The 72,089-nt window shown below is 38.0% G+C and overlaps 3 protein-coding genes and 1 long non-coding RNA gene across 8 annotated transcripts in view; 3 read left to right on the plus strand and 1 right to left on the minus strand.

Moving 5' to 3' along the window:
• Positions 1-22,043: 22,043 nt before the first annotated feature.
• LOC104219500 (uncharacterized) lies at positions 22,044-25,546 on the minus strand. Of its 2 annotated transcripts, none has more exons than XR_709287.2 (5): positions 25,386-25,544; positions 24,684-24,757; positions 24,478-24,599; positions 24,283-24,383; positions 22,044-22,377 (listed from the first exon to the last, which is right to left on the minus strand). It is a non-coding gene; the product is annotated as an uncharacterized lncRNA (long non-coding RNA). The 2 variants fall into 2 exon arrangements; XR_011402465.1 differs by lacking the exon at positions 22,044-22,377 and adding an exon at positions 22,384-24,015 and having other exon boundaries at positions 25,386-25,546.
• Positions 25,547-37,181: 11,635 nt separating this feature from the next.
• On the plus strand, positions 37,182-37,742 carry LOC138878421 (uncharacterized). Its single transcript, XM_070158098.1, has one exon. It carries the CDS (start codon positions 37,182-37,184, stop codon positions 37,740-37,742), a length of 561 nt encoding a protein of 186 aa, XP_070014199.1.
• A 356-nt stretch (positions 37,743-38,098) lies between these two features.
• LOC138878422 (uncharacterized) lies at positions 38,099-38,524 on the plus strand. The gene is made up of 2 exons (XM_070158099.1): positions 38,099-38,206; positions 38,315-38,524. Exons 1-2 carry the CDS (start codon positions 38,099-38,101, stop codon positions 38,522-38,524), a joined length of 318 nt encoding a protein of 105 aa, XP_070014200.1.
• A 29,763-nt stretch (positions 38,525-68,287) lies between these two features.
• Positions 68,288-72,089, plus strand: part of LOC104230923 (putative methylesterase 11, chloroplastic) — a 4,260-nt gene continuing 458 nt past the window's right edge. The window contains exons 1-5 of one of the 4 annotated variants that reach the window (XM_070156753.1): positions 68,288-68,424; positions 68,853-69,220; positions 69,770-69,913; positions 71,003-71,134; positions 71,930-72,089. The exon at positions 71,930-72,089 is cut by the window's right edge and continues 458 nt beyond it. In XM_070156753.1, the coding sequence (XP_070012854.1) occupies positions 68,963-69,220; positions 69,770-69,913; positions 71,003-71,134; positions 71,930-72,089 (694 nt within the window). In that variant the 5' untranslated portion in view covers positions 68,288-68,424; positions 68,853-68,962. The other 3 variants (XM_070156751.1, XM_070156752.1, XM_009783837.2) reach the window with 3 other exon arrangements.

Below are 72,089 nucleotides of genomic sequence, written 5' to 3' on the forward strand. Positions count from 1 at the left end.
CAAAAAACCACACATTCAAGAATTCGTCGAGGCATCGCAAGAACCGTGGGCTTGGTTGGCCAAAGAAAACAAGTACAGGGCCACAATAGGAAAGCTGGAAAAGCAAGTCAAAGACCTTCAATTCAAGAATGGCTTACAAGCAGCGGCAGATGAGGGTGAAAAGAAATAGTTAGCCAAAGAAAATGAGGCCCTTCGAGCTCAAATTCAGAAACTGAAAGTAGCAGCAGAAGATCCAGTCCGAAGTAACAGAGATGAAAAGCTCGTAGATAACCTAAGGCAGAAAGTAAGTAACTATAGTTTCTATTTGAACAAAGCAGAAAGTGAACTAGCCGGGGCTCAAAAACAATTGGCTAAAAATGCATATGAACGGGTATGCCTGGTTAAGCAGTTGAGAGAAAGGTACGACGATGAGGTCACGGGGTTGAAGAAAAGGGTCATCACCACGAGAAACAAAATGATCAAGCAAGCAAAAGACTTCAAGATCGAAAGGGAACACTGTTACATGACATTGGCGCAATTAGAAATAGACTTGCAACAACTTCAGGAACAAAACTATGCAGCCAAGCAAACTTTGGAGGCCAGGGCCCAGCAGATTGGGCGTTTGTTACAAGAAAAGGGCATCATAAGAGAGAGAATTAGAAACATCGCTGACTACGTCGTTATGAAGTGCCACATTTGTGAGGATATGACTCGCACTACATTCTTTGCAGCGGTAATGACCTTTGTTAAACAAATAATGAACAGCTTGGACTGACTTGAAAGGGATCTTGTACATAGGCTCGTGGTGAGACCGAATGATGTCCCACGGACACCAGGAGCATTGATGTACTCATGATTTTTAGTTTGAGTCTGTATTTCCTTTTCTGTCAGAGTCTGTAAGGCATGTTGGGTTTATATTTTCTCTCTGTTTTTGAGTCTGTATTTCTTTAAAGTATGATAGCTTAATTTCAGAGTCTGTACTTTGTCTTTGCATCAGGGTCTGTTAGTCTTTTGAAATTTGTTAGTATTGAGTCTTTGTGATCGAAGCATCTGTTTTTATAAAAGCTGAAAATCCCAAAAATATTTTATTTACTTTCACTCTTATCTGACAGAACTACATACGGTCTGATTCATGCGGGGACATGATACGTAAGCAATCTCTATAGGATTCGACCACCACTAAAAAAGAAAAAGGGGAAATAAAGAAGGATAGAATAAAAGAATCTTAAAAGAAGGGGCACAATTATGAGAGGCCGGAATGACGCACACAACCGAAGAAAATACATGATAGAAAATGGTTAATTGCCTAGGTGCATTGCATCCCAACGTGTAATTGCATATGTGTTAAACTCTAAGAACTAACAAGTTTGTTGTTTTCCAGAGAATTCAAGCAGTTAGTTTATTTAGAGGATACTGGCACATTATCATTACCAAACCAGATCAAAGGGACCAATACCAGAAACCATGTCTATCCCAGATGCTGACACTAGTGTTGAGGTAGAGGAGTTGGACGTCAATAAAATGAAAGAGGAAATGCTCAAGCTTAAGCAACAGATGGCCGAAATGTACCAGGCCTGGTCCAAAGGGAAATCACCGCCGTCTTACCCAGCCAACCCGGTTTTTACCCCACCATTAGCTCAGTCTCAGGATCATCCCGCCACCGATCCAGGTTTTCCCATTTATCAACACTACCATGGCACTACTTCTCATATGCCGCAAGCTCCACCACCAAAATCAATTCCATACCCTCCTCCGCCAGTCACCCTTGTCTTTGTGGCATCTCCACCAGCTGCACTCCATAGATCCCCGAGTGAACCTGTGTTCCAAGCTCAGGACAACCAGTATTATCCCACGGAGCCCACCTTCAAAACTCCCGAAACCTACGCCTACGATCCACGTTCTGATCTCCCAAGAGAAGCTGAGAGACCAGCTAAAAATCTCGAACATGAGGAGATGTTCAGAAAAATGAAAAACATAGAACAATACTTTAGGGATATGAGAGGGCTATGAGGCCAGGTAAGCGTGGCTTACAAAGACCTGTGTTTATTCCCAAATGTACAACTACCGGCAGGGTTCAAAATGCCCAAATTCAACTTGTACAACGGACACGGTGACCCGGTGGATCATTTGAGAGGTTTTTGCAGTAAGATGAGGGGAGCCGGATGAATTGCTAATGGCTTACTTCAGTCAGAGTTTGAGCGGAGCAGCATTGGAGTGGTACACCTACCAAGATCACGGAAAATGGTACACATGGGATGATTTGGCACAAGCACTCGCTTGTCACTTTCAGTATAATCTTGAGATCATTCCAGACCAACTATCTTTGACTAAACTAGAGAAGAAGCACATTGAAAGCTTTAGAGAATATGGTTTCTGATGGAGGGAGCAAGCAGCAAGGGTAGATCCCCCAATGAAAGAGAGCGAGATGGTTGATTACTTTTTGCAGGCTTTGGAGCCAACTTACTTTGGTCATTTGGTGTCCGCAATTGGCAAGTCTTTTAATGAGGTTGTAAAAATAGGAGGCATGGTCGAGGAGGGGCTTAAGTCCAACAAAATCATGAGTTATTCAGCGATCAAGGCAACCACTCAGGCCATTCAAAGCGGCACTAGGGGTGTACTTGGGAAGAAGAACAAAGATGTCACGACTGTTGAGTTCGGAGCCAGGTTTGGATCTAGAGGCCCGTCACCCTACTATATCCAACCGCGACCCTACCACCAAAATTACCCCCACACTTCATATAGCCCTCCACAACATTACTACCCACCGCTAGATCCCCATTTTTCCGTCCAACATGCACAAACCTATACCCAAACTCCGGCACACGCACAATGGCGTGCGCCGGCTCCACAAAATCCATACCCAGCTCCACAAAACACATATCCACCCCCAAGAGCCTACAGAAATCCCCCCGAAACGGGTTTCCGACCAAACCAAGCCTTCAAGAATGAGAGGTTACAGAAGCAAAAGACTTTCACTCCACTGGGGGAATCATATACCAGTCTTTTCCACTGGTTGAGGAAGTTGGGCATGCTGAATCCAATTGAGCCTAAAATGCCAAATCCTCCTCCCAGAAATCTTGACCACACGGTGAGTTGTGAGCACTGTTTAGGAGCCTCGGGGCATGATATAGAGAAGTGTTGAAAACTGAAAATAGCTGTGCAAGAGCTTATTGATACTCATTGAATCGAGGTTCAGGCCCCAGAAGCAACAAATACCAATCAAAATCCACTGCCAGCTCACCATGAGACCCATATGATTGAGTTGATACACAAAAGAGGGGATCCCGGGAAGCCCTCGCAGACGATAATGATGATCCGTTCTAGCGAAACCAGCTCAAAGGAAAAGGTAACTAGCAGGAAATCAATGGTCCAATTGAAAAAAGTAGTCGACAAGCCCGCTGTGGTAACCGAGAGAGGGTCGTCAAGCATTGTTGTAGTGAAACCAGAGAAAGCTAAAGAGGTAGTGCGAGGGGTCACAAGTAAACCTGTTGTGGTCGTGAAGGGTGCTCGCACAGAGCCTGTTATTATAAAACCAGTAACTCAGCTTCCAATGATCAACAGCAAAGCTGTTCCTTGGAATTATGAACGGGTGACCGTGATTTACGAAGGGAAAGAAATCAAAGAAGAAGTTTGTGAAGCACAAGGTTTGACTCGCTCAGGAAGGTGTTTTACTCCAGAGGAGTTAAGAAGAACTAAAGATGATCCAACGCCGGTGAAGAAAGTTGTAACTAAAGAAGAGGCAGAGGAATTTTTGAGGAAAATGAAAGTGCATGACTATTCTGTTGTAGAGCAGTTGAGGAAATTGCCAGCTCAGATCTCATTGCTCTCATTGCTAATCCATTCAGATGAGCACCGTCAGTCGCTGATGAAAATCTTGAATGAGGCCCATGTCCTCGACAAGATCTCGGTGAACCATCTGGAAAAGATAGCCAGCAAGATTTTTGAAGTAAACAGAGTCACTTTTTCCGATGATGAATTGCCCATAGAGGGTGACCACAACAAAGCCCTTTACCTGACAGTAAAATGCGAGGATTCCGTAGTTACCCGGGTATTGGTTGAGAATGGTTCAAGTGCGAACATATGTCCTCTCTCCACTCTAAACAAGCTGAAAGTAGAAGATGAGAGGATCCATAAGAACACTATATGTGTGCGAGGATTTGACGGTGGAGGCAAAGACTCAGTCGGGGACATAATGTTGGAGCTGACTATAGGTCCAGTAGAATTCACAATGGAATTCCAAGTGCTGGATATAGCTGTTTCCTACAATTTGCTATTAGGGCGACCATGGATCTACGCCGCTAAAGCAGTACCATCAACACTCCATCAGATAGTCAAGTTTGAATGGGACAGACAGGAAATAGTTGTGCACGGCGAAGATAATTTGTGTGCTCACAGCAACACCATTGTGCCATTCATTGAAGTGGAAGATGACAAGGGACCATGGGTCTACCAAGTTTCTGATGCAATGTCAATCGAGAAAGTTCCAGAGGGGAAGTGTATCCCGAATCCGAAGATAACCACCGCATCAGTCATGGTAGCGTATGAAATGCTGAAGAATGGTTTCGTACCAGGAAAGGGTTTGGGGTCAGATCTGCAAGGCATCATACAGCTCGTGTCTCTTACTGAAAACTTGGGAACATTTAGTCTGGGATTCAAGCCCACACCCGCATACATAAAAAGAGCCAGGAAATTGAAACAGAGGACATGGGTCCTTCCAATGCCGGTCCCACGTCTTTCTAGATCATTTGTCAAGTCCGGTACAAGGAGTCGCCCAGTGACAGCAATTCCCAGTTCTGTGATTGATCCGGACAAGGAGTTAATTGAAAGATTTGAGAAGTTGTTCGACAATGTGAACATGGTGGAAATTAGAGAAGGTTTTAGCAACGCGGAAGTGCAGTTTGTCGGGCCAACAACAAAGCTTAATAATTGGAAGGCTACTCCTCTCCCTACTTAGAAGGAATCTTGGAAGTTTGCTTTGATTTTCCTTTAAGTTTGTACGGATTATTCCAGGGTTGTAATCCGGATTTCATTTTTTAGTCTGTTTGAGTATGCAAACCTTGTTATCTTTTATCATTCAATAAAATACAATTTCCCTTTCTTTATCATTCCTGATGGTTTTCCTTTTTGTTTTGTTTTCTTTTCTATACAGTTCTTTTTACGCTGGTTCTAATGACATGGTATGCATAAGGAATCCTCAGCCCAGTCTTAAAAATCAATCTGATTCCGAAATATTAGTTCAAGAAGTAGATTGTGATTACGAATCAGAATACGATGATGAGAATGAAGCCTTTGAAGAAATTAGTAAGGAGTTAATTCAATTCGAAGAAAAATCCAAACCCAGCCTGAATGACATAGAAGCCATCAATTTAGGGGACACAGACAATGTCCGAGAGACTAAAATAAGTGTCCACCTCGAGCCAAAAATTCGAGAGGAGTTAATCAAAACACTCATCGAGTACAAAGATGTTTTTGCGTGGTCATATGACGACATGCCAGGTTTAAGCACTGATTTAGTGGTCCACAGATTGCCCACTGATCCAGCATTCCCTCCCGTCAAGCAAAAATTGAGGAAATTCAAAATTGATATGAGTGTGAAGATTAAAGAAAAAGTTACCAAACAGTTGGATGCAAAGGTTATTCGGGTCACTCGATATCCTGTTTGGTTGGCTAATATCGTACCTGTACCGAAGAAGGACGGCAAGATCAGAGTATGCGTCGATTATCGCAATCTCAACAAAGCAAGTCCAAAGGATAACTTCCCACTACCCAATATCCATATTTTGATCGATAATTGTTCCAAGCGTGAGATTGGATCTTTTGTGGATTGCTATGCAGGGTATCATAAAATTTTGATGGATGAAGAAGATGCAGAAAAGACGACATTCATCACGCCATGGGGAACTTATTGCTACCGAGTAATGTCATTTGGTTTGAAGAATGCTGGGGCAACTTATATGAGGGCAATGGCTATTGTGTTTCATAATATGATACACAAGGAGATTGAGGTATATGTAGATGATGTGATCATAAAATCAAAGCATCATGCCGACCATGTTAGAGATTTGAGGAAATTCTTCCAGAGGCTTCGCAGGTACAACCTCAAGCTGAACCCCGCCAAATGTGCATTTGGTGTTCCATCTGGAAAACTGTTGGGATTCATAGTCAGCCGGCGAGGCATCGAGTTGGACCCATCAAAGATCAAAGCCATACAAGAATTTCCCCCTCCGAGGAACAAGACTGAAGTGATGAGCCTGTTAGGAAGGTTGAACTATATCAGCAGATTTATTACTCAGCTCACGACAACTTGTGAGCCTATTTTCAAGTTGCTGAAGAAGGACGCTGCGATCAAGTGGATTGATGAGTGTCAAGAAGCATTCAATGAGATAAAGGGATACTTGTCTAACCCGCCTGTGCTGGTACCACCAGAACCGGAGAGACCGTTGATTCTTTACTTGACTGTCCTGGAAAATTCATTTAGTTGTGTACTGGGGCAGCATGATGTCACCGGCAGGAAAGAACAGGCCATCTACTATCTTAGCAAGAAGTTCACAGCTTATGAGGTTAAGTACACTCACTTGGAAAGGACATGTTGCGCCCTAACTTGGGTGGCACAGAAATTGAAACATTATTTGTCATCTTCCACTACTTACCTCATTTCACGCTTGGACCCATTGAAGTATATCTTTCAAAAGACTATGCCGACAGGAAGACTGGCGAAGTGGCAGATTTTGCTCACAGAGTTTGACATAATCTATGTGACTCGGACTACGATGAAAGCCCAAGCATTGGCCGGTCATTTGGCTGAGAACCCGGTCGATGAAGAGTATGAGCCACTGAGGACTTATTTTTCTGATGAAGAGGTGATGCATATTGACGAGCTAGAACAAGCCGAAAAACCAGGTTGGAAACTTTTCTTCGATGGGGCTGCTAACATGAAAGGAGTGGGGATAGGAGCCGTGCTAATTTCTGAAACATGGCATCACTATCCTGTTACAGCTCAACTTCGTTTCTATTGTACCAACAATATGGCTGAGTACGAAGCATGCATTTTGGGTTTAAGGCTAGCTGCAGACATGGATGTCCAGGAAGTCTTGGTCTTAGGAGACTCGGATCTTCTGGTACACCAAATTCAAGGAGAATGGGAAACACGAGATTTGAAGCTCATACCATAACGACAATGTTTGAATGATCTTTGTCAACGATTTCAATCAGTGGAGTTTAGACATATTCCCAGGGCCCATAATGAGGTCGCCGATGCATTGGCTACCCTAGCGTCAATGATGCACCATCCGGACAAAGCCTATGTCGATCCTTTGCATATTCAAGTACGAGATCAGCATGCTTACTGCAACATGATTGAAGAAGAACTTGATGGCGAACCATGGTTCCATGATATCCAGGAGTACATCAGAATGGGGATATATCCGGTGCAAGCCACGGGGGATCAGAAGAGAACAATTCGACGGTTGGCAAGTGGATTCTTCTTAAGTGGAGGAGTTTTGTATAAAAGAACACCAGACCTTGGGTTGTTAAGATGCATAGATGCTAGACAAGCTACGGCTGTCATGTCCGAAGTACATTCAGGAGTTTGCGGACCACACGTGAGCGGGTATGTGCTGGCAAAGAAAATTCTCCGAGCAGGTTATTACTGGCTCACCATGGAGCGAGATTGTATCAGTTTTGTGCGCAAATGTCATCAATGCCAGATACACGGAGATTTGATTCATTCTCCACCATCGGAATTACACACGATGTCAGCACCATGGCCCTTCGTTGCTTGGGGCATGGATATCATTGGACCAATTGAGCCAGCAGCATCCAACGGGCATAGATTCATTTTGGTAGCCATTGATTATTTCACCAAGTGGGTTGAGGCCAAAACTTTCAAATCAGTGACCAAGAAAGTAGTGGTCGATTTCGTTCACTCAAATATCATCTGTCGATTCGGAATCCCAAAGGTGATCATCACGGATAATGGTGCTAATCTTAACAGTAAATTGATGGAAGAGGTATGCCAATAGTTTAAGATTACACATCGCAATTCTACCCCATATCGTCCTAAGGCGAATGGGGCAGTTAAGGCAGCCAACAAAAACATAAAGAAGATACTTCGGAAAATGGTAGAAAGTTCCAGGCAATGGCATGAAAAATTACCGTTTGCGTTGCTGGGTTATCGCACTATTGTCCGTACTTCAGTAGGTGCAACTCCCTATATATTGGTATATGGAACTGAAGCAGTGATACCTGCGGAAGTTGAAATCCTGTCCCTTCGGATTGTCGCTGAGGCTGAAATTGATGATAATGAGTGGGTCAAAACCCGTCTGGAGCAGTTGAACTTGATTGATGAAAAATGATTGGCAGTGGTGTGTCATGGCCAGTTATATCAAAAGAGAATGGCAAGAGCATACAACAAAAAGGTACGTCCCCGGAAGTTTGAAGTGGGTCAGCAGGTGCTGAAACATATCCTTCCACACCAGACTGAAGCGAATGGCAAGTTCGCCCCAAATTGGCAAGGGCCATTCATTGTGACCAGAGTATTGTCCAATGGTGTTTTATGTTTAACAGATATCGAAGGAAAATGCATGGATATGGCTATCAATTCTGATGCAGTAAAAAGATATTATGTATGATTTCTTTGTTATAACTATTGATTGTTTGTATTTGGCATTATTTCGAAGATTGGAATGACGAAGGCAATTTGTTCTGCTATCTAAACACTTCACCTTTGTTCCCCCTTCTGAGCCTTATTTATTTCTTTCATACCCCTCTTTGGAATCAATAACGAAAAAGAGAGAAAAAGAAAGAAAAGAAAAGGAGAAAACAAAAGAAGTAAACAGTATAACAATAAGGAAATTCACGTGTGAACTACGTTTGACCTGATTCCTGTTAAGGATACGTAGGCAGTTTCCCGGCTCGGTCATAGTAAAATAAAATATCAAAAGATCCCCAAGCAAGAAACTAGGGCAGAAGTTGTACTTGTAATAAGAAATGTGATTCCAAAAGTTGTAATTTTAAACCCGTGTCAAAATTGTTTTGAGCCTTTGGTACCCTTTCTTTCTAACCCCATCCAAAAGCCCACATTACGGTCCAAAGAAAGACCTTCTGATCAGTCTTCGAGAGATGCCAAGTCGAGCGATGTAAAGAGAATTCATATCAGGGGCAACACTCTAGTTTAAGTAAGAAAAATAAAAAAAAATCAAAAAAAAATCAAAAAAATGAGAGAGTCTTATTAGTAAAAACCCTCATGGGCACCATGAGGCGACAAAAGCTGAGAGAAAAAAAATGAGAGAGTCTTATTGGTGAAAACCTTCACGGGCACCATCAGGCGACAAGTAATTGAGGAATGAACAAATGAGAGAGGTTTGTCGGTGAAAACCCTTCAGGGCACTGCAAGTCGAACAAGGTCCATAAGTTGGCGGAAAGTAAAATTGGGTTGTGGAAATCTTGGAGAACAAAGTAAAACAATTGGAAAGGAAATTGGTTAAATAGACTGGGTTGATTAATCCAAATGCATACCATGATCATTGGTGCCGGTGATTCCGCTCAGATAAGTCCTTTTTCCTGTCTCCAACAGTCATCCAAATTTGGATTCTTTTCTTTATTCTTAAAATCCTTGCATTTCATTGCTGTTAATTTTACTTCTCTAAAGCTCTACCAAGTTTAGCCTTGTAAGAAGGAAATTCAAAGCTTACTACCAGTTTCGGAATTGCACAAAGCAAAATGCAGCTAGAACATGCCAAAGATAATATGATGAAAAATGGGACCTATGGTGTAAGCAAAAGTTAAAGTTGTGGAATGGTTCAGTAATGTCGTGGGAGATGTACGGTTTCAAGCAGAAAGGTCAGGAGGGGAGAATAGCAGTTGGGGATCTTGCAGTTAAGGATCAGTCAGAAGGTCAAAACAATCTTTTCGATCAGTTCAAGGCAGTTGGACGAAGCAAAGAATGGCAAAGAGAAAACCACCTCCAGCAAGAATGCCACGATGAACCACCACGTTTTAAACTGACGAAATTTTCTTTGATTTGAAACAGGGGCAAAAATGGCATTTGTTTTGGGAAATCATCCGTAGGAAGAGTAAGTACTAGGCAGATTTGATCGCGGAAATTCTCAGGACCCTCCTGGAAAATAGGACTTAGTTTAAATTCAAAATAATCATGAGTAGCGGAATTTGGCATGAGTGCACCCTAGAAGATTATAAGTGGAACTTCGAAGTTTGTATGTTTGGGATACACTTTGGCCATTTCCTCATGAGAACAAAGATTCTGACTTCTCTTCTTTCCCAGATTAATGATTATGATTTTCTATTTCCTCAATGTTTTCCCCAAGCAGAAACGTCATCTTTTTCCGCCTTTTCCCAATTTAGTCGGAAATTCTCAGGACCCTCCTGAAAATGGGACCTAGTTTTTTTTTAAAAAAAATAAAAATAAAAATCGCAACTATCGTGAAAAACAAGATCTAGCATAAGTGTACCCCAAAGGAACATAAGTTAATTTCAAAGTTTGCATGTTTTAGATAGGATTCAATTAGGAATTTTCAGGACCCTCCTGAACAATGGGACCTAGCTTTGAGAGTTTTCATTAAATAACAAGATTTAGCGGAAGTCACACCTTTAAAAGATATAGCTTAGATTTAAAATTGTCAAGAGTTGTCAGGACCCCCTGGATAACGGAACCTAGTTTTTAAATGCTTAATGATATTTGGTAATGTGGTTCGTTTTACACTTACATATGTGCCCAGATACCCAAACTGGGGCAGAAAATTTTCTTTGTTTTGTCTATTTTGAAGTCAGGAGCCCGTCTGGAGAGCATGGGAATACATTTCAAGTTTAGCAATCAGGATCCCGCCTGGAAAGCATGGGAACACATTCAAGCGCAGCAGACAGGAGCCCGCCTGGAGAACAAGGGAGTATAATTTAAGTTTTAGCTTTCAAATTCTTGGTTTGTCTATTTTGAAGTCAGGAGCCCGCCTAGAGAGCAGGGAATACTTTCAAGCACAGCAGTCAGGAGCCCACCTGGAGAACAAAGGAATACCATTCAAATTTTAAGTAATCAGGAACCCGTCGAAAAAACGAAGGGAAGAAGCAATTCAAGTTCAAGCAATCAGGCGTCCACCTGGAGAACAAGGAAAGGTAGTGGAAGATTCAGCAATCAGGCGTCCACCTGGAGAACAAGGGAATATAATTCAAGTTCAGCAGTCAGGCACCCAAACGGAGAACGAAGGGAACAAGCAATTCAGGTTCGAGTAATCAGGAGCCCGCCTGCAGAATAGAGGATAGGCAGCAATGTTCAAAGAAAGATGTTTAAATGTTCAGCAATCAGGTACCCGTCTGAAGGAGAGGGAAAGCATCTCAAGAGTACAATTTGAGTAAGCAGCAAAGGAACAACTGAGGGAAATACAAATCAACAAGGCAACAACAGTCACAAGACCAAGTTTGAAAATAAATCATTGTAAAGCATAGATTATAGCTTAGTCTAGCTTTTTCATTTTTGTCATGGTGTAATAAGGAGGTCAGTAAGCAGTATCAGCAGCAGCAGTAACAGTGAAACCACAGCTCATGATAGTCCCAGCTACCGAAACTTCCCGAACTACATTGACCTGATTCCTTTATAGCCAAGGATATGTAGGAAACCTTTTAAGCAGAGGTTCGGTCAAATCTTTCAAAAATGCTTCCCACGGAGTATTCAAAACGGGCAAAAATCGCTCGTGTCCGCTCACTTTATCTTTGCACATAAACTCTTTGTGTTTTCGGGCAAAGAGGGACAGTTGTGAGCACGTGATTTTTGCCCTATGAGAATCACTCCCAAAAAAAATCAAAATAAAATAATTTTTTCCGATGTTTGCAATTTTGTGGATTTTTATAGTATTTTCTGTCATTATTTGCCTAAGTTCGTGCATGTTTGTATGTTTAAATAAATGAAAAATACAAAACATAGATTGCATTTCCATTTAGGATTTAATTTTATAATTTTTTTAGTTGAGTAGTAAATTACTTATTTTTACAAAAAATGAAAGAATCAAAAAATAACGTATTTTTGCAATTTTTTCAGTGTTTAATGTCAAATTGTGTGATTATTTTATTTTTTAGTATTTAATTACTTGTGATAAATATTATTTAAAGTGGATTAGTATTTTAAGTCAATTTTGGTTTTATAATTTAAGTTAGGATTTTTTGTTTTAATTTTGAAGACAATTTAGGAAGAAAATAATTAATAAAGGAAAAGGAAATCGGAATTGGGCCAAAGTTAATTTAAATCCCCAAAGCCCAAATAAAATGCACCGGAAACCCACCCCAGTCCAGCGCAAAACCAGCCCCAACCCGGTCCGTCTCCAGCCTCAACCAAACGACGTCGTTTCGGGCGTTTCAATCTGGACCATTGAATTAACTTGATCGAACGGTCCCAAAGCTTTAACCTAACCCGACCCGTCTCCTTTGCTCGACCCAGTCCCACCCCAACCGGCCAAAACGACCCCGTTCTCATTAAAGGATCCATCATGGCCGTTGGATTCTCACTATCCAAAGGCCTTAATCTAATCACCATTTTAATATACCAAAACACCCCCCACTCGTCTCTTCAGAGACACCCCTGTCTCACTGCTTAGCCTCGCCACCTTCCGCCACTGGAAATCGCCTTATGGCTGTTTTGGTGGTCCAATCCCTTCCAAAATTACACCGTAGAACCCCCTCACTCCCCTCATGCCAAATCCCCACTCCTTTTTCCTCGAATCACCCCGTGGTTCTTCGAATCTTGGATCGAAGATCAGACCCCAAACCCTAGCCTACCCAATCAACCCCAAATTCACACCATAGAACCCCCTCACTCCCCTCTTCCCTAATCCATGACCAGTTTTCTTCGAACGGAACTTAATCTGCTCAAATCTTAAACCCAAGGGCCAAACCTGAACTCAAGACTATTGATAATTTTAGAGCCGAGTTCGTCACAAAATAGTGTTACTCACTCGTTTTGACAAAGAATAAGTGACTAACATTATTTGGCGATGGAATCCGAAAGTCAAGATACTAGATTTTTTTTCAGTTCAATCGGTAGGTTCTTCCGTGTTTTTTGTGTTTATTTGATTAAGTGGTCATGTCCCTCTTCTCTTTTTCTTTTTCTGATCAATTTCAATTGAAATTCGATCAGTCCTCTGGTATAAATTATTTTTGTTCATTGTTTATTTCTTTAGATTGGTTTTGTGGATTTGTTTTGTACAAATTGGGATATCAGTTTGTTTAAGACTCTGAAATTACATCTCGTTTTTCATTTAGTTAGAACAATTAGGATTAGTTCAATAGTTTGGTATAACTTCTTGTTTTAATGTGTATAATAACCAACCGACTAGTATAAGTTTAGCGCGAGTGGTTACTAATTAAGTCTGACAACAAATGGTAGTGGCGTACTGCTAATAAAAAAGCACTAGGCTAGTTGAGTGAATTAAAAATAAAAAGGAAACTGACAGTGGTTAACTTGATACCCTTTTAGAGCTGGAAAGTAAGAGAACATGGGAGACATTTTCAGAAGCTGAAAGAATACATTTTCAAAGAAAAGAGAAGCTGGAAAGGGCTGGTTGATGAGATATATAATGGGGGACAGACCTCAGAGAAAGGGGGGACTAAATTCATATACACAGAGAGGAAGACTGAGATATAGACATTTTTGTGAGAGTGAGAGTTTAGACCTTCTGAGATCAAAACTGCCCAAAGGGTCAATAAGAAAAGTACTGTTCCATCGAAATCTTTTGGTTAATTTCTGATAAAACTGTTGAAACTACTGATCCATTGGTATTTTGGGGTTAATCTCTTGGGTTCATTTATCAAGTCTGGGCTATGTTTTTTGCTGTTATTGTTGGTTTGAATCTGAGGTTTATCTGTTGTACTGCTGATTGTTTGAGCTTGCTGAATCTCATTTCTTCATTGTTTACCCTCTTTTCCAGGTATACGCTTCTATTTCCACCGAATGTAAAGCTTGGCTTGGAATATATAAAAGATGGATTTATGGAGCTTTGAATAGGATTTTGTTGTGTTGGTTTACTTGTTTGTTTCTATTTCATTTAGGTAGTTTTGATCATCACCCCTCCACCCCCGAATATGTGATCAAGAGAATAACTTTCTGAATATTGTAGATTACATGATAGTTTGGATGGGTATCTCTTTTAGTTGAAGCCTTTTAAATATATCCGGTTGGTTGCTTGTTTTTGCTTTAAGGTCTGGATTTGAGCTTGGTTGAATATAGCTAACTCAGGATCTTTTGGATTGATAAATATGTACTAGTTAAGATTGTTCCAAGGTTTATTTATCGAAGGAAATAAGTATTTTGCTTCCTACTCTCTTATGAGTTTCTGAAATGTATGGACTTTTATGATAATATGATTTGTATTGATGCTGGAATTGAATCTTAGTTCATTGAATCCTGCTGCCAGTTAATTCTTTAAAATTGAGTCATGCTAATCAGAATAGAAGTGTATTTGTATGGTATTGTGGAGTTTAGTCATTGCAGGGGACTGATCATTTAGCAGTTGTAATCACTAGTTAGTCACAGTTGTAAATTGACAAGCATGTACTCATGCTAAGTGATTCAAATTGTCCGATGGTTTGTTTTCCTATTCTTGTTTCCCTGTGTGAATGTTTGATAGGCTTCTCATGATTAGATGCGATCTCATTTGTATTCAAAGGTCTACATGAGTTCTCGTATAACTAGCAGGTAGCGTATAAAAATTGGAATTCTAGCGAAAAGTCAATTGAAGCTGTATGTGTCAATAGCACATGAGTTTTTTTTTTGTAATTTCAAGCATTGAAAGTGTATTGCGTGAATTGGCAGTATAATCGTTTAAGTCGACTATTCATTCACCTAACAACTGTTGAACTGGGTATTAGTTTTTGTACAAGTCATTTGTGTATTCTGGCTCATGTAATATTGCTATACAATTGTTTCATGATATCATCAGTTTCTGTTTATTTTGATTTAAAAAATACAAAGTGTATAAGGATTTTTGGAATTCAGGATCCATGTTGGTAGAATCCATTTGATGTACATATCAAAAATTAATCTTTATACATCTATCCATATTGACCATTCATAATCAATGGCCCTCACAAAGCTAGTTAGCTTTTTTATAGAAAACTTGAAGTGCGCCATTTTCATTAAATAATCCATGGCCCTTGTATAATTAATTTTAATCCTTAGAAACCGAGGCGTGTCATTAGTTAAATTTCCATGGCCCTCGCAAAGTTGAAAAAATGCATAGTTGCTTTAGGCGCGATATTTATTAATATTACTTTCCTAAACTCGGGTGCGCATTTATGTGACCCAAATCAAAATCTCAACGATATTGAAATACGTCAAGAATCACGGGTGCATTTATGTGACGTGGTTCGAGGCGCGTTTTGATGGCGTTGCAATTCTCTTTAAAATGAATAAAAGCGATTAAAAGTTAAAATTTGCACATAGGTTCATAATTGTTTAAAATTAGATAATTCAAGCCGAATATAACAGTTGTGCGACCGCGCTAGAACCACGGAACCCGGGAATGCCTAACACCTTCTCCCGGGTTAACAGAATTCTTTACCCGGATTTCTGGTTCACGGACTGTTAAATAGAGTCAATATTTTCCTCGATTCGGGATTCAACCGGTGACTTGGGACACCATAAATCTCCCAAGTGGCGACTCTGAATCTTTATAATAAATACCATTTTGATTGTCCTTTAATTGGAAAAACTCCCTTATACACCCTTACGGGGGTGTAGGTAAAAAAGGAGGTGTGACACAGGTATGTTTCTTGATTCGTTTGCGGACGAACATTTATTTAAGTTGGGGAGGGTGTGACGACCCGGCCAGTCGTCTCATGAGTTACCACTCTGCTTTCCCTATTTTTGCTTCTTTTTGCTTTGTTTATCCGTGTTATGTGGTATCAGGTTAGTCGGATCGAATCCGGAATGATTTTGGTAAGGTTTGAGACACTTGGTCTCTTTTGATGAAGCTTGAGTTGGAAAAGTCAACCGTATGTTGACTTATGTGTTAGAGGGCTCGGATGTGAGCTCCGATAGTTCGGTTAGCCTCGGGAGGTGATTTGGGACTTAGAACATGATCGGAATGAGTTTTGGAGGTTCGAAGTAGATTTAGGCTTGAATTGGCGAAGTTGATAGTTTGGCAATTTCCGATTGGTAGGCGATATTTTGATATAGGGGTCGGAATGGAATTCCGAGAGTTGCAGTAGTTCCATTGTATCATTTGGAATGTGTGTACAAAATTTCAGTTCATTCAAGCGTGGTTTGGTTGGGTTTTTTATCAAAAGCGGAATTCGAAATATTTTAGAAATTTAGGCTTGAATCCGATGTGTTTTGGTTGATTCGATGTTGTTTGAGGTGTTTTGAAGATTGGTACAAGTTTGAATAAGGTTTTGGGATATATTGGTGCCTTTGGTTGAGGTCCCGGAGGCCTCGGGTGAGTTTCGGATGGTCAATCGGACCATTTCATGAAGTTTGGAGTTGCAGATTTGCAAGTTCAGCTGTTGCAGAGATTTCCTCTTCGCGATCGCGTCGGGGTTCTCGCGATCGCGTAGAAGCTTTTGAGGGGAAGTCCAATTTGGTCTTCGTGATCGCGAAGGAGGAGTTGTGATCGCATAAGGTGGAGAAGTTGTTGATCGCGAACGCGGGGAGTTGGTCGCGTTCGCATAGAGTTGAGTGGACTGGGGGTCTTGGAGGGAAGTTGTTCATTTGCGAACACGTTAGCCAGTCCTTGATCGCATAGTGTTGGGAGCTTGATCATCGCGTTCGCATAGGCTTGTGTGCGTTCACATAGGGTAAATTTTGGGAGCTGAGGATTTGTGCTTCGCGATCGCGAAGGATGTCCCGCGATCGCGATGAAGGAAATTAGGCCTGGGCAGAAGGTTTAAAAGGTCGTCTTGTCCGCGAATGTGAGGTTTATTTCTCCCATTATTGGTTGTTTTTGGAGCTTTTTGAAGGGGATTGAAGAGGGATTCAAGGGGAATCACTTGGAAGTAAGATTCTTGGACTTAAAACTCGATTCTAATGTGAATTCCACCTAGTAAATCATGGAAATTAAGCAAAAAATTGAAGAACTAGGGCTTGGAAATTTAGACTTTTGATTGAGGATTTGAAGGACCATTTGAGGTTGGATTTCAGAACTTTTGATATGTATGAACTCGTGGGGAGATAAGGAATCCATTGATGTAAAAATTATCGAATTTCGAGACGTGGGCCCGGGGTCGGGTTTTGGTAATTTCGGGATTTATGTTGTAAATTGATTATTTTCGCTTGGGCTTCGTTCCTTTAGCATATTTTGACATTCTTGTTCTGATTTTGGATAGATTCGACGCGAGTGGAGGCTGATTCAAGGGGCAAAGGCGTCGCGAGCTAGAGATTTGACCAGTTCGAGATGAGTAATGATTGTAAATGATGTTCTGAGGGTTCGAAACCCTGGATTGCACATCATAGCGCTATATTGAGGTGAGGCATACGTTTGATGATGAGCGTGGGGTCGTGCACTATTGGGAATTGTGACTTGGTCCGTCTGGATTGATGATTTTACCGCATATTTGACTGAAATCTATTTGCTATCATCATCATTTGGGCTGAATACCATATTTGAGCTTCGTGCCAACTATTTGAACCCTTCGGGGATTTTTACTAGTATTTTCTTACTGTTTTGACTTTATACTTGAACTCAGTCATGTTATATTTTACTGTTTTTCGTACTCAGCCATGTTTACTTTGTTTTAACACTTACATGAACTTTTAAATGAAATTTGGGCTGAGAAACATGTTTTACTACTGCCCGAGTGGCTTGTGAGGATTTTGACTGAGTAAGATCGAGGGCCTATGTTGTGAGGAAACATTTGATACTGATTATGAGGCCGAGGGCCTGAGATATGTACTCCATGAGGTGGCTTGATTGATATGAGGTCGAGGGCCTAGTGATGATGCCACGAGGTGGCTTAATATTGCGCTTGGGTCGTAAGGGGCCCCTCCAGGAGTCTGTACACCCCTAGTGAGCGCGGGTACCCATTGTGATGTGAGATTGAGTCCGAGGGGCTGGTATTATTCTATGTGATTGCCCGAGGGGCTGGTACTGTTCTATGTGATAGCCCGAGGGGCTGGTACTGTTCTGAGATATTGCCCAATGGGAGGATTTGTTGATATTGTGCCCGAGGAGCGAACCTTTACGTGTTTATTTTCATAACTTACTGTCAGTTCCCTGCTTAATTGTTGAAAAAGGCTTTTCATGAAGTTAAATTGAGATAAAGGATGTAACCTATCTTTCATTGGTTTTACTGTTTTAATGGTTTTACTGCTTCATTATAGCATGCTTTACGCCTTACGTGATTTCTTGCTTTCAGTCTTTATTTATGATTATTACTCACTGAGTTGGAGTACTCATCTTTACTCCCTGCGCCATGTGTGCAGATTCAGGCGTATCTGGTCCTGCTCCCGAGTGCTGATCATTTTCGGTTCAGGCGGATCCGAGGAGTCTCTTGGTAGCTATTGGCGTTCGCAGCCCGGAGATCTTCCCTATCTTATTCCTTCCTGTTCTTAGTTTCTGTATTAAACTCTGTAGTTATATATATTTGGAGTATTCCGTTTTGTTAGATGCTGATGACTAGTGACACCCCGGTATCGGGCTGTGTTGGGTTATTATTCCGCGAATTATGCTATTATCTGTTAATTTTGGATTATCTTATCATGCTTTAGATTTATTTCTTATGGTTTAACTGTTAATAATTGGATATGGGAAGTGTTGGCTGACCTTGTCTTCACGAGAGGCGCCATCACGATCGGGTTCGAGTTTAGGGTCGTGACAATTTTCAAAAAGAATAAAATACACCTCTTAAGAGTGACGTTGGATAGCATTAATTATAAAAGTATTTTGTTTAACTTAGCCTTTATCTCTTTTTTAACTGTCTCGCTTAATTAACCTTACACTAACTGACACGGTAATAGCATACTTGAATTTTTTAATTGATGTTTTGAAATAAATTCAATTTGTCAAAGCTACTAATATTTGGATTAACGGAAGTAAATTTGTCAGCTTCACTCTAAACGTGGCTAAATCAGTTAATTATTTAATTATCCACTCTAATTATGTTATTCTTCTCCTTTGCGTCTCCCTTAAATAAACCACCAGATCTTACCCACTCTTACTTGTAATTAAGATTGACTCATTGGCACGTCTCATTGCTCAGGTGCGTAAGCAAAACTTGTTGTAAGTGGTATCGATATTTATAGGAGAGCGAAGAATAAATAACATTAATTATTACATTACTCGAAAAAAAATAGCCTTTGGGATTACCCGGTAGGTCATTTATAGTTTCAGCCTTTATTTCTGTGCTCCGAGACCTCAATTAGCTCCGTTTTGCATGTCTCAATTTTCGTGCACAGTCCGTATCATATTCCGAAATTTTTATGTGAAAACCCTAAGAAAATATGAATTTTATCTTTAAAATGACTTGAGTTGACTATGGTCAATATTTTGTGTAAACAGACTCGGATAAGTATTTTGACTGTACCGGTGGGTCCGTATCGTGATTTGAGACTTGGGCGTATGCCCGAAATTGAATTCGGAAGTCCTTAACTTGTTTTGACTCATTTTACCGAAAGCTAACATTTTTGAAAGTTAAAAATGTCAAGGTTTGACCGAAAGTTGACTTCTTAGCTAACGATTTCAAATTTTGATGTTAAAACTTGGAATAATCCGTATTGTTATGTGAAACTTGTCTGCCAAATTTGGTCCAATTCGAAATTTATTTGACATGATTCAGACACCTAAACGTAATTCTAGTGTTCTGGAGTTTCACTTTGAAAGTTCATTCATTTTGAGGATTGATTCGTAGATTTAGATGTTATTTTGGTGATTTAATCGCACGAGCAAATTCGTATGATGTTATTATACTTGTGTGCACTAAACTCTGATTTTATCATTATTAAAACCATCAGAACATAAACCTAACTGATGCATGTGAAGATTTACGGTATAACATTTATACTTTCTCGAATTATATTACTATAATTTTAGTTTTCTGAGTTCTTTCAAGTTATTATCATTAAATTTATTATATGTTTAGAATTAAATTTTCATATCCAATATTTGTGAATTCTTAGTAAGTTTTTACACGTGTCTGTATTCTATTTAGAAAATACTAAGCTTAAATGAAATCGTTACCTAAGAGCTGCATCGGACATTAATTAGTTGGTAGAGACACCAACCATCCATGCATGTGAAAAAAATTGAGAAAAAGATGAGACTGTATGATAGCATCTGGAATGAAGTCAACCATAACTAGCTTCAACTGCTACTTACATGAGTGTGGAAATTATGGAAATGATGAAAAAGGAATAATCAACTTTGCTTTCAGAAAAATATGAAAAGTTCAAAGACATTTTTGGGCCAACATGGCATTGCCAACTTCATATTAGGAAGAAGAATTAATATAAATAGCCAACGGATGTAAAATTGTTATATATATATATATATATATATATATATATATATATATATATATATATATATATATATATAATATGTGTATATTTATGTATATATATAATATGTGTATATTTATGTATAATCAATGTATAATTTATATATACCGGATAGTAAAAGTAAACAATAAATGCGGTCAACTATTTGTGTAAAGATCTCTATTAGAAATACAAGCCCTACTAGCTAGCTAGGAGCAGAAAATGGCAGAAATAAGACACCATAAGAGGTGATCTTGAACTTTTGGTCTTTGGGGCAAGTCAAGTGACGAATGTGCAAACCTTCAAGGTCAAAAAGTTTTGCCATTAGTTACGTAATATGCCCAAAGATCAAAAGCTCAAGAAATGCACAGTTAGCCGCTAATAAGACATATATTTACTTTTAAGCCATTGTTTAAAATATTTTTAGTCTTTAGCCATTGCTTTAAATAAACTTTGCCCGTCCGGACGAAATACTCTTCTGCTCATAAAATCCAGGACCAAGTGTCCTTAACTTATGAGCTTGTTACTGTAAGTTCAGGACTAGCCGTCCTTAATTTATGAGCTTGTAAGTCTAAGTTTATGAATACTTGTCCTTAACTTTTGAACTTGTAACTCTAAATTCAGGACTACATGTCCTTAACTTTTGAACTTGGAACTCAAAGTTTAGGACTACCTGTCCTTAATTTTTGTGCTTATAACTCTAAGTTAAGGACCAAGTGTCCTTAATTTTTGAACTTTCAACTCTAAGTTCAGGACCAAGTGTTCTTAACTTATAAGCTTGTTATTGTAAGTTCAGGACTAGCTGCCCTTAATTTATGAGCTTGTAAATCTAAGTTAAGGACTAACTGTCCTTAGTTTTTGAGCTTGTAACTCTAAGTTCAGGACTACATGTCCTTTATTTTTGTGCTTGTAACTCTAAGTTAAGGACTACATATCCTTAATTTCTGTGTTTGTAACTATAAGTTAAGGACCAAATCTTTTCAACAACACATGCATCAACAAGAATCAGAAACCCAACTCAGCATTGAATCCATACATAAAATTGAAGGCAAAAACCGAATAAAGGTGGCAATAACACGAAACAAGACAAAGCTGACCCTCGTTAGAAAAACAAGAAGATATCATTTTTCATCTTCACAACTGTTCAAAGCCATCAAATTCACAAGAATCAAAAAAACCCAATTCAGCATTTTTATCACAAACAACATATGCATCCACAAAAACATGTCTCTGCATCAAACTTGAGAAAGAAGCGAGGGTTTGGGAAGAAAAGCAATGGAAGAAACACTACAAAAAAATGCTTATTTTGTGAGGGTTATTTTAACAATTTGTGACGGTTTTCAACCTCCACAAAATGTATTGCGGAGGTTTTAAAAAATGCCACAGTTATGAGTGCCACAAGCAATATTGAGGCAGTTTTTTAAAACCCCCATGACGACCCCCACAAATTGAATTTTTAATTTGTAGGGGTTTTCAGAGACAATTAATGGCGATTTATAACCTCCACAAAATAATACCAATGTTTAAAAAATAATTACTTGTGGGGGTTTATAATCCCCTTACTATGATCTCACTGTTTAAAACAAATAATGAATTGTGGAATTAAATAAATAATTTTATTGAATAACTTATAACATAAATCAAACTTCATTACAAACCATAATGACAATTAACAAACATCAATTGTTCAAATCCCCATCATCGTTACAAATAACCATAATAACAATTAACAAACATCAGTTGTTCAAATCCCTATCAAACTAAACTAATACTAACTCATGCAAGGTAACTCAAATATGTATTATTCGGAATGGAAACTTATAGTATTATGTATTTGCTTGGCGATTTATATTGTTGTCACCCAATGATACTCTTGATGTCACTCGATGATCCTCTTACTTCACAAGCAAAGTAAACTCACTGTCAAGCTGAAATAATGAAATAAAAATATTTGATGAGAAACTTGTAGTCCAGTAGCATTTCTCTGATGATATGTCAATCATAGTAGGTGAACATATCCAAAATGCTCAAATTTAGTTACAGAGAAAGGGAAAGTACGGGTTACATAAAAAAGAAACAAAATAAAAATCTTCTTGTGAATAAAGTTGTCACTTGATTTAAAAGGGGCATTATGCTGAAGTTGTTAGAAATTCACACAGTAAGAGCTTAATTACATATTTATTGCCTCGTATATCATAACAAAACTCAGTTGCACAGACACCATTGCCTTTCTAGATTTGAAAAATATTAGTGCCAAAATATAGTTAAACTCAATTGTCTAACATTAGAACTAGAATCAAACAAATAAAGTATTATAAGTTGGTAATCCAGCACAATGACTAACAAAGTATAACTTGCATTAAAATCAAACCAATGCCAAAACCATTTAATGTTAACATCAAACAAAGTGAAGTCAATTTTAACAATGTTCACGACAGCAAAATATGGTTAAACTAATTAAGTAATTTGTACCTATCCATCAATTAACTAATGTTGTAAATGAAGATAACATAGTCAACTTTCACAATAAGAATGTCAGGGACCTCTGTTTCTTCTGGATAATACCATATATTTCTGTAACCAGTACTCCTAGGGACCTTGCCAGGAAATTCAATCAACTAATCAAAATTTCAGTATCTGTGGTACTTTAATTCATTGCTTGCTGAACTTTTTCCTATATACATACACAATCAAGGAAATCTTACTCATCATGAGTCAATAGTCACATAACCTACAGATACTATGTAGAGCTTAAAATGGTAATGGAACTGTTTCATATGCAGATCAATTTAAGGAATTTTAATGTACAAGAACATGTAATTTATCTTTCCGCATAGTGAATATATAAGGAAGGATTTGTATGTACAGATGTAACATTGCCACTTATTTCAAGCACGAGCAAGTTGGATACTAACAATACTATTTACTACTGCTCCTAAGTATAAGCTTGCCTAGACATATGATCAAACAGTTGGTCTGCATTCCTATTCCAGGATCATCATTACCGAGGAAAACATCGCTTGGTTTCCAAATCATTAAAAAACTCACGTCATTTTGGCCAAGCACCTCTATATGTATCCTCAAATCAGAATAATACTTGAATGACACTTGAATTTTCATGAATATATCCACTATGCGGTATGACTTGCGGTAATTACGAACTAACACTCCGTAAATTCTACCGATATATTCATGAAAATTACTAGCTATCAACATATAAGTTACCTCTATAGGATTCTAACATTACGACAGGCAAATCAAGTATAATGAGTTGTACTCGAAACAAGAGAGTACATAAGTCAAACTTGCATCAAAACTAAACGCTAACAACAATGAAAAATTGAAATAGAAGGAATAAACTGATAAAATAGTAGTAAACTAATTAGTTAAACATGTCAAACCAGTGTCGAAATCGTTTGGACTAAATTCAAACAAAAAAAAGGTGCCAAAACTTGAACTGAAAAAATAGAATTTATATACTACTAGCTTACAAAACATCTCATTTCTTGAGGACATAATCAAATCTTTGAAGGCATGGATTCCCCTAGTATATGTATCAGTAGCAACTGCGAAAGATTATGGAACAAATTACTCTATATTACTTAACACTATATGAGGGAAAGACAAGAAAGGACTGAAAATTTAGGAGATAACTTATGTGACATCTGAACTATCGAAATTCTTTAATGTTTGGCTGATTAGTTGCTTTCAGTTGTTCTTCTTCATCAATTAATCATATCACAGTATTCTTCAAAACTACCACTTTAATGAAAATCCAAAAGTCTAGTCCTTTAAGAAAACAATATTGGTAGGCTAATTAAAATAGTTAGTACCTGTAGTTCATGTAATTGGAGTTAGAAAAGTTGCTAGCAGAATCAATTCTCACAATAAGAATGCCAGGGATCTTTGTTGTTTCTTATATTGCAGTATCATTCTGTAAACAATAGTGTCAAGAGATAAAAGAAATTCATAGGCAATCAATTTATTTAAGCTGTGAGTTTAGACTTATATCTCAAGTTTTTATTTACCTATAGCCATATAGCCAGATGTCATTGAACTAACCATGTTCATTTGTTCTGAAGGCTACCATTTTTTTGTTTCAATCCAACTGGATTCAATGCTGCAAATATTCTTCAATGGTTATAGCTTCCTATAATAAAAAGTATGTTACTATATAAATTAAGTCATCTCTAAAAAGAATGTCTAGCCAAAAAAGTTAATAAACATAACTTACTCCTCAATGCTATCATACAGCTCACCAGACATTTGCACTGGTGGAGGATTTATCTTGCGATGGATGTGCATCACCTTGACATTATAAACAAAATGCAAGGCACAACAAAAAAATTATTGACCAACAAAATAAGAATCATTAAAATTTGATTTCATGTTATTAAATTCAACTATCTAAAGCAACATTAAAGAGCAAGGCAGAAAAGCCCACACTCGTAGAGCCCTTATTGCACAAGGATAGAAACAACTTGTCTGTCAAAGGATAAGAGTGGTGGCCAGGTTGCTCCGGTAACTAATTCATAGATAAATTGCTCAAAAGTACTATTGAAATAGTTCTGGATAAACAAAGTCCAAACACATTTGTACATGTAAACAAAAATACAGATAACTCCAATCATCCTTAAAGATAAAAGATCTTCAAAATACTACCTAATACAAATACACAACCTCTCAGTAGTGATCCTTCTTTTCAAAAGCCCGCACTCATTTCCTCCACAACGACTCTTAAAAGGGTAAGACTTGCGATCGAACCTCGAAAACAGAGGAACCCACACAACAATTGAAGCAAAATATAACCCAGTACTTGTAATAATATATTGATCAAATTCTAAAGGCATATCGAGAATAATTTCGGGTACGAACTCTACATTAGAAAGTAAACAAAGACGATTTAGAGCAAAGAAGAGTATGATAAAGTACAGACCTTTATTGTTCGGATTGCGCCGAATTATTTTGTAGAGATGATGATGACGAGAGGGAATTGAGCCCTGCTATTATGAAAAAGGAAACTAAACCCTAATTTGTGAGTTGAAGAGAGGGAACTAATTGTGGGCTTGGGAAAAAAAGCGGGGGAAAGGAGAGGGAATTTTTCCCGATTCCATAAATTTGAGTCTAATATCCAAATTACCCCCTAATGTGTAGAGTAAAACCTATAAAGATGGTGGCTGATATCGTCTTTTAATATCTTTCTTTTCTCCATTTTTCTCTTTCATTCCTTTTTACTATTTAAATTTAAAAATTGGAAAATATAACTACATTACTAACAAATAATAAATTAAAATAGAACAAACTCACAACAACTCATAAAAATATTTCGTTTAATATTCAAAATGCTAACTATCCATAACTAGATAAAACGTAACAAAGTTGTAATATTACAAATATTATTTGTTTAAATTCAAAAGTCCTACTATACAAAAAATAAAAGACATTTGCATTCATCGCGTCCAACTTTAATCCTAAAAAAATAACAAAAATTGCTTCCGACTAAAGAGTCTAGAGTCGAATCCACCGACAAATGACGCTTACCTATAACTATTTAATATAACTAACAAAACATGTTCAAGTAATTTTCGAGTTATAAAAATTGTAATTTGTATTTAAGATATTGATTAACAAATGTTAAAGCAATAAAAATAAGTAACTAAGTAAATGAAGGTATTTTTCAATAAGTGTCTAACGTGTTTCCTATCATTTTGCTGAACTATTCTTTATTGATCATGAATTCTCTCGTAACGTAATTATCTCTCGATCAAAAGCAGTATTTTTTACAATTATTCTCTCAAACTAACTCTAGCTAGCAATTCAAACGACTTACATCAAACGCGCCAAAGCTTCGTTATCTCTAACCTCTCTTTTAAGTCTGTGCGATTAATCTATCAAATATTACTCAGAGGTGACTTTGTTCAACAAAAACCTAATCTTTTAATCTTATTCAGTAAAAGACAAGATATAATAACGACATATTTAATTAAGAACTTTTTAATTAACTGTAATCAAAACATAGTGGAACAAATGGAGCTCGGAGAATGACTCAATTTATATTGAGGTTAGAAAATAGTCGTACCTTATATCAAATTGTTCATTTTGATCAACCTCCTTCATTTTTATGCAACCCTTTTTTTATACAAAATATAAGGTGAAATAAATAAATAAATTAGGAATTATTAACCGGTACAAATTATATTGAATTGCGGTGATTTATAAACCTCCACAAGTTAATACGATTTGCGGAGGTTATCACAAACACCCACAATAAAATTGCCACAAAAAGAACTATATTGTTGGGGTTGAAAGAAATGCCATAAAATGACCTTATAGTGGGGGGTCTTAGAACCCCCACAAATTAGCCGCCACAAATTGGCTTATTTTTTGTAGTGAAAGGGTAAAAATATCTTTTCATATTAATTTTAATAGAGTAGTGACTATTTTTGCTCAACATTAGAATTGCTGGATAAAAAGTAAATACCACCTTAAATAGTGGCTACCCCACGCCATTTTTACATTTATTTCAAGGTCAATTTGTGAACTTAACCCAACTAAGATTTTCACTTTGGAGCATTCAGCCCAGCTACTCGGTCCAAGTGGACTCGTTTGACTGGGAGCATCATAGAAGTTTAAGTTTGAGCAGTACTAGTCGAGAAAATTGCATGGGGCGCCCTATTTGGTCGCCCCCATTTAACTTATACCTTTTTTTTTTTAAAGTTTTAACTTGTACTCACTTTTTAAACAATTTTAGCCTCATTTCTCCTTCTTCTTCTTCTTCTTCTTCTTCTTCTTCTTCTTCTTCTTCTTCTTCTTCTTCTTCTTCTTCTTCTTCTTCTTCCCTCTGCTGCTATGAAACTTCAGTTCATGGGATGATTGCCATAAGTATGTTTATCAGATTTTTTAAAAATAAATTATAAGTAATTACGTAAGTTAGTAGATAATAATTTGTGAATATTCCCACGTATGGAAAGTTTAAGGTCATACTTAGCGATTCTTTTCATGATAATTCTGTTCTTTTCTTTGTTTCCAAAATTTATGATTTAGATACTGTTGGCAATCTGATTATTTATCTAGTATGTTAGAAAGCTTTTTCAAAAACTTCAGCTTATATAGTGCTGAAGTTTTTACAAATGAACTAAATAACTTCAGCATCTTCTGCTGAAGTTTTTGAAAAAGCTTTATGACAAAACTATTGAATCTAGGATAAAAACTTCACCTTATCAAGTGCTGAAATTTTTATAAATGAACTAAATAACTTCAGCATCTTCTGCTGAAGTTTTTGAAAAAGCTTAATGACAAAACTAATGAATCTGGGACAAAAAAACTTCAGCTTATTTAGTGCAATTACAAACAAAAACTTCAGCAAATAGAGAACAAAACTTCAGCTACTATGCTTAAGTTCAGCAATTACAAACAAAAATTTCAGCAAATAGAGAACAAAATTTCAGCTACTATGCTTAAGTTCAACAATTACAAACAAAAACTTTAGCACACTTGGTTCAGCAATTTTTGCTACTTCAGGCCTGTCTACTAGAATGCTGAAGTTTTGCGTGATTGTCTTTGCTATTTCAGCCCCGTATATTGAAGTTACACGAAAAAGTGGGTACACTTACAATTATTTTTTTTTGCAAAGTGAGCACAAATTAAAACGTGACCCAAAAAGCAGGTATAAATGCAAATGCCCCATACTAGTCTCTCAGCAAAGACCAAAAAGGAGGATCCATTGATTGGCCCAAGTTGAGACATCTGATACTTTTGCTGACTAACCATTAGAGTAAATGGAGTAACTATTCATTTTATGTGTCATTTTTTGATTGAGTACGGAATGTGAAAAAGAAATAAAATTATAAAATTTGTCATCTTAAATATACCATCACATTTATGTGGCTATAATAATATATTATTTTTTTAATAAACGAAGAAAGAAAGAGTACTATCACATAATAAAATGGAGGTAGTACCTACAATAATTATCCTTGTGCAGTGGCATAGACACCCTATACCAAGGATGGTCAAGGCACACCATTCGTCGAAAAGTTATACTGCATATATAAGTCAATTACTACTTTATATGACAATATATTATATTTTGAACACCCTTAACAGAGTTAAGTGAGACAATCCAACGGTTCAGGGTGTTCAAAGTGATGTGTTGTTCACGGGTTCAAAGTTCTGCCCATTTTATTTGTCAAAACTAAACGGCGACCACTATGTATGGTCTATTTGATTCTTTTTCAATCTGAAAAATTTCCTAATAAAATAACACTTAAAACTTAAAATTATGTAGACATAAACACTAATCTTAAAAGTTTTTTCCTAAATTTATAATTTGAAAGTCAAGCTCTACAAAACTTTATTCAACAAAAGCTCTCTAAAGACTACAAATCCTCTTGATTCTCTCTTTCCTTTAGTTTTATGCTTACTTTTATTAGTAAAATTTTTAATGTTGTCTTTTTGTTATTTTAATTTATAAAATTATCGTTCTATAATTTTTTTTTATTGTTTAGCTAAATGTTGTGTGGTTTGATTTAAAAATTTTGGTGCAATGTTTATCGACAAAAAAAAAATTATTGACTTATTTAAAGTTTGAACATCCTTGACGAATCCTTGACGAAATTCTTGGCTACGTCAGTGTCCTTGTGCACGGTAGATCTACGATATAGTCCTATCGAGATGAATCCATAATTTTAGAGTAATACAAACTCACAACTTTCATGAGTGTACAACATCTCAAAAAGCACTCGCTACTAGAAATCCGGAAAAAAGCGACCAAAAGTTGGCGACCAAAATTGGTCTGTCAAGAAAAGCGACCAAAGTTGGTCGCTAAATTGGAGAAAATAATTAAATAATTATTCTAAATACATTAGCAACCAAGGTTGGTCGCTTTTTGGTCGATAATTTCGTCAAAATGTTGACCGGACTGGTCAGACTTGCTTGGTCAAAGAAATACTGAAATTAGCGACCAATTTTGGTCGCTAAAGGGGACCCACTTATAAAATTTTAATAATTATAATATTATTTAAAAAAATTATAAAATATAAATAAATATAATTTAAAATAAGCAACCAAAGTTGGTCGCTCATGAAAGGGGAAGCAGATAGAGAACAATTTTGGTCGCTAATATGGGACCCAGTTATAAAATTTTAATAATTATATTATTATTTTAAAAAAATTATAAAATATAAATAAATATAATTTAAAGTTAGCGACTAAAGTTGGTCGCTTACGAAAGGGGAAGCAGATAGAGACCAACTTTGGTCACTAATCTGGGACCTAGTTCTAACGTTTAATAATTATATTATTATTTTAAATATTATATTAAACATAAATAAATTTGATTTAAATTTAGCGACCAACTTTGGTCGCTAGTTTTAATTTTTGGATAATTGGCGACCAACTTTGGTCGCTAAATATAATTTCTGGAAAATTAGCGACCAAAGTTGGTCTCTTTTCAGGTCAACATTAGTCAAAATTAAAAATCACCTTTGTATTTACTATCTAAATAATATAAATGTAATCCATTAACACTTTTGTAATACAAGGGATGAACACACTAAAATATACTCTAACATGCTATATAAGTAGTTAAGTAGTACAAAGAAGCGTGCGTCTCTCTCTCTCTCTCCATATATATATATATATATATAAGAACATGAAGCGCTCGGAACACAGGGCCGGATTCTTTTAGGTATTGATACACTTGTAAATTGATTCATCGACTTATAACCTACTCAGATTCATGTATATATATATAATTGATTCATATCAATTCAAAACGTCTCGACTTATATCAATTAATATGTTATAATTGATTCATCGACTTATAACCTAGTGATGACTGAATGTAATTCATTAACTATGTTACAATACAAATAATGAATACAATATCATGTACTATAACATGCTATATATGTAGTTAAAGTAGCACGAAGTGTGCGTGTTATATATACACACACTAACATATACTATAACAAGTTATATATACGTTATAGTATTACAGCAAAGTGTGTGTGTGTGTGTGTATATATATATATATATAACAACATGAAGCGCTCGGAACACAAGGCCGGATTCTTTTAGGTATTGATACACTTGTAAATTGATTCATCGACTTATAACCTACCAGATGCATGTATATATATTAAAAATAAAACGTCTAGACTTATATCAATTATATGTTATAATTGATTCATTGACTTATAACCTAGTGACGAATGAATGTAATTCATTAACTCTGTTACAATACAAATAATGAATACAGTATCATGTACTATAACAGGCTATATATGTAGTTAAAGTAGCACGAAGTGTGTGTGTTATATATATACACACACTAATATATACTATAATAAGTTATATATACGTTATAGTATTACAGTGAAGTGTCTCTGTGTGTGTGTGTGTGTCTATATATATAAAAAAAGATTAGGATATATATATATCACGACCCTTAGTGGATTTTGGGATATATATATATATAAGAACATGAAGCGCTCGGAACATAGGGCCGGGTTCTTTTAGGTATTGATACACTTGTAAATTGATTCATCGACTTATAACCTACTCAGATGCATGTATATATATTAAAAACAAAACGCCTCGACTTATATCAATTAATATGTTATAATTGATTCATCGACTTATAACCTAGTGATGAATGAATATAATTCATTAACTCATTACAATACAAATAATGAATACAATATCATGTACTATAACATGCTATATATGTAGTTAAAGTAGAACGAAGTGTGTGTGTTATATATATACACACACTAATATATACTATAACAAGTTATATATACGTTATAGTATTACAGTGAAGTGTGTGTGTGTGTGTGTGTGTGTGTGTGTGTGTATATATATATATAAAGATTAGGATATATTTATATATATAAGAACATGAAGCGCTCGGAACACAAGGCCGGGTTCTTTTAGGTATTGATACACTTGTAAATTGATTCATCGACTTATAACTTACTCAGATGCATGTATATATATTAAAAACAAAATGTTTCGACTTATATCAATTAATATGTTATAATTGATTTATGTATATATATACATACACACACACACACACACACACACACACATATATATATATATATATATATAGCTTATATACTATATACTATACTATACCATATATATCGAATATACCTTATATACTATGCACTTAGTATATATAATACACTATACTATATATATATATATATACACATATATATATATATACATTGATATATATATATATATATGTATATATATATATATGTATGTATATATATATAGCTTATATACTATATACTATACTATACTATATATATCGAATATACCTTGAATATACCTTGATATATAATACACTATAATATATATATATATATATATATATATATATATAGTAAAATAGTAAAAAATAGCGACCAACGTTGGTCGCTATTTTGGTCAAACAGTCAAAACCTCTGAAGTCTACCAAACCTCTCCAACCTACGGTGCTCGTCCTCCGGCATGGCAGGAACTACATAATCTTGAGCAGCTACAACCGGCTGGGCTGGATGCGCCCCCGGCGTTTGAAGCCTCTGCACGACCTGCTCAGGTGTACGAGCGGCGGGAGTCTGATTGCCTCCCCTGGCCTATGAAGTAGCTGCGGTTTTAGTGGCTGAAACCGCCTGATCCAGGCCAGTGCAAATTGATAAGCTATGTGCCAAGGCCTCCTGAAGGCTCGGAATCACGATGGGCACAGCTGGTGCCTGAACTGGTGTTACTGGAGCGTCCATAGTTGGGACCTGGTCCTGAACTGGGCAGCTGGTGGATCTACGGGTGCTGCCCTCACTGCTTTTCCTCTACCATGGCCGCATCTGTAAAGCCCCAGAAAATTTTGTTTAGTAATTTAAGACTTCGTGGTGCCAAGGTAGACTAAATATTTTATCTTGCGTACAAATGAGGATTAAGGATATTGTGGATATCAATTGGATATATTAATAAGTGTATAAGTAATATTAGAAGTGAATTGGGGCCTAAGGAGAGGCCTAAGTCTAAGTCAAGTTATAAAATTTCATAATAGACGAAAGTTGCAAATGAGTGCGCACAAGACCTCACTTTGGACAATTATATCTCCAGTTATATAAGGATTTGCGTGATGCACAGCCTATTAAATAAAAGGTCTTTGAATCTAGTTTTCAACGCTTCAAACCGTTCGTCATTCAGACATTCCTACACAAAGTTATGACCAAATTACCAAAGCAGTGCAGAAATTTGAACTACCGTGGTGGCCCATGCGGCGCCCGGCGCGCCGCGCCAGTAGTAATTCCAGTATGGTCCAAAATTTCATTTCCAGACACATTTTGCACAGACGCCCCGTGCCCCGCGGCGCCCCACGCGGCTTGGCAGTACAAAAAAATGGGATTTTAAGACCCGAACCCCATTTTATTTAACTCGATTGAGGTTTATTTTTGGGGAAATTTCTGGTATTCTAGAGAGAAGGGAGAGCGATTCTAGAGAGAGGAAAGGGGAAAACTAAAGATTTCACTACTCTTCCTTGAATCACACCTTGAAATCGCATCAAAGGGTTGCTAAGGCTTCAAAGAGGTAAGAATTTCTTTTCCCCAATTCTTCAATTTTGAAATCTAACTAGAAATGGGTAATTAGTAAGATGATTCTTGGATGTGGGAGTATTCATTATTCATGCATGTACAAATTAGGTTTGTGGGAAGATTGGTTGAATATAAACAAGTAAAGATTGGGTTGGGAAATGAAGGGAATCTTGTAAAAGAGATTTGAAATCAAGATGCACAACTAGTAATTGATAAAATTATCAAATGAGCTAGAATTAAGAATATCTTCTTAATTTGTGTTCAATTTTGTTATGTCTCAAAATAGATTGAAGTTGCTAGAATTTTCGGAATATCGTAGTAATTAAAGGAAAGATCAAGAAAGGTATGTATGGCTAACTTTGACCTTTGTAAAGTCACTTTGTTTGGTGTACGAATATTTGGTATGTGATATCTACGTGGATTATTTGTGGAATTCTTGTGATTGGTATGATTTGATTGTTCGTGGTTAAGTCTCCCGATATAATGGTGTACGTAATTGGCAATAAACCAAATGTGTGATTGTGAATGTGTTATGTGGTAAGAGTTGAGAAACAAATGATGGAAGGAAATCGTAAATGATGCAGTTGGAACAACTGTGGTAATAACATATATGGCTTGTATTGGCAATTATCGCGGTGACATAAAATGCATATGAGTTGTTGAATATGATGGAAATAGTATTGATGGCTATAGAAATTCTTTGAGAATTGTTGTTGTTGTTCTTTGTGAATTGTTGTTGTTGTTGTTGTTGTGTTGTTTGTGAACTGTGATTGTTCGGTGGGATTGGGTTGCACGCCGCAACACGAAGTAATAAGGTGTGGGTTGTGGTGATAAGGGTGGCCGAGGTAATAAGGGTGGAAAAGTGATCGAAATCACTATTGAAATGAAAATATGAGAAAGTTGTGAAATCATTGATGTGAAAATGTTGAAGGGGAAATGGAGAGATTGTAACTTGTTTGGCTTGATGGTTTTCTTTCATGTGTATTTGATTGTTGGTTCCATTACTACTTGTTACTTGTGTATGGTTTGAGTTTACTTAGGGCAAGTTTGTTCATACATACCAGTACAATTCAAATGTGCTGACGTCCCTTTTTGTCGGGGGCGCTACATTCGTGTTATGATTGTAGGTGGATCCATAACAGGTACTCCAGTCCACCGACCGTAGCTCCCCTTCACCCTCCGCCAGAAGCATTGGTGAGCCCTTTTCCTCCCGGGGCCTTGCGTGGCTCATGCCGCTTTTTATTTCGGAGTCTTGTTTTGGTTTTGGTGTAAGGTATCGCCGGAGCCTTGTTACCGGCAAGTATTGTATCACTCTTTTGTATCCCTAGAGGCTCCGTAGACAGGAAATGTGGGTTATGTACTTATGTATTTTGGGCAGTATAACTTGTAAACCACGCTAAGTAACTACGTATGCTATGTAAATCTCGTAAGAATGTGTTTAAATTTATAAATGGCTATTTCACTTGGTTAATGGGAAATGCAAACGCGAGGTAACACGTGGAATAGGAAAGGCACCCAGGTCCGCTTGGCTGGGGCTGCCCGGTCGAGCGCCGGTCGCGCCCCTCGGTTTTGGGGCGTGACAAACTTGGTATCAGAGCCTAAGGTTTTAAAGTATCCTAGGATGTCTCGGAGCCGTGTCTAGTAGTGTCCTTCTTATCGGTGTATTGTCGACCACATCTATAAGTTGGGGGCTACATTGACATTTAGGAATATTACCCTTCTTCAACACTCTAGATCGTGCGATAAAGCTTTACTATAAGATTGTCTTATAACTCGTGCATTGAGATTCAAGGTAAGTTTAGACGCTCTTTCGTCTATTTCAAGTAATGTTGTCATATGGAATGACCAGTGGGCAAAGGCCTGAATATTAAGGAGATGTCATATGTGTTATGTTGAACGAATGGTACAAATATATGAGGTACGTACATAGTACCAGAAGCATACTTTATTCGAGAAAGTGTTAAAAATGATTGTAACCTCCAAAGAAACATTAAATTGATAAGTGCTATATAAGCTTGAATAGCACATGTGGGTAGTGTGAGAAGTATGTAAATGATCCTAAGGTGTGAAAGAAAACTGGTTATATAAGCACGTGATATATGGGAGACATGACCAGGAGATTGATGATGAGAGTGCAAGCCTCTTCTAGGAGACAAGAAGTTATGAAATGAGAGTCAATTGAACCCATAATGAGAAGACCCTTATGCTACGAATGTTATAAGAACCCCATAAGTGTATGAAGTTTTGTTACACTCCTAAAGGATATTGGTATGAGGAATTGGAATCCCAAGCTCGTGTGGCTGAATAAGAGCAAAGGACTTGTGAGGTTAATACCATTGTGACTTCAATCTCCCTAATACTCGAACATATATGTGAGGGATAGAGAAATGAAACATATGTCCATGAAGTTGCTAAATTCAAGACTTCTGTCAAAATCCGGGACATTCGCCCTAAGTGGGGGAGGAAGGGCCATAGCAAGGCCACTTAAATACAATGAAACAAGAGTAAGACCATGTAGCTTTGATGTTTGAATATTTTTGTTGAAGATAGGTGTAGTCTAGAAAAGTAATAATGGATAATGTGATTATCTGAAAGGATATGCTAATGATAGACCACTAGTACCTCCAAAAAGGTGGAAGGTTAAGGAAGGTAAATTCTTCTTACATGGCAATGTGAATGATAGGGTCAACGATCCTAGAAACTAAGAGTAGGTTTGTAAAGGGGTTTTATACTTGTTAGAGGGCTTGGGACAACGCATCCCAAGGAAGTACTATAGATAAAAGGTGAAAGTTTTGTGAGTTTTTAGAATGGGTTAATTATGGAATTGCGATTCAACTAAAGTTCCAGGACGTTTAGAAAAGTGGACCGAGTGGGAGAAATAAATGTGATGCTATAATAACCCAAGAGAGTATTTGGGCTTGATGGAAACCTTACAAGCTAATAAGTGTTAAGTGATATGTGGATGAACACACTTTCCCACGGATATCCTCACAAGAGTTAAGAGGTGAGCATGATGAAATAACTAAGGGAAAAGACCACGTAGCACATTGAGGAGTGCATGGCTATTCATTATCTAGGATGAATGAGGTGATAAGAAATGGGGAGAAAATCTATAAATTGAGATGTCCATGGTTATCGCAAAACAGTTCATATCAGAATGATGGACTCGCCTGGAGCACAAGTGTTAATAAAAGCTATAAAGGACTAACCATAATGCACCCGACTTGGGTGACACCGAATATCAACTAAAGGATCTAGAGACAGTTCATGTCTACATACAATGAAAAGTGAGACTACTGGAGGTGAAGTTGTGGTATGATAAACTCACTAAACCAGCCACAACGATATTACAAGTTCACGTGAGGTAGACAAGTGCAAGGCACAATAAGGCTATCAATTATGCACTATGAGCAAAATAGAATGGGAATGGATATTCCATTTAGAAAGAAAAGATGGTACCAATATATTGTTCGGGCCAGTGGCGCTTTCTGAATTGAATATGTACGAAGGGTGTTGAGATGCGTTTTGGGTGGTGTTGAACAGTAAAGAGAGATCACAAGAATGTTTACAAGGGAAAGTGGAGTGGTTTCTTAAATCCTATAAGGCACACAAGGAGGAAAGAGGTTGACCAGGAAAGGTCTGAGCACAATGTTACATTACACTTGATGCAATGTCGTGCATGTTAATGATATTAAGGTGTGTGCGCAGGCTAGAAGATGTTATTCCTTTGAAATAGAAGGTTCTATAAAAAAACTCATCCAGTAATGTCTTTTGTTGAGAATTTGGAAGAGCAAGTTGCAAGAGAAATGTGATATAGATGGTTCACTATTGATGGAACATGGCCAGGTGATCGCTTATGCTTCAAGGCAACACAAGAATCATGGAAAGAACTATTCGACACATGACTTAGAACTTGCGGCGGTAGTTTTGTATAAAGATTCGGCGACATTATATATATGGGGTCCACATTGATGTATTTATAAACTACAAGAGCCTTCAATATATTTTTTTTAAAACAAAAGGAGTTGAATCTAAGATAGAGAGGATGGCTTGGGTTACACAAGGACTATGATATTGAGATTCTCTATCACCTGGGAAAGGCTAATGTCGTAGCAGATGCACTTAGTCGAAAATCTATGGGGAGTTTGGCTCATTTGGGGGCATATCAGAGGTCGTTAGCCAAGGAGGTTTACCAATTGGCTAGTTTGGGTGTTCTCCTTGCGGACTCTAGTGAAGGAGAGGTAATTATACAGAATAGGGCCGAATCATCGCTTGTAGTAGAGGTGAAGGAAAAACAATTCAACGATCCATTGTTAGCACAATTGAAAGAGGGGATTCACAAACATAATACCACAACTTTTTCCTTTAGCATGAATGATGGTACTCTACGGTACCAAGACCGCCTACGTGTTCCTGATATCGACGGTCTTCGGGAAAGGATCATGACTGAAGCTCACACATCCAGGTATTCTATGCACCCTGGTTCTACCAAAATGTATCATGATCTTAAGAAAATTTATTGGTGGAACAACATGAAGAGGGATGTGGCGGATTTTGTAGTAGGGCTGTCGCGCACTCCGCGCAGGTTCGACTCAATTTGGGTGATCGTTGATCGACTCACAAAATCAGCGCACTTCTTGCCAGTTAAATCTACCGACACAGCGGAACAATATGCCAATTGTATATCAAAGAAATAGTCAGGTTGTATGGCACTCCAGTCTCAATCATTTCAGATCGAGGGGCTCAGTTCACGACCAACTTTTAGAAGAAATTTTAGCAAGGTTTGGGTACGTAGGTAAAGCTTAGCACAACTTTTCATCCACAAACCGATGGGCAAGTAGAGCGGACTATTCAGAGTGCTTGTACTATTGATTTCAAGGGTAGTTGGGATGACCATTTGCCACTCATAGAATTTGCTTACAACAACAGCTTCCATGCTAGTATCCAGATGGCACCATTCGAGGCACTGTATGGTAGGAGATGCAGGTCTCCCATTGGATGGTTTGAGGTTGGAGAAGCAGAATTGATAGGGCCGGACCTCGTATATCAGGCTATGGAGAAAGTCAGGATTATTAAGGAGAGGTTGAAAACTGCTCAGAGTCGCCAAAAGTTTTATTTGGACATTCGTCGCAGAGATTTGGAGTTCAAAGAAGATGATTGGGTATTTTTTAAGGTTTCCCCCATGAAGGGCATCATGCGATTCGGGAAGAAAGGGAAGTTAAGTCCGAGGTATGTCGGACCGTATAGAATCATTCAAAGGATCGGTCAGGTGGCATACAGGCTCAAGCTGCCACCCGAGATGTCGTTGGTACCTCCGGACTTCCATGTGTCTATGTTGAAGAAGGTAGTGGAAGATCCATCTGTTATTGTGCCAATTGAAGCTATTGAGGTTGATGAAGAACTATCTTATGAAGAAATTCCAGTTGCCATTCTTGATGGGCAAGTCCGGAAATTAAGAAATAAGAAATTGCATCCGTGAAAGTATTATGGCGGAATTAGCAAGTTGAGGAAGCCACTTGGGAAGCTGAGGAAGAAATGAGAAAGAAGTACCCACATTTGTTTGAATAGTTATATAATAGCTTTCATGTATTTGGTTCCTATAAACTCTTATCTTTTTATTTGATCTATGTTAAACTATTCCATTTTGATTATGTATGTTGCTTATGCGGCCATGGTTGGTGTTGAACAAGTTATGTTATGTCTATGGAACATGTATATGCTGTTAGGATATGTATCTGGGGCCCTCTGATAGGTGGATAGTCCTAGTTACAAAGGAAACACTAGCGAAATTTTCGAAAATTTAAGGAGTTAGCCAAATTCGGGGCTGAGATATATTTCATAATGTGAAAAGCAGAAGTTACATAAGGATGACTAATGAATGAAACTTGATACTCATTCGAGGACGAATGATCTTAAGCGGGGGAGAATGTAAAGCCCCAGAAAATTTGTTTAGTAATTTAAGACTTCGTGGTGCCAAGGTAGGCTAAATATTTTATCTTGCGTACAAATGAGGATTAAGGATATTATGGATATCAATTGGATATATTAATAAGTGTATAAGTCATATTAAAAGTGAATTGGGGTCTAAGGAGAGGCCTAAGTCTAAGCCAAGTTATAAAATTTCATAATAGACGAAAGTTGCAAATGAGTGCACACAAGACCTCACTTTGGACAATTATATCTCCAGTTATATAAGGATTTGTGTGATGCACAGCCTATTAAATAAAAGGTCTTTGAGTCTAGTTTCCAACGCTTCAAACCGTTCGTCATTCGGACATTCCTACACAAAGTTATGACCAAATTACCAAAGCAGCGCAGAAATTTGAACTACCGCGGCACCCCATGCGGCGCCCGGCGCGCCGCGCCAGTAGTAATTCCAGTATGGTCCGAAATTTCATTTCCAGACACATTTTGCACAGACGCCCCGTGCCCCACGGCGCCCCACGTGGCGCGTCAGTACAAAAAAATGGGTTTTTAAGACCCGAACCCCATTTTATTTAACTCGATTGAGGTTTATTTTTGGGGAAATTTCTGGTATTCTAGAGAGAAGGGAGAGCGATTCTAGAGAGAGGAAAGGGAAAAACTAAAGATTTCACTACTCTTCCTTGAATCACACCTTGAAATCGCATCAAAGGGTTGCTAAGGCTTCAAAAAGGTAAGAATTTCTTTTCCCCAATTCTTCAATTTTGAAATCTAACTAGAAATGGGTAATTAGTAAGATGATTCTTGGATGTGGGAGTATTCATTATTCATGCATGTACAAATTAGGTTTGTGAGAAGATTGTTTGAATATAAACAAGTAAAGATTGGGTTGGGAAATGAAGGGAATCTTGTAAAAGAGATTTGAAATCAAGATGCACAACTAGTAATTGATAAAATTCTCAAATGAGCTAGAATTAAGAATATCTTCCTAATTTGTGTTCAATTTTGTTATGTCTCAAAATAGATTGAAGTTGCTAGAATTTCCGGAATATCGTAGTAATTAAAGGAAAGATCAAGAAAGGTATGTATGGCTAACTTTGACCTTTGTAAAGTCACTTTGTTTGGTGTACGAATATTTGGTATGTGATATCTACGTGGATTATTTGTGGAATTCTTGTGATTGGTATGATTTGATTGTTCGTGGTTAAGTCTCCCGATATAATGGTGTACGTAATTGGCAATAAACCAAATGTGTGATTGTGAATGTGTTATGTGGTAAGAGTTGAGAAACAAATGATGGAAGGAAATCGTAAATGATGCAGTTGGAACAACTGTGGTAATAACATATATGGCTTGTATTGGCAATTATCGCGGTGACATAAAATGCATATGAGTTGTTGAATATGATGGAAATAGTATTGATGGCTATAGAAATTCTTTGAGAATTGTTGTTGTTGTTCTTTGTGAATTGTTGTTGTTATTGTTGTTGTTGTTGTGTTGTTTGTGAACTGTGATTGTTCGGTGGGATCAGGTTGCGCGCCGCAACACGAAGTAATAAGGTGTGGGTTGTGGTGATAAGGGTGGCCGAGGTAATAAGGGTGGAAAAGTGATCGAAATCACTATTGAAATGAAAATATGAGAAAGTTGTGAAATCATTGATGTGAAAATGTTGAAGGGGAAATGGAGAGATTGTAACTTGTTTGGCTTGATGGTTTTCTTTCATGTGTATTTGATTGTTGGTTCCATTACTACTTGTTACTTGTGTATGGTTTGAGTTTACTTAGGGCAAGTTTGTTCATACATACCAGTACAATTCAAATGTGCTGACGTCCCTTTTTGCCGGGGGCGCTACATTCGTGTTATGATTGTAGGTGGATCCATAACAGGTACTCTAGTCCACCGACCGTTGCTCCCCTTCACCCTCCGCCAGAAGCATTGGTGAACCCTTTTCCTCCCGGGGCCTTGCGTGGCTCATGCCGCTTTTTATTTCGGAGCCTTGTTTTGGTTTTGGTGTAAGGTATAGCCGGAGCCTTGTTACCGACAAGTATTGTATCACTCTTTTGTATCCCTAGAGGCTCCGTAGACAGGAAATGTGGGTTATGTACTTATGTATTTTTGGCAGTATAGCTTGTAAACCACGCTAAGTAACTACGTATGCTATGTAAATCTCATAAGAATGTGTTTAAATTTATAAATGGCTATTTCACTTGGTTAATGGGAAATGGAAATGCGGGATAACACGTGGAATAGGAAAGGCACCCAGGTCCGCTTGGCTGGGGCTGCCCGGTCGAGCGTCGGTCGCACCCCTCGGTTTTGGGGCGTGACAGCATCCTCGCTCTCTGGTGGCCATAGCTGGTGGCACTGGTGGTCGTCCACCCTGTCCAGTAGCTCGTGTCCTCACCATCTATGAGAGAATAGACTAATGGAGGTTTAGTGCTCGGATCAACAAGTTCGCACGACAAGAATTTCAAGAATATGAAGTTTTTCCTAAAGGTTCTTTAGCCTCTTGAGGATAAATACAGACGTCTCCGTACCGATTTGCGAGACTCTACTGAACTTGCTCATGACTCGTGAGACTTATGTAACCTAGGCTCTGATACCAACTTGTCATGACCCTAACCCCGAACCCGGTCGTGATGGTGCCTCTCATGAAGACAAGGCCAACCAGTTAAATCCAATTCACTTTTTAAAGCAGTTAACCAACATAATAGTCTAACAATGATTTAAATATACTAAATAGCGGAAAAATATCGATAACATGCCGAAATACAATCCGACACAGCCCTAACCGGGGTGTCACAAGTCACGAGCATCTAACAACACTAAGTCCTCAAATGTAACTACAGAGTTTAAATGCTGAACTAAGGACATAAAGGAAAGAGATAGGGAAGAGCTCTGAGATGCGAACGCCAACAGCTACCTAAAGACTCTTCGAGATCCGCCTGAAGCTGGAATGAATCAGCACTCAGGGGCGGGACTAGCTACGCCTGAATCTACACACAGGGTGCAGGGAGTAAAGTGAGTACTCCAACTCAGTGAGTAACAAATGTAAATAACGACTGAAAGTATGAAAACATGTAAGGCACACGACATTTTATAATGAAGCAGTAGAAATCATTTAAAAGTAGTAAACTAGTGAAAAATCAAGTAAAACTTCTTTCAACAAGTAAACAAGTAATTGACAAGTAATTAAGGTAAAGTAAACAAATAGAAGTTCGCCCCTCGGGCACAGTATTAGCAAATCCGCCCCTCGGGCAACATCTCAGAACAATACCAGCCCCTCGGGCTCAATCTCACATCACAATGGGTACCCGCGCTCACTAGGGGTGCGCAGACTCCAGGAGGGGCCCCTTACGGCCCAAGCGCAATAACAAGCCATCTCGTGGCATCAAAACTAGGTCGTCGGCCTCATATCAATCAAGCCACCTTGTGGCGTACATATCTCAGGCCCTCGGCCTCAAATCAGTATCAGTGTTTCCTCATAACATAGGCCTTCGGCCTTACTCAGTCAAAAATTCTCACAAGCCCCTCGGGCAATAGTAAAACAGTGTTTCTCAGCCCAAACATCATTTAAAATGTCATTTAAGTATTAAAACTGAGTAAACATGGCTGAGTAGTAAAACAATGAAAAATAACATGACTGAGTTCAAGTATAAAGTCAAAACAGTGAGGAAATATCAATAAAAATCCCCGAAGGGTTCAAATAGTTTGCACTAGGCCCAAATATGGCATTCAACCTAAATAATGATGATAGCAAATAGTTTTCATTCAAATACACGGTAAAATCATCAATCGGGACGGACCAAGTCACAATCCCCAATAGTGCACGACCCCACGTTCGTCATCAAGCGCGTGCCTCACCTCAATATAGCACTACGATGTGCAAATCTGGGGTTTCAAACCCTCAGAGCATCATTTACAATCATTACTCACCTCGAGCCGGCTAAATCTCTAGCTCGCGATGCCTTTGCCCTTCAAAGGCCTCTACGCGCATCGAATTTATCTAAAATTAGAACGAGGACGTCAAAATATGCTAAGGGAACAAAGCTCAAGCGAAAATAATCAACAAAGGGCACAAATCCCGAAATTACCAAAACCCAACTCTCGGGCCCATGTCTTGAAAGTCAGAAATTTTTACATCAATAGATTCCTCATCTCCCCACCAGTCTATGCATATCAAGAACACTAAAATCGGAGTTCAAATGGCCCCTCAAATCCTCCTTTAAAGACCTCTTAGACTCAAGCCTAATCCTCCATTTTTAGTCCTTTAATTCCTTTAATTACAGCTTTAATCCATGAAATACTACCATAGAAATGTGTTTTAGGTCCAAAATACTTACCTTAGCGAAGTTCCCTTGAAATCTCCCTTCCAAATCGTCCAAAAGCTCTCAAGCCGAAGTCAAAAATGGTGAAATAACTAAAAAATTTGTGAATGACTCTTAATTCATCTGCCCAGTTGTTCCGCATCTACGACAACTTTTGCCGCTTCTGTGATGCCGCATATGCGGTCTATCCACCACTTCTGCGGAATTCACTTAAAGGCCAATTTTGCATCTACGGTCCACTCTCCGCATCTGCGACTATGCAGGTGCGGTCCAACTACCGCATCTGCAGTTTTAGACTTTCCTCTCAAATCCACTTCTGCGGCTCTCCTTCCACACGTGCGGCACCGCAGGTGCGAAAACACCAAAAGCAACAAAACTTCAGCAGCTGCAATGACATCTCAACTTCTCTGTTAACCACCCGAAATCATCCTGAGGCCCCAGGACCTCAACCAAAAGCACAAACATAACCCAATACCTTATTCAAACTTGTTCCAATCATTAAAACGCCTCAAACAACATCAAATCTACCAAATCACATCGGATTGAAGCCTAAGTTTCTAAAATCTTCCGAAATATGCTTTTGATCAAAAACGCAACCAAACCACGTCCGAATGACCTGAAATTTTACAAGCACATCCCAAATGACACAACTAAGCTACTGCAATTCTCAGAATTACATTCTACCCCTATATCAAAATCTCGCCTATCAACCGGAAATCGCCAAAATATCAACTTCGCCAATTCAAGCCTAATTCTACTCCGAACCTCCAAAACCCGTTCCGATCACACTCCTAAGTCATGAATCACCTCCCGAAGCTAACCGAACTATCGGAACTCACATTCGAGTCCTCTAACACATAAGCCAACATCCAGTTGACTTTTCCAACTCAAACTCCCTTAAAAGAGACTAAGTGTCTCAAACCTTACAAAAAATCATTCTGAATTCGATCAGACCAACCTGATACCATAAAACACGGATAAAAAAGCAGAAATAGGGGAAACAGAGCGGTAACTCATGAGACAACTGGCCGGGTCGTCACAATTTGTATAGATGGAACATCGTACTTGGATATACTATAGGAATTATCCTAATCGGCAAGGATTGCGGGAGGATTTTGTAGAAGGGGTGGATGAATTTATTAGACATGCAATGTCACTTCCACCATACCTAAGTAAAGGAGTAATTAGGTGCTCTTGTATTAGGTGCGACTGTATGAAGTTTGAAAAACCAGCGGAAGTTAAGCATCATCTTTATAAGAAGGGGTTTATAGCAAATTACTTTGTGTGGACTAATCATGGAGAGATCGATAGTAGCCATGCAATATTTCATAACATGGTTATGGGTGAAAGTAGTAGGTCGGTGGAGAAAACAAATCGTGATTCTAGAATTCATGATATGGTTGCAGATGCTTTTGGGATGCACTTAGGGGGTGAGCCCAATAAAAATGTTGAACAAACTTCTAATGATGACGCAAAACATTTTTATGAACAATTAGAGGAAGCTAGTCGTCCAATACGTAATGGAAGTCCGCACTCGGAGCTGTATGTTGCAGTTCGATTACTAAGTATCAAATCTGATTGGAATATTTCTCAAGTAGCCATAGACTCTTTCATTGACCTTATGAGTGAACTAGTTGACTATAATATCAAATTACCTGGTGATTTATATAAGGCAAAGAAATTAGTTTCTAAGTTAGGACTTTTGTCAATGAGAATTGATTGTTGTGAAGATGGTTGTATGTTATATTATAAAGATGATGCAAATTTAAGCAGTTGTAAATTTTGCGAAAAGCCTTGTTTCAAGAGGCTTTCCAGCGGGAATATGGTCGCTATCAAGGCGATACATTATTTACCTCTTATACCTAGGTTAAAGAGGTTATATGCGTCGATGAGTTCTGCTCCTCATATGAGATGGCACTTTGAAAATACAAGACCACCTGGTGTTATGTGTCATCCTTCAGATGGAGAAGCTTGGAAGCACTTTAATAGGACATATCCAGAGTTTGCTAGTGAACCAAGGAACATTCGGTTAGGTCTGTGTGCGGATGGCTTCACACCTTTTTCTGTATTTGCGACACCGTATTCATATTGGCCTGTCTTTCTTACACCTTATAATCTACCACCCGATTGTGCATGACTAGTCCATATATATTCTTAAATTGTATTATCCCTGATCCACGTAATCCGAAAAGTTTGATAGATATATATTTGCAATCTTTGATTGATGAGCTGAAACAATTGTGGTACAATGGTGTTGAAACATATGACATATCAATCAAGCAGAATTTTAATTTGCGTGCTAATTTAATGTGGACAATTAACGATTTTCCTGCGTATGGAATGTTGTCTGGGTGGATGACTGCTGGGAAGCTAGCTTGTCCTTACTGCATGGAAAATAGTAAAGCGTTCACTTTGAAACATGACCGAAAGCAATCATGGTTTGATTGTCATCGTCAATTCTTGCCTCCTGATCATGAGTTTAAAAGGATGAAAAATGCATTCAAAAAGAATAAAATGGAATATGATTCTCCACCTCTGATACTTTCAGGTGAGGAAATTTGGGAGAGGGTCCAGAACTTCAGTAAAGTTACTGAAGCTCCACCTTATAGATTCCCCGGATACGGTGTTACTCATAATTGGACGAAACAGAGTATATTTTGGGAGTTGCCTTATTGGAAGGATAATCTTCTCCATCACAACCTTGATTTCATGCATATTGAGAAGAATTATTTTGATAATTTGTTCAACACAGTGATGGATGTTAAAGGTAAGACAAAGGATAACCCGAAGGCTAGAATAGACTTACAATATATTGCAGGTGGCCTAAATCATACTTGCAGACAGCAAACAATGGTAATATATTCATGCCAAATCAAGTTACACATTCACTTTGGAGGAAAGACGACAAATTTGTGATTGGGTAACAAAATTAAAGATGCTTGAGGGTTATGCGTTGAATCTTGGGAAAAAAGTTGATATGGAGGTAGGGAAGTTGAGCCATTTGAAAAGTCATGACTGTCATGTTTTCATGGAGACCTTAGTGCCTATTGCATTTTGTGGTTTGCCTGAAAGAATCTGTAAATCCATCACAGAGATTAGTTGTTTTTCAAAGACTTGTGTTCTTCCACATTAAGGGAAGAAAACCTACTCCGGATGGATCAAAACATTCGTGTAACTTCTAATAAGATGGAAACGATATTTCCATGTGGGTTTTTTTATGTGATGGAACACCTTCCAATCCACCTTGTACACGAGACACGACTTGGAGGACCTGTTCAATGCAGATGGATGTATCCCTTTGAGAGGTAATATTATAAGTTTGATGTAATTTTCTATTTTATTTGAATGTTCTTGGCTAACCTGAAATTATGTAGGACAATTGGCAAATGCAAACAATTTGTTAAGCAGAGGAATAGGATTGAAGGATCTATATGCGAAGCTTATCTTGCAAAGGAAACTGCTCATTTTTGTTCTTATTATTTTGAGAGTAATGTGCCATGTGCTAGGAATAGGCCCAATAGGCACACAGTCAAATGTGTGAATGATCCATTATATCCGCCTATGTCCATATTCAATCAACCAGGCCGATGTTCTAAGGATGTTAGAAAGAGAAGTTTGAGTGATATGGAGTACAAGTCAGCTACACTTCATGTGTTGCTAAACTGTCCCGAAGTTGTACCATTTCTCAAGTAAGTATTGATTTAGTAGTTATCAAAATATAAAATTTACTGTGATTACATCTCAATGCAACTACTAAAAATATTTGATGTGTCACAGTCACTTCGTGGGTCAATTTGGCCATGATGCTGTATATACGACATTTGATACGTGGTTCAAACAATTTGTAAGTTTATCCTTAAAATATTCTAACACTATGTAGGTAAACAATGTTTGGAAGTTATGCTAACTTATGAATTGTTTTAACAATATGTAGGTAAATGATCCAAATAATGGTGTAAATTAATTTTTGAAAGATATATCTTGGGGATCTGGGCTTGAGGTCACAACAATGTCTAAGTACATTGTGAATGGTTATAAGTTTCATACAGAGGATTGTTCTAAAAATAAAAATAGCAACAATAGTGGGGTGTGGGTTCAAGGTGATAATGGCAACCAAGTTGGAGATATTGATTATTATGGTGTGCTCAAAGAAATAATAGAACTAGAATATACAGGTTGGCCATTTAAGAAATTGATACTCTTTAGATGCAAGTGGTTTGACCCAAATCCAACAAGAGGTACAAGAGTACACAATCAATACAACATAATTGAGGTTAATCATACGAGGGAGTATGATCGCTATGATCCTTTCATAATTGCATATAATGTTAGGCAAGTGTATTATGTTCTTTATCCATTGCGGAGGAATAAGTCCGATTGGTGGGTTGTAATCAAAACTAAGCCTGTAGGTAGGGTGGAAGTCGAGAATGTGTTAGATGTTGCATATCAAAACGATATCTCCAGTGTTCACCAAATAGTGGATGAACTTTTAGAAAATGATTTGGAACATCCTGAACACATATTGGAAGAAGTTGATATAAATACAGTAAGAATTATAGAAAATGAGGAAGAAGAATCAACTGATGAAGCTCAAACTAGTGAGGAAGAAGAATTCTCTGACGAGGAACAATACGTCTATGAGCTTTAAAAAGTTGATTTCTTTAATAACTCTCATTTATAGCTAGTTTCTTTATATGTTTTAATCTAAATATGTATTATATTATGCAGATGACAGGCAAGGGTTGAGGTAACAATGACCCTACTGGTTCTCGGGGTCGAGAAAAGGCTAGGAAACCAAAGAGGAGGGTAGAAGATAATACTCAATCTTTTCCGCCATCTTCAGAGGTGCCTATGCCTATGTCTTTGCCTCCGCCCCAGGGCTATTCTGAGCTGCCACAACATCACGAGCCCTACACCTTCGTGTAGACACCAGGCCTTTCGTCACAGGGCCATAGGATTATACGCCCGACATACAGTCCACCTGCCTCACGCCCACGTGGATCGCAACTATCTGCATTGTATTGCATTGATCCATGTCACATCCACATGGATCACATCCATCAGTGTCACAACCACTCGGGTCATAGTAATTAGTATCACACCCATTTGCGGTCCATCCAGCTATGTCGCAGTCACAGGGATCGCAACCATCTTCATCAGGGACTCCATCTATTTTAGGCCTTCGCCTGCAAGATACTAGCTCTAACCCCCTACACCTTCCACACATGCCTCTGATATACATGCTTTGGACGGTGATGCTGATGATGACGATGAGGTGCATTATGATCAATATGGAAGGATCATCATAGTCCCTGAGGGTGATGGGTAAAAGTTATTTGTTATTTTTACGTTTATTGTTTTGTACAGTTTTTACTAAGATATTAATGTGTTTTTTTATTAAATTACATGTTCATCCCGAGTAATATTACTACGATGATAATCACCAAAGCAACCAGAAAGCTTTATGATGGCCCTTATGAGACTTGGAGTGAATTCTTATTCTCACTGAAGGAGCAAATTTTCAATCAATTTAAGGTATAAATGTTCTTTTAAGCAGTATAATTATTTATATTTATGATATATACATATAATATTTAACTTTTGAAATACAGAGCAAGTGTGTATAGGAAGACCGCTATAGCGCGGAAGTGGCTGCAAATTTTCATCTCAAAGCTCGCAAGCGGTTGTCGCATACTTTCTCCAAAGCTAGAAAGTTGAACCAGAAGCCTGACTGGTTGCTTCAGAATTTATGGGAGGATTTGCAAAGGCAATAGTTTACCGCAAAGTTCTTAGAGAAGAGCGAAAAAGGAAAGAAAGCTCGCGCATCTGAGAAGGGAGAATCCTTATACACTGGAGGTGCGATCAGCCTAGGGACAATAAAAATAAGAATGGTACGTAATTGCTTAATTTATTTTAATTTTCAAAGTATATCTATTCTATTTACTAACTAAAATTTATGAGTTTTCAGGAAAAGAAGTTGGGGCATCCGATGAACCAAGATGAGTTATTCAAGGAGACTCATATTGTAAAGAGGAAGAAAGAGACGGATCAAGAAATGTGGGTCATGGGCTGAGCCTTGACTGTACATGTAAGTTTTTACTTTTCATTAAGTATTTTGTTTTACTTTTATATAAATTTTGAAATACTAATTCAATGTAATTTTTCTTATAGGGTCGCTTCACAGATGAAGTGGAGGAATTCATACGCAATCAACCACTTAATGAGTCGGGTGAGCCAATCCAACCTTCGGATGAGGATGCTGAAAGAATGTGGACGGAGGCTGCAGGCGGTCTAAAATGGGGGAAGGTATACATGCTTCCTACTAAGAAATTCCATCGCTATAAGTGTGGAATGCAAGGAATAGGGACTTCCTCGCAAGCCGAGCAACTTGATGGGGAGAACCTCTCCGCTATGCGGGAAACTGTGACAAAGCTCACATCCGAGCTAGAAGCGGCCAAGGAAAGAGAAAAGCCTAGAGATGCTCAGTACATTGGCATGCAAGCTCAGTGCCAGGGCATGCAAGAGCAGCTCAAATCTCTCCTAGCTTCTGGAGATTTTGCGATTTCCCGGTCTTGTGAGTCATCGCCAGAGGCTCGCCTTCCCCATGCTCGTTCCTCCCGTCCTCCAAGTGCTCGTTCCTCCCATCCTCCCCATGATCGTTCTTCCGGTCCTCGACAAGTAGACCCTTTTGGATACCGTCTTGGTGAGGAAAGTTCATTAGACGGTGATGATAATGATGTACAAAACACTCCTTGACTTTTATACACTTTGAACTAAACAAATAGAATCGATTTTCGAATGGGCTTGTAATAAGAGTTAACTTAGTTTGGTTAGCTTAATGTGTTATTTCTATTGAACTTTATACTTTGTTGATTTTAATGTTGTTGTTGTGTTGTTGTTGTTGTTGTTGTTGTTATGTTTTTGTTGGTTTTGTTGTTGGTATTGTTGTTGTTGTTGCTTATAATAGGGATTTGGTATGCTGACAGGTGGTGTAGCTACCAAAACAGGCAATTTCTGCCAAAATTATACCTAGAAAAGCGACCAACTTTGGTCGCTTTTCTATTTAAAAAAAAATTATTTTCTGGGAAATAGCGACCAAGGTTGGTCGCTAATTAACCCAGATTTCTCAAAAAGCGAACAACTTTGGTCGCTATTCTATTAAAAATAATTAAAATTTTGAAATTAGCGACCAATTTTGGTCGCTTATGTTTAAAAAAAATTAATAAAATTAATAAAAAAGTGACCAACTTTGGTTGCTATTTTTCAGATGTTAAAATATAATATTTGGTTTACAGACCAAAGTTGGTCGCTATATTTTGATCAATAATAAATAAAAAATGTAATTTAAATATAGAGAGCAGCTTTGGTCGCTAAATTTATATTATTAAAATATTAAAGCGACCAAAGTTGGTTGGTATATTGTTTACCCGGAATATTTGGTCCTTTTATCTTAGAGACCAAAGTTGGTCGCTAATTAGCGACCAACTTTAGTCCCTAAGGTAAAGGGACCAGCAAAATAGCGACTAGACCTGTTGGACGCTTTTTGGTCGCTTTTTGACCTTTAAGCGACCAACTTTGGTCGCTTTTTGTGGTTGCTTTTTTCCGGATTTCTAGTAGTGACTACTTTCATGCAACAACTGAGCCGAATAAAGTACAAATATATTTCGAAGTTATTCAAGTATGTACACATTGAATAAAAAATAGTGGATGTGTTTTTTTTTGACAAAAAAGATATTTATTTCATAATATTAAACTAGCTATTACAATTAGAAGACTGATCCTGAGGATCAGTTACTGATAATCCACGCATAGCATGCCGATTATCAAACGTAGCAAGGTTTCTACAACACTGTTCAGAAATAGTTTTAACAACACTAAAACTACCCTTGTCAGCGAGCATCCTGGCCAAAACAAAAGCTGGAGAAAACAACTAAAAGTTTATTTTATTGAAAGCTGGTAAGACTTGTGCATGCTTTGCTAGGTTGTGGGCGACTTCATTCCCTGCCTGAAGTTGTGATATAGCACCACTTGATCCATTTGAGCCAGAAGCAACCTGCATGATGTGTTTCTACTTCTACTAGGATTGTCAAATGAATGACCATGACAAAGCTATCATAATTCAAAGTCCACTTGAATCAAGAAGAGGGTTGGATTAATTTAATTTGGATGAAACCATCTCTTATTTGTTCAACGTGTCTATTTCAAACCATCTCTTATATGTTTGTTTTTTTTATCTAAAAAGGGCGGGTGAGAAAGTTACGAGAAAATATATTTAACCAAAGAAAAAGGCTTCCTGTTTTTGACACAAGGTCTTAAATTTGGATCACACAGGAAGTTAGAAATGGCCTAAACTTTCATATGAATGAATTTGATTTGTGCGTAAATTAACCCATCAATAAACTTATTTCTTAACTTATAACGTTGCATTTTTTCCTTGGCAATCCAGCAGTGAATCCAGGCCAGTATCCAGAATGAAGCATGAGAGAATAATTAGCAACTGATGAATGCATAAAAAAGTGTTTGCTTGTGGATGTGGTCCTTTCAATCTTTCGAGAAAGATTTGAAGTACATATAATGATGGTGACAATGTAGTTCCATGTCCACTGGATCCAAGAATTTGGACCACAAGTAGAAACCAAAGGCATAATAGGTAGTGGGATGCATGTGCAGCGCACACAATTACACTCCGAGTTCAAGTTTTTATGAACAATAAACTTTATATGATTATTCCTAATCGTACCAAAGGCTGCCTTAAGGGTGTGCTGTGCACACTACCTTGCTAAATATTGCCCTAATCTTGATCCAACAAAAATGCAGTTCAATGCATTAAGTCTCGTGATATAGATGCGGAATCTAAAAAATGATTGAATCATTATTTTATGTAACCTTTAACATATTCTTGGAAAATGTTCCACACAGCTTGAACCCTGACCTCCTGATTATATATTTATATATTGTGACAACTCTCACTGTTGTTACAAGAGGCCTTGACTGATCAATGATCATATGCATATGGAATTTCGCGAATTGAGCATGCTTTAATTTTTCTAATCTTCTTTCTCTTGATCCTATGCCTGTAATCAAGTGCTGCTTTATTTGGAAGGCTTCTTTTTTTCTCATGATAGCTTTTGCCTTAGGACCACTAAGTACTTATTCCTTTGCATAAATATATCATGCACAGAATGATAAAGATTGATAATGTATAGTGATTTTAGTACACGTGTCATTGGTTAGTCATATCATAAGTGATACCACATGAGTTAGTAGTGTACGAATACCTCATGGCTCATGCATTCGTACTCTTCTAGTTTTTACTTCAAAATAAAATATTTATTCCTTGTGATCAGGGGTTAACGTCCCATTACATCAAACTTGACGATTCCCTCTTCATTTCCAAAAAAACAATTAAAAAGAAGAGAAAGATGTCCCTTGAAGAAATTTATATTAATTAACTGTTTTGTGTTAGTAAAAGTACAAACAATTCCTTAGAAGAATAAAAATTTAAGTCGATAAAAATGTTTAAAAGGAGTACGATACTCATACCATATATAATGTTGTGACTTGGACCGGTTTGCAAATTCTAATTTAATTAATTAATATAATCATTGATGTACTTTTGATGTTTTGCACCTCTCAAACACAAAGAAGGAAAAACAAAAACACCCCCTTAAATGTTTTCATAAAATTAGCGAAAGGATTCTTCAAACTCACATGAGAAGAATGTAAGATGAAAAGAACCTTACCCAGTCGTTCTTCAATTATGCAAGATTGCAAGAAGCATTGAATAAAGAAGTAAGAATGAAATAAAAGGTAAATCACATTTTTTGAAGCAAGAGCTTAGAAAAACTAATCACCAGCCTTTATTTTCAGTATATTGAGCCATTTAAATAGGCCTTACAATTAGTAAAATTAATAAGGTTAAGAAAAACTAATCCTACTTAAACTAGAATAAGAATAAGGCTAATAAAACTAATCATAGTTAAAATAGGAAAAAGAATTTTAGCCGGATGGAGATACCAACAAACGATACTAGTTTGACTAGAACTACAAATATAATCCTACTAAAGAAAGAATTAAATTACTACAAAAACAAGAAATCCTAATCTTTAAGGAAAAGAAATCCTAATCTTGAGTGGATTCTTATCTTCTTGTGTGTCTTGGATTCTTGGCCTTGTTGATCTTACATCATTCTCCCCTGGTTAAAAAAGAATCATCCTCGAGTCTAACAGCTTCCATATATGGCATACGATTTGCTATAATAAAGAATGATGATCCAATACTCACCGAATTTCAAGTTATACTTTGCTAGCTTATCATAAAGTTTATTCACGTTGTAATGGTCGAACTAAATTCAACTTTCTACCATACCTGCTCCATGTAATCTTTCTATATTGAGTATCAAATATCAACTAACGATATGAAGTTATTGGTGTGAGAACTTCATGAAACTTAGCCAACTCCATATCTAGCTTTGAATTAAGCATAGAGATTAATGGTCTTCTTGGGAATGCATCAATTGCATCGCTTGTACACCAACTGTCACTTTTATGATATAGCCATACCTCGTCTCTCGAATATAACTGAGCAAGCAAAACTTCGCTACTGGAGACTCGGTCCAACACCTGGATCAACACAATTAAGTGTAGAGTATAGTATGAGTACAACCGAGCCCATGTACTCGACAAGTATCATAACTAACCTCGACGAGATAATAGAAGCAAGAATTATAAATGATACTCGCTAATCACCTGTGCAGTTCAGAAATCTAATAAGTACATAACATTAATACAAAAAATCGTAAATCACAGAAAGAACCACTATGATGCACAAAATTACTTAATGTGCTCTGCTCAGTCAAAATCCGTATATAAAGAAGATATGCAAGTAAAGCAGATAGCAATCAAGGAAGTTGCAGGTAAAAATGAAATGCAACAACCAAATCAAGCACTGGCCATATTTTTCTCAGAATTTCCATAATAGTACCAAAGCACTGATCAGTTTTTCTCAAATCCGCATGTATACCATCAAGAAGAAACATGAGAGAGTGACCTTAGGAGGATGGATCTATATCCACACGATACACGATCTAGTCATATGCAATAACCATAATCCGCCTAACGTGGTCACATGCTCAATATCATAATCCACCCGGCGTACTCATAGGCTCACAATCACAGATTATCCAGCGTGGTCATGGGCATAACAACACAATTTTCCAGGCGTTGTCACAGGCACAATATAACAATCCGCCCCGCATGGTCACGAGCTACCAGTACAATCCATATCACACATAAAGCAGATATGCAAGAATACATGTATATGATCAAGAATATCAGTTTCATACTCTTAAACTGGTATAAGTGACATACTAAGGCATATGCATGTGCAAGTATGATATCATAGCTTAAATTAGGTAAATGCATCACAGAACAACAACTATCGGGCTTAATCAGGAGATTAGCCTCTATGTGACCTCAAACATGGCTCAAATAGCTCACAACAGGGTTACAAATATGATAAACATCTCAGCATAAATCTTAGAAATCAATTCAAGGCATATCATAGCCTAAACACCACCCTGAGCATAAATAATAACCCTGGTGTCCGCACATGGGCTCAGCCGTGCACATGTACACCACCCATAACACGTAGTGATCACAAATAACTCAGGCAACTAGTGGCTCAACCAAGTTTAGGTAAGATACTTACCTCAAGTAAGCCAAATCAATCCTCTAATAATCCCTTCCCATGGGAATCAACCTCTGGACCGCTCGAATCTAGCCAAAATAACTTAATATTGTCAATAAAAGCCACAGAAAACGATTCCAAAAGATAAAGCTAAGATCGTTAACTCAAATAAAAAATTCAACCCGAGCTCTTACCCCCGAACCCAACCAAGCTCGTAAATTTCAAAAACCCATTCAAATACTAGTCCAACCATACCAATTATATCCAACTCTGACCTCAAATCGACCCCTATATCATCAAATCTCACTCTCTAATAAAATAGTCCAAAAATTCCCAAATCCCACCACTAATTCATGTAAATTAGGTATAGTAATCTATGGGTGATCAATATCTAACAACAAAAGTGATAAAGATCACTTACCCCTTCAATTGTAATGAAAAGCCCTTCAAAAATCGCTTCCAACCGAGCTCCACAACTCCAAAAATGAGAAAAAGACCAAACCCTTCAACATATTTATTTTGTCTAGCAAAACCGCACCTACGGTCAAAATCGTTGCACCTCCGACGCTGCATCTGTGAAAATTCCATCGCAGATGCGGAAACTCATTATTTCCCAACCATGCGCTTATGCAGATTAGTCCTACCTGCAAGTCCGTTTCTGCTAACTCTTTCCGCACCTGCGCATGCGCATCTGTGCTCATTCGTCTGCTTCTGCGTACTTCCTCTGCCATGCTTAAATTCCACACCTGCACTCAACTAGCCACACCTACGGATCCGCATCTGCACCAAATCCATTACAGATACGAAAACACTAGAAACCTGAACCTTCAACAATTTCCTCTAGCTCCATAATTGGTTCGAACACAATCTAAAATACACCCGAGGCCCCTAGGACCCTGTCCACACATACCAACCAATCCCAAAATATAACACCGACCTACTCGAGGCCTCAAATCACATAAAGCAATATCAAAACCATGAATCGTACCCCAATTCAAGCCTAATGAGCATTCAACTTCTAAAACTCATGTTAAACTATATCGAATCAATTGCGAATGACCTAAAATTTTACATGCAAGTCCCAAATGACAGCGGACCTATTCCAACTCCTGGAACCAAAATCCAAACCCGATATCAACAAAGTCAGCCCTCGGTGAAACCTATCAACCTTCCAAACCTTTAATTTTCCAACTTGCGTCAAAACGTACCAAACTATTCTACGGACCTCCAAATCCACATCCAGACATACGCCTAAGTCCAAAATAATCATACAAAGTTATTAGAACCATCAAAACTCCATTCCAAAGTTGTCTATATAAAAGTCAAATTCTGGTCAACTCTTACACCTTAAGTTTCCAACCTTGGGACTAAGTTTCCGATTTCACTCCACAACCTCCCCGAAATTAAACCAACCACTCCAACAAGTCACATAACCGCAAATACACATATGTAAAACATCAAATAGGGTAAGTGATTGGCCGGGTTGAATCTAGGTTACATGGGCCAGACTTGGCTCAACAGGCCGTAGAGAAGGTAAAGCTTATCTGGGAGCGACTATTGACAGCTCAAAGTTGTCAGAAGTAATATTCTGACGTGCGAAGATGAGACTTAGAGTTCGGGGTTGATGACTGGGTATTTTTAAAGGTGTCGCCTATGAAGGGCGTGATGAGGTTTGGCAAGAAAGGCAAACTTAGCCCAAGGTATATTGGGCCTTATAGGATTATTCAAAGAGTGGGTCGAGAATATTATGAGTTAGATTTTCCCTCAAAGTTGGAGTTTTTCCATCTGGTTTTCACGTATCTATGTTACGGAAGTGTATTGGGGATCCTACCCGAGTGGTGCCCACTGATGATGTACAAATTACGGAGGACTTGTCGTATGAGGAAGTTCTAGTTGCCATCCTAGACCAACAAATCTGCAAGCTACGAAATAAGGAGGTAGCCTCTGCGAAAGTTTTATGGAGAAGCAAGAAAGTGGAAGAGATGAAGTGGGAAGCGGAGGAAGAAATAAAGTCTAAATATCCCCACCTATTTCAAACTGACGATATGAGTCGAGATGGGATACTTCAGCACAACTCTATTCAGGCCAGTAGGTCATCATGTAAGCTCTTATTTTTTACTTTCAATATTTATAATTGACGGCTGTGTGAGGCCAAGTGTTGCTATTTATAGACATTGGCCATGCGTGGCATGTATAGTATATTTTCTGGCTGCGTTCAGGTTGGTTTTAATCTAGTGCATGGAGGAGACTCTGGCAAAATTTTCCCAAGTCTTTAAGAGTAAATGTTCAAGGATGAATGTTCCTAAGGTGTTAATCTAAGTGTTACACCCTATATTTTTGTACATAAAAATGCGTCTTAAGGAAACTAATGTAAGACCAGAAATGAGATCATTTTTGGAAGTATATAAAGTAAGTTATCATGTTACTTTGGATGTTACATATATTGAATATCATGAACAACAAGTACAAAGAGGGTTGGAAGGTTTAAACGCTATAGAATTGAAGAAAATAATGTTTCATCGAAAGTCGACTAGTTGGGAATGTTATAACCCGTACCTTTGGGGTGAGACTAGGATTCTTAACATGATAAGAAGGTTATGTTATGAGTTATTTTAGTCGTATGATAGTCGTGTGTTATGTTTTGAGGTCAAGAGAGTTGTGGAACAAAAGTCGATGAAAGTCATCACATGTTACGTTTATAAGTTTTATTGAAATTTGGGTCAAATATAACTGCAATTTCTCCCAATATACTTAGAGTTACAGGGTTTTCCACCCATAAAATTGAATATCTATGAGTCTATTTTCTAACGCATTAAACCGTTTGTCAATATGACATCGGAGTAGAGAGATATATGTGTTTCCGCAAGATTGCGCAGACTATTAGGTGACAAGTAGGTGTGTCACCTACTTGCTTAAATGAGAGGATTATATATATATATATATATATATATATATATATATATATATATATATATATATATATATATCCAAAAATGGGCCAGCTCGGGTCATCCAAAGAGACTTTTTAAAGGCCTATTTCGTTCATATAATACACTGATAAGAGATCACAATAACCAGACTTAAACCCCTGCAAACATCCTCCCAAAAATTGCACACAAACCCTAATTGAATTTTTCTCCTTCCAAGTTCTAGTTGGAGGAAAAACCTTGAGTTTGAAGAACCAAGATAGGAGCTAAGTTTTTCAAAATATAAGGTAAGTTTAATGCTCTCTTTCATCCATTGTTTCTGCGAGATATGTATGGAAAATCGTTCTATAAATGTAAGAACTCACGGGACGGTGATCGAAAGTCGTGAGTTCGAGTTGTTCACTAGTAGCAGACTATTTTGTGGACTGTTTTGTGTTGCTGTTGGATTGCGTGTTTTACTACTATTTTATTGAGTTTTGGAGGAGGAAGGATGCGTAGAAACACCATTTAAATTAGGGGTGGTGGGTTGGTCATTCGTCATAACATTTTCTGGCTGTTTGACACTACTACGGTGGTTGTTTTGTGTATGAAGAGATTGGGGTGTGTTGGGCTGTTTTATAGTATTTTGTGGTGTATATAAGGTTGGAAAATAATATATATATGTTGTTATTGTTGTGTTCTTCTGTTGTTGGTGTTACCTTGAATTTGGAGGAAGTAAGGATTATAGGGGAGATGCTGCCCATTTTAATACAAAATAAGCTTGTCGTTCGTTGTGAGATAGTTGTACCTTTCGTAACTTAATGATAGTACTATTATCATTGCTGTTGATTAAAGTGCGAAGAGGAGAATTTAACTTGGTGATTGGAAAGATTGTGATAAGGTATGTTAAGGCTAACTACATGGGTTTGATAACGAAGCATAAAAAACCGTTCCTATTCCTAAACTTATGTACATTATCCTAGTCTTATAAGTTACAGTATTCTCCCTTATCGGGACTTTATATTCAATTAAGTATCGTCTTTTTTCAGTCAAGAGAGCAAAGGGTCTATATATATATATATAGTATTAATCTATTTTCACCACCATCAAGCTATAATTGATGGGCAGGCACCTATTGGGAAACCTCTAATCAGCTGGTAAGTTATATACCGAGCCTACTGTATCCGAGCGCCTATGAGAAAGCCTAGAATGACCGAGATACCTAGCGTAGTATGACCGAGCACCTATGAGCGAGCCTATTACGATCGAGCAGTTACACGTACCGGGCCTTATTGGGATGGACCTTTATTTTACTTACTATATTGAGAGAGTCGAGTCAGTATCAACAGGTAAGTGTATCTCCAGATTATCTTTGACTCCCAGTTACTTTTAGTTATTATATTATCAGTTCAGGTTTAGCTTTCAGTTATTTTATTGCCTTACATACTCAGTACATTATTTCGTACTGACGTCCCTTTTTTGGGGGACGCTGTATTTCATGCGTGCAGGTTCAGATAGACAGACGGGTAGACCTCCTCAGTAGGTGTTGCCCGAGTTCAGCTTGATCGGAAAGTTCCATGTCCTTCAAAGTTGCCAGGTCTAGGGTTTTGTGTACATATTGTGTATATATGTATATATGTTATGGGTAGGTCGGGGCCCTATTCCGATCACAGTACATCCATCAGTAGAGGCTTGTAGACATATTATGTCAGTTAGTGCAGTATGTTGGGTTTGTAGGCCTTGTATATATATTTTATTGGTTTGTCAAATGTCGTAGTTATGACGGCCTTGTCAACCCAGCTTTATATTAATATTTGGTCAAAACTAGTTTCCGTTCAGTTTTATATTTTATTTTGCAAATTGTCTTGCAATGTGGCCCCATGGCCAAAGTATGACATTGCATGTTCAAAGTCCCTCAGTCGCAATTTGATTTACTAGGTTAAGTGAGGCACCGGGTGCTGGTCTCGCCCCCAGGTTCGGGGCGTTACACTATAAAAGGATTAGAAGTCATCAAAAGGCATATGAAGTTACCCGGTTTAACACATGTTGTGCTTCATTAAACAGGAAGGTGTGTCCACCTTGTTAATCTTGGCTTGGTCCTCCTTGGTCACCAAGCACCGAAGGTAACTGGACACCCCTATGGGGGCAGATAGAACCCGGGCATTGACATGATGATTGACCTCTTTCGGTCAGGATTTGCACTCGGAGCTGAAAATTGATTTACTAGTTTTGTACTTGAAGAAGGCCCACTTGTTCCTGAAGATGGGCTCTTCCCTGGAACTGGTAAGTCTTCCTTGACGCCCTCCGTGGCGGTAGAGTCTACGCCATCAAAAAAGCTGTAAAAGGGGTCTGCCGCCCCTTGGGGCCCCTCGTCGGGGTGTCCTTTCAGCATCTGAGCCTCGTTAAACATGGACTCAGTGAACAAAAACGACTCAGAGAGGTCTATCATATTGAGTACATCCTTCGGGGCATTTCCCACTGCCCAGGAAGCATCGGCCACGACCTCCTTGTTGGCCTCCCTAACTTGGGGAAAAATGGCCTCTCCCCTCTCTGATTCGGAGGCCTCGGCCACTGCATCCTTATCAGCCTCCTTGAATTGAGGCAATTCAGTTTTGCCGCTCTCTTGTTTGGAGGCCCCTTGCCCTTCGAGCTGTAATGGCTCTCGGGCCACTAGATCGAACTCTTATTCTCCTTCGGACTCATCCCTCAGCTGGTAGAGTGAGTCCAATAAAGGCGCTCGGGCGTTGGTACTTTCTTTGGATTTACGCATCATCCTTCTCCTTGGTTTCTTCCTTTCAGAGTTCAGAGAATTCGGAGCCCTTTTCCTTTTCTTCTCATTACCCTGTCTTAGAGCAGGGGACTCAGTGGAGCAATCCTCATAAACGGATGAAGGCCTCATTGTGATGTCCTTGGATAAACCTGCAAAGGGAAACGAAATAGATAAGAACCTAGCATCACAAAAAAGACACAAGTGTTATTCACTCAAGAAAGGAATCTCACCATGAGAACGTGCCTCCCACCGGCCCTTCGAGAGTTTGCGCCATGCACGCTCGGAATATGGATTTTGTGACACGATACACTCAACCCACTCCTTGAATCGAGGGACAGCTGCACCACCACCAAGCACCGATAAAAAGGAAGGAAAAAAAGGGTCAAATATTTTGAAAAAAACAAAGTTTTACGTACACTTTGTGTTCTACTTCTCGTGGAACGGTATATACTCGGCTGGGATCAGGTCCGAGGTCCTCACTCGGACAAAATGGTCTAGCCATCCTTGATCTCGATCTTCATCAATACTCGAAAATGAGACCTTACTAGCCCGACGCACAAGCTTGATCCCTCCCCCTCCCCAAAAGAGTCAGAGACTATACAGGCGCATAAGGTGGTCAACAATGAACGAGCATCCATCGATCTTGCTCACGAAGAATTGGAGAAGGATGACGATCCTCCAAAAGAAGGGTGAATCTGACCCAGGCACACCTTGTACCTTTTGTAGAAGCGATGGTAACCGTGTCCAACAGGCCCGCTTAAAGGGATAAGTGTAAATACTTAAGTATCCCTCGACGTGGGTGGTGATATCTTCATCGAGCCCAGGAACCACCACTTCCTTGCCAACCCAGTTGCAATCATTTTTGATCGTGGGGAGAATATCTTCAGTGATCGAGCAGATGTACCTCGAGACCTTCTCATACCGGCCCGGTATAGATGAAGGTTTTTCAACCTTAAAATTGGCGGTTACCGAGCACCCACCAGGGATGAACGTGCTCAGAGGGGGTTCCGCCACTGGTTCCTCAACAACAGTACGTGGAACGGTCTTCTCGACGGCTGGCCGCGATGTAGAAGTAGTTTCTTTTTGGGGAACAATTTTTGAAGTCTTTGTCATTTCTTTTTTAAAATGGAGGAAAAAGAAGAAGAGGAAGTTAGAGCAGTACGTTTGATGATTTCGGGTGGAGACGAGCAAAATTCTTCACAAATGATCTCAAGAAATTCGAGTATAAGTGCTAGAAAATAGAGAAATTTCTAAGGAGCAAAGGTAGGGAGTTTGGAAGTAAAGTTTGAATGAATAAAGAAGGAGGTACTTATAGTTTTCAAACGACGGTTCACATCCAAGAGTTGCCGACTGGCAACTGACGAGCATTTAATGCCACTAAGACTTGACTGGCACAACATTTTGTTTATTTTGTCGTTTTTGTCGCATGGTATCGAGGTGAGAATTAGGGGCTCATGTCGTTTCTCGTCGTCTATTCTGCGAAAAAATAAGGGGACTATCTATATACGGTAGAAACCGGGCTCGTCTACGACATGGTAGATCGGGCTCAAAATACGAGGGATTGAAGATTGACCCCGGTCCAATCGGGTCAAAACCCGAGATCAGAATGTCCATCCTCGAGAACATTGAGTCCGTGATCCCGGAATCGATCCTGGCCCCCAACGAGCTCGAGGAACATTGCCAGTGTAACTAACAGATGACCAAAATAATCGAAGGCCGAAATATCCGTGACCGATCGAATATTACGGCAGTAATTTCGGGACGTATCAATAAGGAACCGACAAATCAGCAAATCAGGAGATTTTTACCTTTTATAGAATTGTACCTAAAGAAGGACTCCTCTGCTATATAAAGAGGACCTGATTACTTATATAACATATTGTAACTTGCATTCCAAAGCAATACATTATTTTTCTCTTTAAGCTCTTATTCAATTGTACCTTGTTATCAATCGAAGTTCATCTAGTTCGAGGGTGTTGAACCTCCCAAGGTTGTAACTGTTTAATTTGTATGATTTAAATTTACTTTATCATTGTTTATTTCAATTGAAATTCAATTTATCGCTTTGTGTCAAGTTAATTCACGTATCATTAAAACTACTTACCAATTCAATTGTTATCCAATTTTGAGGGTAAACAACTGTATCCTAAAATAATAATTTATACTATATATTATAGATTTTTCAAGACAAATATTGCATTCGAACCAAAATTACTTGGTTCGGCTGAACCCGTAGTCGAAGAGCTAGCTCCGCCCTTGTCGATGAGAGAGTGCTTGAAAAAATAAATAGTTAAGTGATTATTGTTTTCACCTATATTACAAAAAATTTGCTATCTAGGTAGAATACACGTGTGGTAAAACTAGTTTTAGTAATAATGGCAAAACAATACGCCCGTTTTCACATCTCCATTATAGTGTGTAACCACCTTCGTCTCCTTTTAAACTCAGCGCCAACTCCATTTCTCATCATCACTCATCATCTACTCTACGCATAAGTATATTTTTCGTCGCATACAGTATAAATGTTGGACTTTAAGCCATTGGGCTTTAAAAGAGAAGAAGTGTGAATTGGAAATGGAGGGAAATAAAATGGAGGGAAAATGAAAATTTGAAGAAGTGAACTTTTGTCTTGCACTTTGTCCCTCATTGGTGAGGGACAATCACATTTATGTGCTTATATATAGATTCACTTCTTAAAGCTCTTAAAAGGAGTTGAAGAGAATGAACCCTCGCGCCGTCGTTGTCGCTCGCTCGGCTCGGCTTTGGCTTTGGCTTTGGCTTTGGCTTTGGCTTTGGATTTGTCAAATGATCGATCGATAAGATTATTTTTGGACAAAATTTATTTAATTATTTAATAATTAATTAAATGCCAAATCACTGCTGAACGTTCAGAGGGCCTCACTGGCCGCGGTTCTGCCGCGACCGCGGTAGAATCGCGGCAGTCAGATTCAGAGAAGCTCTCTGGCCGCGGTTCGGCCGCGATCGCGGTAGAACCGCGGTAGGCCGCGTATTTTCTGAAAAGGCACCTTTCCAGACACCTCTTCTGATATTTGCCTATAAATTATGAGGCAAGGCTGCATCTTCCAGATACGAAAAAGACTTTACAACTTCTTTCTTTCTGAATATACTGCATCCTAATTCGCAGTCTCTCTCTCTCAAATTCGTAAGTGTGATTTTGCTCCGTTCTTTGAGTTCGTTGGTATCCTGCAGTTTGTATTGCCACTGTTGCAGGAAGGTTTATTCCGTTTTATCCTGGGAGGATTTAATCCATTACCTTGGCAACGTGTGAGGGGATTAAAATTCCTTAAGGACGCACAAGAAAATTGTGGACTCGGAATATTTCTGATTCTTTACTATTTTATATATTTCATTATTCTTCTAACAGTTTCCTGAATTTTGTTTTAACTCAGTAACGTTCACAAGCTTAAGGAATTTTAATTTTTACTAACGTTTCTGTGTTGATTATTAAATTATTTTCTTTACACTTTGTTGGAGACTAAAACCTTGTTGCTTTCTACTCCTATAATTGTTTCTGTCCGGTTTAAAGTACATAAAAACTTTGCCGGAATAATAAACGTACGGGTTTGAAGTATATAAAAACTTCACCATTGTTACGTGTTGTATGGTTGGTTTGGTATTCAGTTTGAAGATATCAAAAACTTCACTGATTAACAAGTTCTGTATTGTTTTCAACTTTACAGAAATATGACGAATGAAAACCAAACTAATGGAAGTGTTGCGGGAACGGTTGCTGCTGTTACAAGCCGTTCTACTCCTGCTCATGCTATGGCACCGGCAGAAAAACCCGGAAAGTTTTCCGGGATTGACTTCAAACGTTGGCAAATGAAGATGCTCTTCTATCTTACTACGTTGAGTTTGCAACGTTTCATCAAGGAGGATCCTCCGGTCATGGCTGATAATACTCCGGATGATGAACGACTTGTTGTAACTGAAGCATGGAAACATTCTGATTTCTTGTGCAAAAACTACATATTGAGTTGTTTGGAAGATGGCTTGTACAATGTCTATAGTGTCATGGAAACTTCAAAAGCATTATGGAATGCACTAGAGAAGAAGTACAAGACTGAGGATGCCGGACTTAAGAAGTTCGTGGCTGCAAGGTTTTTGGATTTCAAGATGATTGACACTAGGTCCGTCATAACTCAAGTCCAAGAATTACAAGTCATTGTGCATGACCTCCTTGCTGAAGGTATGACCCGAATCAATAATTTTATTAATAAGATTTATCTTATTATTAATTATGAATTTATTATTGAAGGTATGGTCATAAATGAGGCCTTTCAAGTCGCTGCTTTCATTGAAAAGTTACCTCCGTTGTGGAAGGATTTTAAGAACTATATTAAACACAAGCGGAAGGAGATGACACTAGAAGACTTGATTGTTCGTCTGAGGATAGAAGAAGACAACAAAAATGCTGAAAAGAAATCACGTGGAAACTCGACAATAATGGGGGCAAACGTTGTTGAGGAGGCGCCACAAAATAAGAAGAGGAAGAAGGCTTCCGGACCAAAGAATTACCCAAGCAGGAAAAAGTTCAAGGGTAATTGCCACAACTGTGGAAGATCTGGGCATAAGGCCGTGGATTGTCGTGCGCCCAAGAATGATAAGAAGAAAAAGAATCAAGCTAACATGGTTGAAGATGAAATGGAAGACTTATGTTCCATGTTGTCTGAATGCAATTTGGTAGGAAATCCAAAAGAATGGTGGATAGATTCTGGAGCCACCCGCCATGTTTGTGCTAACAAGGAGTTATTTTCTTCTTATGCCCCCGCAGGACCCGACGAGACAATCTTCATGGGAAATTCATCTACGGCCAAAATTGAAGGAGTTGGCAAGATTGCGTTGAAGATGACGTCGGGAAAAATAGTGACTCTAAATCAAGTCCTCCATGTTCCAGAAATTCGCAAGAATCTTGTGTCTACCTCACTTCTTGTCAAGAATGGATTCAAATGTATTTTTGTTTCTAATAGTGTTGTACTTAGTAAGAACGATGTATATGTAGGAAAAGGTTACCTAAATGAGGGCCTTTTTAAGCTAAATGTAATAGCAGTTCCTATCAATAAAGTGAATGTTTCTTCTTACTTACTTGAGTCAAACACTTTATGGCATTCGCGTTTAGGTCACGTAAACTTCAAAACATTGCGGAAGATGATAAATCTAGAAGTATTGCCAAAATTTGATTGCATTAATTCCAAATGTCAAATATGTGTGGAATCAAAGTATGCTAAGCATCCTTATAAGTCCGTTGAAAGGAATTCAAGTCCTTTAGACTTAATTCACACAGATATTTGCGACATGAAGTCAACACCATCTCGCGGTGGGAAAAAGTATTTTATTACTTTTATTGACGATAGCACGAGATACTGCTATGTTTATTTACTTAATAGTAAAGATGAGGCAATTAATGCTTTCAAGCAATACAAGAGTGAAGTTGAAACGCAACTAAACAAAAAGATCAAAATGATAAGAAGTGATAGGGGTGGCGAATATGAATCTCCTTTTGAAGAAATTTGTTTGGAAAATGGCATTATTCACCAAACAACTGCCCCTTACTCTCCACAATCTAATGGAATTGCGGAGAGGAAGAATCGAACATTGAAGGAGATGATGAATGCATTGCTAATAAGTTCTGGCTTACCACCGAACTTGTGGGGGGAAGCTATACTTACAGCTAACCGGATAATCAATCGTGTACCTCATAGTAAAACACAGTCCATTCCTTATGAAAAGTGGAAAGGAAGGAAGCCTAGCTTGAAATACTTCAAAGTGTGGGGGTGTTTAGCTAAGGTACAAGTTCCTAAACCTAAAAGAGTTAAGATAGGTCCAAAAACGGTTGATTGTGTGTTTATTGGATATGTAACCAATAGCAAGGCATATCGTTTTCTGGTTCATAAATCAGAAAATCCTGAGATTCACATTAATACGATAATAGAATCAGATAATGCTGAATTCTTTGAAACTATTTATCCGTATAAAAAGGAAAGTGAAGTGACCTGCCAAAAGTCAAAACGACCTCGGGAGGAAATAACAGATGGTATGCCTAATGAAGAAAATCCAAGAAGAAGTAAACGTCAAAGGATATCTACTTCATTCGGTCCAGATTTTCTGACTTTTCTGTTAGAAAATGAGCCTCGTACCTTCAAGGAAGCAATGTCTTCCTCAGAAGCACAATATTGGAAAGAAGCTGTTAATAGTGAAATAGAATCCATATTGAGCAACCATACCTGAGAGTTGGCTGATCTTCCTCCGGGTAATAAAACGTTGGGTTCTAAATGGATTTTCAAGAAGAAAATGAAAGACGATGGTACTATTGACAAATACAAGGCAAGACTTGTTGTCAAAGGATTTAGACAACGAGAAGGTCTTGACTATTTTGACACATACTCGCCGGTAACAAGAATTACATCTATTCGGATGCTAATAGCGTTAGCCGCCTTGTATGGTCTTCAAATCCATCAAATGGATGTAAAAACAACCTTCTTAAATGGTGATCTTGAGGAAGAAATTTACATGAACCAACCTGAAGGGTTTGTGGTTCCGGGAAAAGAAAAGAAGGTGTGTAGACTTGTTAAGTCTCTTTATGGATTAAAACAAGCACCCAAACAATGGCATGCGAAATTTGACCAAACAATGTTGTCAAATGGTTTTAAGATTAATGAATGTGATAAGTGTGTTTACATTAAGAACGTTCAAAATCATGTAGTCATTGTTTGCTTATATGTTGATGATATGCTAATAATGAGCAAAGACATTGCCGACATTCAAGCTACTAAGCGTATGCTTGCTAGTAAGTTTGATATGAAAGACTTAGGAGTTGCCGATGTAATTCTAGGAATTAAAATCCAGAGGACTCCTCAAGGTCTAGCTTTGTCTCAATCACATTACGTGAAAATGGTACTTGAAAAATTCAAACACTTGGAATTTAGAAGTGCAAGGACTCCAATTGACTTAAACCATCATCTTATGAAGAATAAAGGCGAAAGTACGTCTCAATTGGAGTATGCTCGTGTGTTGGGAAGTCTAATGTACATCATGAACTGTACCCGACCTGATATAGCTTGTGCAATAAGTAAACTTAGTCGATTCACAAGTAATCCCAACAAGCATCATTGGGTGGCTATGAAACGAGTTCTGGGATATTTGGAGTATACCCAAGACTGCGCTTTGCACTACAATAACTATCCTGCGGTTATTGAAGGATATAGTGATGCTAATTGGATAACCGGCTCATCAGAAACAAAGTCCACAAGTGGATACATGTTTACTGTTGGTGGAGGAGCAGTATCTTGGAAGTCTTCCAAACAGACATGTATCGCTCGCTCTGCTTCAGCCTCACCAGCTTGTTAACAAGGTACTTAATTAAATTCAAGTTAATCAAATTATTCAAATTTTAAGTTTTGATGTGATGTTTTCTCTATTAAACTAAGTATTCAACCATTACATCATCATTTTCATCCTCCGTCAATTTTAAAATGAATTTTACTCTTTACCCAATCAAACACTGTTATATAAATTGAAAGGGACAGAACCTTTATTTCTTTATTTTTTTTTTGGGGTGGGGGGGAGGGGGTGTGTTAGCTTGCGGCATTTGGTTGATTTGCTTTGTTGTGTTCGTTGTGTACCATCGATTTATTCGTGGTTTTGTAAGGCTTGCTTGTCTTCATTAACTAATTTAGAATTGAGATACTTGCTCAAAACTGGAAGCTGTAAAGAATTCGGGTATTCAACCCAAACCTCAAGATAATAGGTAGAGTACATATATAAACCTCTTTTTGACATATATAAACCTCTTTTTGATAAGTCATTTTTTATAAACCTCTTCGGATTCCCTTTTATAGCCGAGATGGGACACTTATAACCTGTCAATCCGCATGTTTTCAATTTTTGATGCACATCTGCCTGATGAACTGCAAATCCTAGTAGAGAAGTTCTATTTGAGGTAAATTGATTAGAATTCGATTAATGAATTGAGGGTTTGAAATTGTTGAGACCTTGAGAATTCCACACCAGAAGGCAAGGTGCGGAGAATCAAACCTGCAGAACTGGACAGTGTAGCTAACTTTTCTGCTTGAGTATAGTACAGTAGATTGCCCTCATTTGGCTATTAATGGAACGTATAGACTGATACTTCCTTGTTATTTCTGAAATGTAGCTTCTTTTCGTTTGCTTATTCAGGCTTTTGACAGATAAGTAAAGAGGTCTCAGTTCTGCTCTAACAGTAAAGAAACAATGCGTTTTGCTTGTGGCTGTGTCTATATTTGATCTTCCACTTTCATGCTAAATGGATGGCTGTATATAATGGGCAGGAATTAACCATTGATGATTTAGAGACAAACCATTTTGTCCTTGTCCATGGTGGTGGATTTGGAGCCTGGTGTTGGTATAAAACCATTGCACTTTTAGAGGAGGCTGGATTTAAGGTGACTGCAGTGGATTTAACTGGTTCAGGCATTCATTCTTTTGACACAAATAGCATCACCAGCCTATCGCAATATGCAAAGCCACTCACTGATTTTCTTGAAACTCTCGCTGATGGAAAGAAGGTTAGTACTTCGGCATTTCTGATTCTCTGCTTCTGATGTTTCTATCATATTGTCTTCCATTCTTACGAGAGTATAATACTCGTAATAATACTCGACACTGAAGATTTGAAAAAAGATATTCTTCCAGATTCAGGAGTTTTACTGGTTAATGTGTTCATAAGAACTTTAGCATCTTCGATGAGCATCTTCCTTTGCATTTCAAAGTTTTGCCTGTGACACCTGATATGAAGGGTTACATTTTTCTTTATCGTTGATCAGTATTGAAATAAAACAATGAAAAACTAATAGTGAACAACGAATTTTTAAGGAAGACAGAAGAGAATGCTAGTTCTTACATAAGACTAATGGCTTGCTTTATGTAGAATGGCAAAGTTGATAAAAAAAAGTGGTGCTTGGATCTGTACATTTGTCATACTTGGAGATTAAATGCTGAAATCTGCCAATTCTTCAGATCCCCAAATTTACTACCAGGACAAATTCCAGAATTTCTGATATCTGTTTTCCTTAGCTAGTCCATTACAATATTGTGAATCTTTTTTCACACTGTAGGTGATTTTGGTGGGACATGATTTTGGTGGTGCATGCATATCATTCGCAATGGAGCTCTATCCCTCTAAAGTTTCAAAAGCGATATTTGTTGCTGCCACCATGCTCATTAGTGGACAAAGTGCCCTTGATATTTTCTCAGATAAGGTATATTTTCATACTTTTATTTACTGCTTTCATTTGATTCTTACAAAATCTACATCATCTGTCTTCTTCTTGTAAGGTTATATAAAATCTATTTTGTTTTATTTAAACACATTGTCCTTATATGGTTTAGAAACTCTCAGCCCTAATCATAGTTGTTATGCATGGACTGCATATGCAAAGCGACTCTTAAGCCCTGCTCATAGTCTGTTTTGTGCGGAGTCCTTGTAAGAAGTTTAGTTTGGTTTTATTTTGAGAATTGGGGAATGTATTTCTAAAGTACATGGGCGTAGATTAGCGGAACTAATTTATAGAATACTGATTTCACTAATCCTCTGGATGATAAGTTGCAATCAGTTGAGTGTTGGTCTCCTACTTATGAAGTAAATTTCACCTTCTCCAGGTTACAACCTTGTTTTGAAATGGTGTTAGAACTCAGCAGTTCTCTAGTGATGAAGAATACATGAAAAAATCGAATTTCATTTTTTGTCAGGATTTTATGCCATCCATCTGTTTTTAGGCTTCGCAGTTTTTGTCTTGTGAAATCTTTAATGTATTTTCTGTTCATCATGAGAACCCTTGATGTACATTATCTGCTTATAGTGAACGCGTGAGGTTCATCTACTTGCAATTCAGTTCCCCAGGAACCAGCTGTAGCTTGTGCGGTAAACTTGTGAGTTACCTTTGTGTTCATCTCTTGGAGAAAAAGTATTTTTGACATCGGGAAAAGGATTTGGATTAACCACTGAATTGCAAGTAGATGAACCTCACGCGTTCTTTGGAGAGGGAAGGAATAAGAGAGAGGGTGATATTGAAGGGGTCTCTCCTCCACCAACTTGTCCAGTCTTTCATGAGTTAAAGGGATTGGGTTGAGGATGAGGTGACTCAACAAGTGCCTGAAACTTTGATTATCATCTGGAGGATCTCTTACCTTTCCAATTCCACTAGCATAATGTCATTCCACCCAATAGGACTACAATTCTCTAGTTCTGTTTCCTCCCTTGAATGTGTGGGTCAGATGCTTTTAGCTAGTTGTTTCATTAGAGAATAGAAGTTTATTTATTGTTAATAAGAAGATCAAAATTATTGCAGACGAATTCAAATGATCTTATGAGACAGTCTCAAGTATTTATCTACGCCAATGGGAATGATAAACCACCAACTGCCATTGATCTGGACAAATCACTCCTGAGGGACTTACTATTCAACCATAGTCCTGCTAAGGTATGTTATCCTGTATGAAACTGTTGATCACAAATTAAATGTTACTTTCATAAAGTGGCAAATTTTAATGTTTAGTTTGGATGGTGTGAAAAGAAGAGAGAAAAGCAAATATGGGAAAAAAGAAGAAAAGGAAATAGTGAAATAAGACCCCCTTTATGTACTCTTCCTTTTTACCTTCTTGCTGTATATTTTTCATTCTTGGATCTTAATTATTTCTCTAAATGTGCACTGAAAGTATTTCTCTTATTCAAGTATAATACTTCTTTCAAACTTTTTCCTTTTAATCTCGAAGGTGGTCAAGATAGAATTTTGTACATTGAGATTTGGGAGGATGAGTGTTGCCAAAAAGTTTTACATATGAATTAGTAACACATTGATTTTGAGGCATATTTCGATAGCCTTGAGATGGTGAATCTATAGGCAGCAGACACTGGGGTGTGTCATTGTACTTGAGTAGGGTTCCTAGTCCTCCGTAGACAATGTAAACATCCTAAGAGGAAATTATATGTCATCTGATTCTTGTACAAATGGTGTTTACATACCTTGATATGAATTGCTAAATCCCAGCAGATGTTTTTAAGTTATCCATTAATGCTCTAACCTTAGTGCTAATGATGCTAGTTTATTAGGAGGATGATAGAGAAATTCAGTTATTTGTTGCTGGAACTAGCTTATAACATTCATCCTGTCTAGTAGCTGTGTGTTAAATAACAAAATCAATGTCAGATACCTGTGTGGAATCTTCCTTTTTGTGCATATTCAAAGCTTTTTATACTAACTTCTTGAAATTTTCAGGATGTTGCTTTGGCTTCTGTCTCAATGAGGCCAATTCCATTTTCCCCAGTTCTTGAGAAGCTTCCCCTGTCAAACATCAAGTATGGTTCCATCAGACGGTTTTACGTAGAAACAACAGAAGATAATGCTATACCAATAGCTTTACAACAGAGCATGATTA

Source organism: Nicotiana sylvestris, chromosome 9 (assembly GCF_000393655.2).
Source record: "Nicotiana sylvestris chromosome 9, ASM39365v2, whole genome shotgun sequence".
NCBI classification, from domain to species: domain Eukaryota; kingdom Viridiplantae; phylum Streptophyta; class Magnoliopsida; order Solanales; family Solanaceae; genus Nicotiana; species Nicotiana sylvestris.

Excerpts from the sequence above, each read along its gene's own strand:
- LOC138878421 (XM_070158098.1), top strand. The coding sequence starts at position 37,182 with ATGGGGAGTTTGGCTCATTTGGGGGCATATCAGAGGTCGTTAGCCAAG.
- LOC138878422 (XM_070158099.1), top strand. The coding sequence starts at position 38,099 with ATGGAGAAAGTCAGGATTATTAAGGAGAGGTTGAAAACTGCTCAGAGT. Across the intron at positions 38,207-38,314 it reads AGTTCAAAGAAGATGATTGG|GTGGCATACAGGCTCAAGCT; the intron begins GTATTTTTTAAG and ends AGGATCGGTCAG.